Source organism: Gossypium hirsutum, chromosome A09, assembly GCF_007990345.1.
Source record: "Gossypium hirsutum isolate 1008001.06 chromosome A09, Gossypium_hirsutum_v2.1, whole genome shotgun sequence".
In the NCBI taxonomy this organism is placed as follows: Eukaryota; Viridiplantae; Streptophyta; class Magnoliopsida; order Malvales; family Malvaceae; genus Gossypium; species Gossypium hirsutum.
The window spans coordinates 81,742,030-81,814,118 of record NC_053432.1 but is presented as its reverse complement, the minus strand read 5'-3'; the positions used below and the strand labels follow the sequence as shown (position 1 = coordinate 81,814,118).

General features: G+C 33.8%; 3 protein-coding genes, 3 long non-coding RNA genes and 1 pseudogene across 9 annotated transcripts in view; 2 read left to right on the top strand and 5 right to left on the bottom strand.

Moving 5' to 3' along the window:
• Positions 1 to 3,086, bottom strand: part of LOC107942234 (uncharacterized) — an 8,234-nt gene extending 5,148 nt beyond the window's left edge. Inside the window, exons 1-3 of one of the 3 annotated variants that reach the window (XR_005901393.1) lie at positions 2,833 to 3,086; positions 2,633 to 2,710; positions 1 to 651 (exon numbers count right to left, since the gene is read on the bottom strand). The exon at positions 1 to 651 is cut by the window's left edge and continues 133 nt beyond it. This is a non-coding gene — a long non-coding RNA (uncharacterized lncRNA). The remainder of the gene's footprint in view (positions 652 to 2,632; positions 2,711 to 2,832) is intronic. The other 2 variants (XR_005901394.1, XR_001695802.2) reach the window with 2 other exon arrangements.
• A 26,662-nt stretch (positions 3,087 to 29,748) lies between these two features.
• On the bottom strand, positions 29,749 to 34,848 carry LOC107942236 (probable disease resistance protein At5g63020). Of its 2 annotated transcripts, XR_005901392.1 has the most exons (3): positions 34,575 to 34,848; positions 30,589 to 33,853; positions 29,749 to 30,164 (listed from the first exon to the last, which is right to left on the bottom strand). XR_005901392.1 is itself a non-coding variant. In XM_016875869.2 (2 exons), the coding sequence occupies exon 2, from the start codon at positions 33,850 to 33,852 to the stop codon at positions 30,844 to 30,846; it is 3,009 nt and encodes a 1,002-aa protein (XP_016731358.2). In that variant the 5' UTR covers position 33,853; positions 34,575 to 34,848; the 3' UTR covers positions 29,749 to 30,843. The 2 variants fall into 2 exon arrangements, 1 of the variants encoding a protein (XP_016731358.2); XM_016875869.2 differs by having other exon boundaries at positions 29,749 to 33,853.
• A 734-nt stretch (positions 34,849 to 35,582) lies between these two features.
• On the bottom strand, positions 35,583 to 39,368 carry LOC107942237 (nuclear intron maturase 4, mitochondrial-like; annotated as a pseudogene).
• Positions 39,369 to 41,922: 2,554 nt separating this feature from the next.
• Positions 41,923 to 43,130, bottom strand: LOC107942238 (uncharacterized). The gene is made up of 2 exons (XR_001695803.2): positions 42,533 to 43,130; positions 41,923 to 42,241 (listed from the first exon to the last, which is right to left on the bottom strand). It is a non-coding gene; the product is annotated as an uncharacterized lncRNA (long non-coding RNA).
• Positions 43,131 to 47,234: 4,104 nt separating this feature from the next.
• On the top strand, positions 47,235 to 48,098 carry LOC121206056 (tropomyosin-like). Its single transcript, XM_041076241.1, has one exon. It carries the CDS (start codon positions 47,235 to 47,237, stop codon positions 48,096 to 48,098), a length of 864 nt encoding a protein of 287 aa, XP_040932175.1.
• A 5,460-nt stretch (positions 48,099 to 53,558) lies between these two features.
• Positions 53,559 to 55,487, top strand: LOC107942235 (uncharacterized). Its single transcript, XM_016875868.2, has 3 exons — positions 53,559 to 53,813; positions 53,892 to 54,443; positions 55,335 to 55,487. The coding sequence occupies exons 1-3, from the start codon at positions 53,559 to 53,561 to the stop codon at positions 55,485 to 55,487; spliced, it is 960 nt and encodes a 319-aa protein (XP_016731357.2).
• A 4,281-nt stretch (positions 55,488 to 59,768) lies between these two features.
• LOC121206309 (uncharacterized) lies at positions 59,769 to 60,818 on the bottom strand. Its single transcript, XR_005901390.1, has 2 exons — positions 60,307 to 60,818; positions 59,769 to 60,217 (listed from the first exon to the last, which is right to left on the bottom strand). It is a non-coding gene; the product is annotated as an uncharacterized lncRNA (long non-coding RNA).
• Between the last annotated feature and the right edge of the window lie 11,271 nt (positions 60,819 to 72,089).

The following is a 72,089-nucleotide window of genomic DNA, read 5'->3' as shown; positions in this document are numbered from 1 at the left end:
TAAATTATTAAATTGGTTGAGCTACGGTAACACCCTCAGCTTCTTAACAACACTTTTGCCAGTTCGCTCTAGTTCAAAATTTATTAAAAAAAGGTAAATATTTAAAGGATCCTCACTACAGTAATGGCATCCTCCAGTCTAATTATCATCGAGATTCAAATTTAAGAAAAGATACTAAATCACTAATATAGATACTTGGAATTGCGATGTGTCCAGTAGAATATATTAAAAAATTAAAAAGAAAAAAAAATCATTGCAATCTAAGCTTTATTGTCGAAAACTAGGTTCAAATGTGTTTCTTGATTAGTTCTTGAATTTTTTGTCACTAGAACTTTTAGGTGAAGAACAAAAAAAGATAAATATGTTTATAAAGGAAATAATATTTAATCTTTTTTTGGATATTTTAGTTAAAAATTATATCGTGCCACAAAATGATTGGTTAAAAAATATAAAATGAAAAAAAAAACACTTAAAACAAGTGAATTAATCATTATTCAATTGAGTTAAATCCATTTAACTCATCACAGAAGTCTAGGGTAATATGCTGGCAAATGGATAACCCCAATGTCATGATGTACAAATGGATAGCCCCACCTTTCTTCTTTTCCAGCCGGCAAGCAATTGATCCAACACAGATGTCACTGTAATATGCTGAGTTAGCATGCAAAAGAGTGATTGTTAGAACAAAATACTAATTTTTGGATAACACAGGCTATTCTCCAACTTACTCTCATCAGGTCTCAACTCATGTAGCAGCTATGTATAACAATCACATCATCTGTTACGTGAATATGCATACGTCACCACAAACAATTTATTCCGAGCCATCAAATTGAATAAAAAATAATTAATTACAGCTTTCTAACCATCAATGTGTAACATAGTAATTGATATCATATGATGAAGCCACTATGACAGAGACATTACAAACATGCTCTGCACATTCATAAGATCAGAGAACTAAAAGAGGATAGAGTTGCTCCAAACTTCAATTGAGTGTATTTCTTAGAGCATGACTTGAGGATTAAGGAGAAAATAAAACAAATATGCAGTTACGGTATCACTAATGACAGCCAACGATATGAGCAAATTATAAGCACCAATAGTATGTATACTGCCAAGCTTCAATGATATATACCAAAATAAAAAGAAAATGGTGAGGCATGCACATAATAAAATTGATAACAGCTGGCGAGACTTGTCATGAAAATGTATAATAAATTTGATTTGCCCAAATGTTTTTTTATATAGAAAAATGGTGAGTTGCTTACCGATTCACAATTATGAAGCGTGACTAATTTGTATTGGCGAAGTCTGTATAGCTCGCCAAGTTAAGAAGAAATACATATCTCTTGTCACACGGTGGTTAAAATTTTGAGAAATGTTTTCCACCAAAATAAAAATAAAAATTTGAGAAGTGTACCTGCTTTTTTGTGGGTTTCAAGAGTCATTTCAACTAATTTTAAAGATGACAATTGGTCCACGTTTACTGTACTAATTATTAACCGAAGAAATTAAAGGGAAAAAAATGGTGATTTAGACTATAATTCAACTTTTAAGATGGTAGAGAGCCATTAACTGTAGATTTAGTATTATGATAAAAAGATCTTAGAAGAAAATAATGAGAAATGAAAATATATATCATGGGGCTTGCGAAAAAAAGATTCTATGGTAAATAAACAATTTAATTAAATGCAAATTCACATTATTTTACCTAAAAAAGGTCGTAATTATTAATTATATCAATAGGTGCCCTCCAACGCAAGGCAGCAAATTTCAGAATCAGGAAGTCTTTAGCCAGGGTTTTTATGACTCTAAAGTTTGCCAGAAAACTTCAGGGATAGCTACTACCCGCTATTTAACAGTGTAAAAGCAATGCAGGATAAGGAAGGATGTATTAACGTTACACAATATGCAGAAGATCATGGAAGAAAAGGTGATTGGACCAGCTAAGATTGGTAACATAAATATTTGAGTGTAAGGCAGCACAAGCACAACAGCAGAAGCAAAGAGTGTTTTTGAGGCATGTTTTCATGAGGATGACTGGTGACACGCATTTTTAGAGTTTAATAAGCCCAGAATATTGACCATTGAAACCAAAACACAATAAATAGAGCAAGCAATTCAATATAGGTCGGGTTATCTAACCTAAACTATCTAATCCTACAAGGAATTGCTTCTACCAATGATCACATGAGAAGACACTGAACTGATAACCGAAAACATGTTTACGGTATCGAAGGTCACTCATGTGTAGGTTGTAGTTTCAAGACAGCCAAGTTCATCATTCAGTAACTTGAAACATCAAGGATAAAGTTTCTAGTATTGGAGAATCTATACATATTAAACCATTTTCCAATCATGTATAATCAAATGCCAATATAAATCAAACTAGCCCATAAAAGGTCATCAATCTTCCGACTCAAAGAACCAAAAAGCCAAAATCAAACGCAGAAATCAAAACCAACAAAATAAATTCCCATAATAGGAAACTAACTACATACGCAGAGGGAAAGAGAACAACAATAAAATTCCCAATAGATGGCATATACTAAAGAACACAAAAGAAAAAAAAATATAAATGTCAGCATGCTAAAGTCTAGGATTCAAAAGAACAAGTAAATAAGAGTACCTTGATTTGATGGACTCGCCAAAGGTAGCCTTCAATCGGGTTTGATTTCAAAATGAAATCCCTTAATCTTTCTACTTGCTGCAAAAATAAAACAGAAGTGAAATCGAAGTCGAAATGAAATAAAAAATAAACGGCTTGCTTGCTGCAATGAAATCAAAATGAAAGAAGGAGCTTTGGGTTTGATTAGAAAATTATAATACCTGTCGATCGAAAAGAGAGAAGGAGACAGAAAATGGGTTTGATTTAGGGATATTTTGGGGTTTTGAGGGAACTATGATTTGGGAGAAAATGAGGGTTTCGGGGGAACTATGATTTAGGCAAATGGCTTAGTCAGAGAAAGGCCGAGAAAGAAAAGGGAATTGGGAAAGAAAAGGGAATCGGGGGAGAGAAATAGAAGTACAGGCTGAGAATGGCTGAGAAAGAGAGTGGAATCGGGAAAGAAGGGAATTGGGGGGGGGGGGGGGAGAGAAATAAAACGGCGTCGTTTCAATCAAAACTAAAATTTAGCCGCATAATTTATTAAAACGGTACCGTTTTATTTAAAATAAATTACTTTTTGCGGCGTCTTTATCATAAACGCGGCTATTGCTTGCCTTTTGCGGCGTTTTATATAAACGCCGCTAATTTTTAACTTTTTTATAATTTTTATATTGAATTTTTATATCTTTTATATTAATTTTAAATAATTTTTTTAAAAATTTAAGTAATATTTAAAATAATTAGATTAAATTTTAATTTTTTTTATATATTTTTATATATCAAATTGTTTAGATTAAATATTTTTAAATATAAAAGCATTAATTGATTACATAAAATTTCATCATTTAACAAATTTCATCATAAAATGGAGATATGAGTTGGGATATTTAGAATTGTCTTTTTCTTATGTAAACCAGTGAATGTTAGAAAAGAAAGCTGCTTAAAATATTTCCATAACAAGTATAATATGTTGTTGGAGTTTCAACACACTTTAACCGGGTAAAGTAAGAATTTCAAACAGAGCACCAGTAGCAACGTATTATACTCGGGTAAAATATGAAGAAATTTTTTTATTAATATATAAATTTAAAATATAAATTTATTAATATATATATAAAGTAAACTCAATCAAACAAGGAAAAGATAATAAATTCTTAAATATATAAATTTTTATTAAAACAGCTTTTCAGGAAAATATTTTCAGGAAATCTGCCAAACAACAGAAAATATTTTACACAGATTCATCTAAACACCAGAAAAGTAAATCATTTTCCAGAAAACATTTTACCTGCAAACAAACAGAGCCTTAATATTATCTCTTTTACGAATATATAATAAATTATTTAATATATAAATTAAAAATACTAATTAACTAATCTAAACCTAAACCCCTAACTTTTATCCCCTAAACCCTAAATCATACAACATAACCCTTAAATCCATAACCCATAACCCCGAACCCCTAACACGTAAACCTTAAACCCCACCCTTTAAACCATAAACTGTAAACCATAATACATAAACCCATAATCCATAATCCATAAACCTTAAAATAGTAACTCTTATATTTTAAACCCTAAATCATATACGCTAAGCCATAAATCTTAAACTATAACGATAATTAATTCAATATTTTAAAATTTATTAAGACTATCTCTTTTACTATTATATAAGAATTTATTTAATATATAAATTAAAAAACAATAAGTCGTATACCCAAAAAACTTTAAAATTATTTTAAATAATAGTATTTTTAATTTTTTTCATTTTTAACAAATATTTTTCTATAATAAAAATTCGAAACACAATTAACTTTATGACTAAAATAACAATTAGTTTTTATATAGACTTTTAAATTAATTTTTATATAAACTTTTAATAAATATACGAGTTAAATAATATTTTCTCACATAGGAGTGTTAAATCTTAAAAAAGAAAAAGTAATTCTCTTAACATACTTTAACAAATTGAATACTAAACCACTTAATCTGTAAAAGCTAAAATATGAGATAAGTATTTGTACTTTTCGTAAAATTAAAATTTAGTCATTATATTTCTATTCTTAAGAATTTAATTCCTCTATGTTTCAAATTTTTGAATTTAAGTTTAATTATTAAAATTACTTTTATTATTATTATTAAATTCGTTAGGGATTTGGATGTCGAATTTGGGAATGGGTGATAATACTTTAGGGATTTAGGATGAGGAAGAAGGGGGAAATAGAACTAGGGAAAAATGGAGAAAATGTTAAGTGTATCAAGCGTGCGTAAAAAATATATAAGACAGATAAACGACGAAGTTTTGAACAAAATAATTTAACGTTAGCGGCGTTTATAACCAAGCGCCGCTAAAAATGCACCTATTGCGTCATTTAGGGTTTTAAGGGTTATAGTTTAGTGTTTAAGGTTTGTTAAGATTTAGGGGTTTACTATTTTAGGGGTTATAAAGCAGTGCTTATGATTTTTTGGGAGTTTAAGATTTTAAGAGTTATATGACTTTTAGCGGCGTTTTATCAAAAGCGCCGCTAAAGCTCTGTCTTTTAGCGGCGTTTTACCAAAAGCGCCGCTAAAGCTCTGTGTTTTACAATTTTTGCGGCGTTTTTTTATAAAACGCCGCTAAAAACACCGCTAAAGCCCTATTTTCCTGTAGTGTCAAAGGACATCCATACGCCTTTTATGCCTGCGTAGTCTCAGTGGTCTTTACATTCACTGGTTCTTTCTCAGCGTTGATGATTGGTGATAACTCCAAGATATCAAGGTTCTGCATGTTTTATTCTTCTGTAGCCATGGTTTTAGCTTTGTCGTGTCTGGCCTATATCTTGCTAGTCTGACTACTTACTAATGATTATATCACTACTTTTCATGTTTATGGATTAAAGTGCTTGTAAAGTTCTGGTCATTACCCTGGAGTAAAGCCAACTTCTACTTCTTAGAAATTATGTCTGTTGAAACATTTTGAATTATCTGTATGTTAAAAAAGCTTGACAAAGTAATTTTCATTATCTGTTTGTTAAAATGCTTGACAGACAGTTTGGGTTCCGCAGATTTGGTGTGTGTGAAAATTAAAAGAAAACCCGTTGCCTAATCTTTTAACTAGTGGATGTATTCAGATTCGAGGCAACTTCATGAATTGATTGCAAGAGTCTCTAATTTCAAAATCCTCCGTTATTGGAAAATTTGGACATCACATATATAATAAGGATAATTACATGCTATTATTTACTATCATGATAGGTTAGCTCAAATTAAAGTGATCTAATTTGGTTAGAATTTTATTGAGCTTTTAATTATTAAATAAAGTATGAGTCAAATATGTGTAGATACTCTTCTAATCAAATTCTAATTAATAATGGGCTAATTAGAATTTAATTAGAACTAATATGCTCAAGTTATAAATATTAGGGTTATGGTCCTCAAAATATACACAAGATATCTTTTCTAATATCCCATCATTAGGAAAGATAGAGCAGATATTCTCTGAATTTCTTGTGTGCTAATTTGGAAGATCAAATCCCCAAGATCCAGAAAGTTTCAAGGAATCTATGATTCAGGTACGCTTCCGCATATAGTTCTGTTATTTATTTATTCTTGATAATTTGACATGATAGATCCTGGTTTATTAAGTTTATTTTAGATTTATTTTATAAATATAACAAGTGGCATCCGAGCTTTGTCATGTTGAATCATTGAGAATGAATTGATTCTTTATTAATTTTGGATTCATTCTTTTTTCTTTTTTAGTTTTATGGATTTGATATTTTAATTATATATTATGTTGAATCTTTGAGATTCTTGATAAATTTTTGGGTTTTGATTCTTTAAATAAAGTTTTAAGCTTTTATAAATATAATCTAGTTTAATATTTGCATATGCTATTCGAAAGGTGAAGGTTTATTTATTTATTTATAATCAATTGATAAAAATTGATTTGTGAGATTTCTTTCTCTTATTTTCACACAATTATTTTATAAAATTTGGTTAAAGTCATTATTAAATTAAAGTTATAGACTTGCAACTTTTTGCAATTGAAGAATTCCAATTGGGTTGTATAATTGGTTTTGAAAGTTAATTCACTTGATAATCGAATAAATGAATGTTGGTAAGATATATATTTTTTTCGCACTATTTGTTTTAAATTTTCTGTTTGTAGTTGAATATATATGGAATCATTATCCTTTATCTTTATTTATGATGAATTATATTCACCATTGAATTCAATTCATATGTATGATTGATTACTTTTGGTTTCTTTTATAATTATTTTATATAAGTTTTAATCTTTATGGAATCTGACTAAGATTAAAATATTTGGGATTATTTTTTTTTAAATATGGTGGCTATAATTTTCATGGGTAGTTGCGCATATAAATTTTTTTTATATAATTTGGGATTCTTTTTATATTTTGTGGTTATAGATTTTTTTAAGTATTTGTGCGTATAAAGAAGTTTTATGATAATATTTTTAGTCATGAATATAAATTTGAGTTTACATGAAATATGTAAGGCAAACCAATATTATTTTTATATTTGTGTGCGTATATATATTATATGCATATCAATGATTTTAAGGATTAATGCATGATTATAGTTTGTGTGAACAGGTGTTTATAATCATTATTCAATAAGATATCTTTTATAGTTTAATTGGTGAAATTAAGTTTTAATGGATCTCATTGAAATTATGGTTATATATTCAATTTTATGGGTGCTTTGGTGCAAATTCATGCCAACTATATACATATTTAAATATTTTGGTTTTAAATTTGATTATATAATTTTAGGTTTTGGCATCTTATGGTTCCAAATATTTGGTTAAATTATGATGATATGGTTTATTGTATGAATTGTGGGATATGCTAACTATTATGATTTTGTTTTTTGAGATTTATTGGCTTGAAAATATTTTTCAAATATTTATGTGAATATCTGTTTAATCATAAATACAACTTTGGATTTACATGGTAAATTTAGGGTAAGTTTTTCTATTTGATTATGAATACATGTATATGCGTGAATTGCTTTCGTGTTTTTATCCATGCCAAAATTATGAATACATGTGCTTGTTAATTATTTAGCTTTGAACCACTACATTATTTCTGTTTGGTTTTGATATATGATTTTAGAACAAAAAAAAAGAAAGAAGTAAATAGTCAAAAAAAATTAAGGTTTTCGGTTTTTTTATTGCATTATTAAGACAAACTTATTTTGGGTTATTTTAGAGTCTATAAAGCAATAAAAAAAATTAGTTTTGACATTTGACTATTGGAGAAATTTAAATTTGAATATCGGTATGTTTATATATTTTTTAAAATAACTTAATTGAAGCAAAAAGTCACCAAAGTGATGATTTTTTTTGTATAAATTATTTTGTTTTAAAATATAAAAGTTTGTGTGCATGTAACTTAAGTTATGTTAATTGGCCCAAGTTAAGATTAATAATATTACATGTTCAACTATAGTGATAAACATGTGACGGCTATTCAGTTTTACATGTGAGTAATAAATTGGCCCAAAAGAAGATTTATTATTTGACATGCTCTTATTGTCAATGTTTGATTACAACACCAAGATATCACTTACAAATTAATATTTTGTCCAAAGATGAAATATTAATGGAGTGTCCGATATCTTAAGATGAGGTTTACCTTTATTCAAATTATTTTGGTTTAAATTTGAAGTCTTATGTGAAGTTGTTTATGATTTATGATTTATTCAACTATTATTATATTTGCCAACATCATTGTATGTTGTTTTGGGATAAATATATATATATAAATATTTATTATTATCTTTTAATTTGATTGAAAGATGAAATTAAGGTAAATATTTTGAAACAAATAAATTCAGATTTTGGCTTTTAATTAAGTATGTTTAATATTTTAAATAAATTAGTTGAAACAAAATGCCGCCAAAGTGACCTCTTTTGTGTAGATTAGTTTATTTGAAATATTAAGATGATTATATGTTTTTGTGATTCATGCGTTTATTAATTTACCCAAAGGTAAGTTAATATTTGGCAGAATTACAACGACATCTGTGGTGATAAATGTGTGACAATTATAAGGTATTTTATGTGAGCAATAAGTTACTCCAAAGATTAATTCATTGTTTGACATAATTTATTGTCAATGTTTGATTGCTACAACAAGAGTATCGCCTACTGTTAATATTACTGTCCAAAGACTTGATATTAATGTTGTGTTTGGTATCTTGAGATGGGATTAGCCATTATCCTGAATTTATTGTTTACTATGAATATTGATGTGAGCTTATTTTTATTTATTTTTTTGTTCTATATTCAACTAATTCATATTCTACTGCCACAATATCTGCTAATATAAATTCTATACCCATACTTAATGGGGCTAATTTCAATGAATGGAAAAGGCACTTACTTATAGTGCTTGGCTATATGAACATAGACCTTGCACTAAAGGAAGAACTACTCGCACCTCTCACTACGGAAAGCACCCCCTATGTTAAAAGGGATTTTGAGAGGTGGAATCGTTCAAATTGCATGAGTTTAATGATCATGAAGCACAACATTTTAGAAGCCTTTAAGGGCATAGAATTTGAAAAGATTACTAGGCCAAGGTTTCCTTGATGAAATTGAGAAATGTTTTGCTAAAAACGATAAGGTTGAAATGACATCACTTATGACTTCTTTGATGTCTGTAAAGTTAAGGGTTAAGGAAATTCTGAGCAATCTAAGGGCTATGAATTTTATGATCCCACAATTAGGAATATTTTTGAGACAAGAATTCAACATTCTTTGAGGATGTTGAGTTTGGGGGAGAAATAAGGTTAGAAACATTGCTTTTGAGGAGGAATTGGATTCTAACTCAGTTCCTACTATATGTTTAAACTCTCATACCTATCATTGATTAAGAAGTGAATCTAGAACCTCAATAAGACAATGTTAAACAACTCCCTATTCAAGATGAGGTAATTGTTCCAGAAGAACAAACTCAACAACTTTAAGAATGAATGTCATTAAAAAGGTCCACTAGAGAAAGGGTTATAATGGCTTTAGTGGAATATTTTGACCTTGAGCTACATCAGATGAATATTAAGTTAATTGTTTCTCAATGGTAACATTGATCATACATTTATATGGTACAATTAGAAAACTTTGTGTCTGATGATACAAAAGTAATGATTTGCAAATTAAAGAACTTCATCTATGGGCTTAAGTAGACTTCTCGTCAATAATATTACAAAATTTACCAAATGATTATCTCATTCGGTTGAGAGATGAATTTTGTTGATAATCGTTTATACCATAAGTTTAGTGGGAGTAAAGTTTTATATTTGGTTTTATATATTAATGACATACTGCTTGTCAATAATAAGTATAGCCTCAATCAATACCCTAAGAATGATATTAAGATTAAAAAAATGCATTAGATTTTTTACATTTTAGCAGTGGAAAGTCTAATGTATGTTCAGGTTTGTATACATTGGAATCTTGTATACACTATTGGGATGTTAAGCAGATATCTTAAGCAACCCTGGTTTGGACCATTAGATAGCATCCAAGAGGGTTATAAGGTATTTTCAGAGAACAAAAGATTACATGCTCACATATTGGAGGTCTAATTAGTTAGAGATCATCAGGTATATAGACTTCGGTTTTGATGGAATATGGATACAAGATTTTGTCACTAAGGTGCAAATTGTGAAAACAAATTGCAGTCTTTTATTCCAATAGCAACAGGAGCACATTAAAGTCAAAACACATAGAATTTAAGTTCCTGCAGGTTGTTAAAGTAAAAGTTCAGAGTGGTTAAGTGCTTATAAAGCATATTAGGACAAACTCCATGATTGCGGATCCGCTTACTAAGGAACTACACCTAAGGTTTTATAATAGCACATTGTTCATATGGATGTAATGTCATTTAAAGGATATTTGGTTTTAGTGGGAGTTTGTATTTTTAAATGCTTTTATGTTATAGACACATTTTCAGTTATTTCAGTTTAAAGATAATAAGTTTATTTTCTACAGAAGTAAAGTTTATTTGGTTTATTCACACTCTGATTTTGGTAAAATTTGATCTCACTAAGGAGGACCAGTTGGAAATAGACATGTTTAGATCATATTGCATGTAATTTCCATGCTTCACATCCATACTTGATCTGTGTCATTTGGTTGTGTTAACATACGTGATCATGGATGGATTTAGTTACGATATTTGTAAGAAAAGTCGCCTTGGTTCTATGTTAACATAATTAATGGACGAGATTGTATGGAATGCCTTTTGGATATGATAGTAAAATTTTGAGCTCATAAGGTTATATAATGACATGTAATTATAAAGTAATTGGTATATATATGTGGTCCAAGTGGGAGATTGTTGGAAATTTTGGACATCACATATATAATAAGGATAATTACATGTTATTATTTACTATCATGATAGGTTAGCCCAAATTAAAAGTTATCTAATTTGGTTAGAATTTTATTGGGCTTTTAATTATTAAATAAAGTATGGGTCAAATATGTGTAGATACTCTTCTAATCAAATTCTAATTAATGATGGGCTAATTAGAATTTGATTAGAACTAATATGCTAAGGTTATAAATATTAGGGTTATGGTCCCCAAAATATACACAAGATATCTTTTCTAATATCCCATCATTAGGAAAGAGAGAGCAGATATTCTCTGAATTTCTTGTGTGCTAATTTGGAAGATTAAATCCCCAAGATCCAGAAAGTTTCAAGGAATCTATGATTCAGGTACGCTTCCGCATATAGTTCTGTTATTTATTTATTCTTGATAATTTGACATGATAGATTCTAGTTTATTAAGTTTATTTTAGATTTATTTTATAAATCTAACATCCATGTCTTTGAGCCCCATCGAATTTAGGAAAATTTAGCTGCATTTCAACATCTCAACAAAGCCACATCTTAATTGGTGATGATCGGTGTGCAAGTTCCTTAAGCCAGCACAGCCGTCGCCAATGCCCAACATGATGAAATTACGAGGGGGGAACAACGATATGAGCCCAATAAAGCCATAAGCAATCGTAAGACTAGCAATCAATCGCATGATTCAAGTTGTTTATCGAGCATTATTTTCAGAAAATAATTTTAGGAAGATGTATAAAATTTCTAAAATACTGATATTTTATAATATTTAAACAATGGTAAACTTTATTGAAATAATTTTTTTCAGTTATTATTATTATTTAATAATAATTGTTTACTGAAATTATTGAGGAAAAGAGAGTGGGTACAAAACAAATGTAAAGTAGGTAGAAACAATATTGAGTTTTAGTTCGATTGGTATCGGCATTCTTGTCAATACAAGAAGATGTAGGTTTCCTCCTATTTAAGAGTCGAGGAGGGGCTGAATTCCCAAAAACTACGATTGGTCCTAGCACTACTTAAGGCCGGTGATAGCGCAAAATCAAAATTAATTTTATAATGATATTATATTTTATAATAATTAATGTATTTTATAGACTCAATAATAATCCATGCTTTATCTTGATTCAACCCGAACTGATTCCATCCACGAACAAGTTTGATGTAAAGTACCAAAAACCATCCTACTTGATTATCATCGACAGAAATCACATGGTGTTTGAGTTGAAACAAAGTGATTCTAGCTTGAACTCGAGGAATGATGGTAACGCCTCGACCACGACCGGCTAAGCACACCGAAATAGGAAGAATCCCCAATGTGTTGCTACCAGTAAGTAAACAAATAGATCGTTTTACACGCCTATAACCATCGAACCGATTGCGAGTGTGGGGAGTAGTACTTCGTATAAACATACATCAGATCCAAGATATCAATGGAGGACCGATCCGCTAATTAGTAACCCATCACCAAAAGAAACGTGTTTTTTCTGTATCTGTTGATCAATTGGACAAAAGGAAACAATTTCTGATGAAGTTTCAATTTCAGATGAAGAGAAAATAAAACAACATGGATTCAACTTAACAAATGGTAATTTAACACTAAGCAAATCAATTGTGAATATGACATGAATGAAGTTCTCTAGACTTTTCCACGGTCAAGAGTCAGTGCCATATTTTTTACTCTTAAAATTTCCTTGCAGGATCCTCAAAGAAGAAATCAACACTATAATCTAATTGCTATTCACAAAGAAAAGATTGCCTGGTTCATGATCCGCTGAAGAACTCTAATAAACCTCTCAATCCAGAAGAAAAATGGTGCAATTTTCATCACTGCAGCACTCCACCACCCTCACTGAATGCAACTTTCTACTTACCTGCATAGCTGGTTTGATTATAAACATGATTCTGTTAGAAAATTTGGACATCACATATATAATAAAGATAATTACATGTTATTATTTACTATCATGATAGGTTAGCCCAAATTAAAAGTTATCTAATTTGGTTAGAATTTTATTAGGCTTTTAATTATTAAATAAAGTATGGGTCAAATACTTGTAGATACTCTTCTAATCAAATTCTAATTAATGACGAGCTAATTAGAATTTGATTAGAACTAATATGCTAAGGTTATAAATATTAGGGTTATGGTCCCCCAAATTATACACAAGATATCTTTTCTAATATCCCATCATTAGGAAAGAGAGAGCAGATATTCTCTGAATTTCTTGTGTGCTAATTTGGAAGATCAAATCCCCAAGATCCAGAAAGTTTCAAGGAATCTAAGATTCAGGTACGCTTCCGCATATAGTTCTGTTATTTATTTATTCTTGATAATTTGACATGATAGATCCTGGTTTATTAAGTTTATTTTAGATTTATTTTATAAATTCTAACTAGTGGCATCCAAACTTTATCATGTTGAATCATTGAGAATGAATTGATTATTTCTTAATTTTGGATTGATTCATTTTTCTTTTCTTTTTTTAATTTTATGGATTTGATATTTTAATTATATATTATGTTGAATCTTTGAGATTCTTGATAAATTTTTGGGTTTTGATTCTTTAAATAAAGTTTTAAAGTTTTATAAATACAATCTAGTTTAATATTTGCATATGCTATTCGAAAGATGAAGGTTTATATATTTATTTATAATCAATTGATAAAAATTCATTTGTGAGATTTCTTTCTCTTCTTTTCATACAATTATTTTATAAGTTTTGGTAATGGCTTTGAAAGTTGTTCACTTGATAAGATATATTTTTTTTCGTACTATTTGTTTTAAATTTTCTGTTTGTAGTTGAATATATATGGAATCATCATCTTTTATCTTTATTTATGATGAATTATATTCACCATTCATATATACAAATGATTACTTTTGGTTTCTTTTATAATTATTTTATGTAAGTTTTAATCTTTATGGAATTTGACTAAAATTAAAATATTTGGGATTATTTTTTTTTTAAATATGATGGCTATGAATTTTCATAAGTAGTTGCGCATATAAAGACTTTTATATAATTTGGGATTCTTTTTATATTTTGTGGTTATGGATTTTTTTAAGTATTTGTGAGTATAAAGAAGTTTTATAATAATGTTTTTAGTCATGAATATGTAATGACCCGAATTTTACCGTTACCGAAAAAGTGTATTTTCGGGTCTTCATTTCTGAAAAACGGATTCATAAATATTTATTAAAAATATTTACGAAGTAAAATGAGTGGTTAATTAGAGTTTAATTAAGTGAATTTAATTTAATTAAGAGTAATTAAGAAAAAGGACTAAATTGAATAAAGGATGAAAGTTAAATTGTAGATTAAAAGAAAATGAAGAGGACCAAAATGGCAATTATGGCATTTGTCCTAAGTGAGGCGGCATAAACATAAAAATTTGAGATTTTTATGTGTTAAAATATATATTAAATTATTATTATTAAAAGTAGAGTAAATAAAAAGGAAATAAAGGAAAGAAACAAAAGAATAAAAAGAAGGAAGGAAACAGAATAGCAGGAAACGAAACAGAGAAGAAACAGGGGAGAAAGAAAGAAAGAAAAGAAAAAGGGGAAATAAGGTTTTAAAGGTTCCAAGTTAATTTGGTAAGTCAATTTAGCCCATTTTCTTATGATTTTTGAGTTTTTTGGAATCCTAGAGATAAATAGTACTTGTTTTAAGTAGAAATTTTGAAAGTCATTAGATTTCTAAGTTTGGTTCATGTTGAATAAAATGATGGAATTGGGGGTTTATTTGATAGAAATTTTGATTGGAATTGAATAAATGATTGAATCGTAAACTAAGCTATAAGTTTTGAGTTTTAGGGATTAAATGGAAATAAATTCGAAATTATGAAAATATGCTGGAAATTTAATAGTTAAGTATGAGTTTGGACAAAATTTGAATAGAAATAAAGTATGAATTAAGATAGAAAAGTAAGATAATTTAGTTAGGATTAAATTGAAATTAAAGTAAATGTAATAGCCCGATTTTAGGCTTAGTCAGAACAGTGGTTTCGGGACCACAAATCCGACGAAAAAAAAATGTAATGGCTTGAATTTTCAGAGGTGTCGGAACGGTGATTCGAGATCACTAAATTCGACAAATGGGTAGAAAATATTATTAATTTAGTAAGTATAAGTTAAATATGAAGTTAGGAAAATTTTTGAAATAGTGAATAGTGCACTAGAAATAAATATTAAAATAATTAGAATCGAAATGAGGTATCAAGACCTCGGGATTTTAAACTGAGCCATAAATATTTTTATAAATATTCATGGAGTGTTAAAAAGTTAGTATTAAAGTTTCGTTAAGAAATTTTAAAGTTCCGATAATTAATTGAACAAAAAGGACTAAATTGTAACAAATGCAAAATTTTGGGAAATGATTAAATAGCTTAAATGATAAAAGGAAGAGGGCTTTAAAGGCAAATAGACCCAAGGTCTATTTGGGCTGGACGGCAGAGGCATGAAATCAGCAAGAAAGTAAGGAGAATTAAGGGCAAAATTGGAAAATTGCAAAATTTGCTTAATAAAGTTAGGACCCAAGTGGAATTATCTAGATTTCTCTTCATTTTTCTGAATTCTCATCAGCTAAAACACCATGGAAGGGCTTCTTCAAGCTGGTTCTTCATATTTTTATTACAAGTAAGTTCAATTCTTGACTATTTCTTGAAATTTTTGTATTTTTATGACTTTTACAACTAGGCCCACTTGTTAAATCCATTAGTTTTTGATTTTATGAAAGAAGTTGAAAGTTGATATGAATATGTGCTGGAAGTATATGATGATTTAGCATGAAATTAGAGCTTTAAATTGTTCATATGCTGATTTTATTGAAAGAATTGAATAGAAAGTGAATGTTTGGGACCTAATAGTAAAAGAGTTTGAAGATAGAGTTATATGTGGAAATTCTGAATTTCAATAGTTGTGTAACAACTTATAATGTCTAGTAAAGTACTAATTGAGAAAATTAGATTAATTGAGGGGTTAATTGAGAAAGGACCGAATTGTATAAACTGTGAAATTTGGGGCAAAATGGAAATCAACATTTTGCACTAAAGCAGTTTTGGACAGCAGCAGTAGTGTAACTTTGAAAAATCACCAAAAATTGTAGAGATTGAATTAGAGGATGAATAAAATATGAAACTAAAGCTTATTGAGTCTAGTTTCTTATAAAAGAAATGATGTGAGCAATGGAATTGTAAATCATGAGATATAATAGATTTTGTGAGACAAGGTCAGAATGAATTTGGGTTCCCCTGTTCTGACTTTGGAAAATCATTAAAAATTGTACAAAAATGATTATGAGTTATAGTTTATATGGTTAGAATCCTTAATGAGTCTATTTTTAGAAGAAACAAGCTAAAACATCATCCGAATTCTGTACAATGAGATAATTAATTTTTAGTGAAGAGTGGTCGGAACTGTCAGACAGCGAAACAGGGGAAACTTTAAAGAATAAACTGTATTATTTGGCTGAACCAAAAATTATGAAAATTTTATGGTATGAAGATATGTGAGTCTAGTTTCAGGTAAAATTAACGGATCTTAATTTGAAGCTCTGTAGCTCCGGATAAAAATAATTTAGTGACTCTGACTCGGATAAACAGCTTTGAATATACATGTTAGTGAATATTGAAATTATGGTTAATGTTGTTTAAGTGTGTTATACACATTAAGGATGTGGAATGGAGAGGAGGAGGAAAATTGGGAAATATATGAATGATTCGTGTATAAATGGTCATATGTTTGATTATAACTCATAAACGATGAAATATGAATGATGCTTATTTTTGTGCATTATTGGTCATGGTTTAAGTTCATGTGTGAAAATAAAGTTTCATAGTATGTGTGTATGGTATATTCAGTATATGATTTGGCATGAAATAATACCATGAATGGTTTATGAATTAACACATGTTGGTAAGCCTGATATATGAATAAATGATCAAATTGAGCGGAACGCCGGATTTGAGTACTTCTGATCAAGTGACAAAGTGATAAGTGGTAGCTTTAGCTACACTTATCTGATCAAGTGACAAGTGGAAAGTGATAAGTAATAGCTTCGGCTATACTTATCTGATCAAGTGACAAGTGGAAAGTGATAAGTAATAGCTTCGGCTATACTTATCTGATCAAGTGACAAAGTGATAAGTGGTAGCTTTAGCTACACTTATCTGATCAAGTGACAAGTGGAAAGTGATAAGTAATAGCTTCGGCTATACTTATCTGATCAAGTGACAAAGTGATAAGTGATAGCTTCGGCTACACTTATCTGATCAAGTGACAAGTGAAAAGTGATAAGTGATAGCTTTAGCTACACTTATCTGATCAAGAGACAAAGTGATAAGTGGCTACACTTATCTGATCAAGAAACAAAGTGATAGGTGGCTACACTTATCTGATCAGGGACAAGTGATAAGTGATCATACGTAAGACCATAGTTATACTATGGCAAAGTGAAAGTGAAGTACTCAATTTTCCATGACCGTTCCCTAATTTGATTAAGGATGGTAAGTGACAAATGGGCCCAAAAGAATTAAAGTAAATGGATAAGTGGTAGTGTATTTGTATCAGGACGATGTTGTTATTCAAACTAAAGTGATATTTTCATTGCTAAATTGAGAATTTCATAAATGTGTTATTGAATGGTATAATCAATAAACATTGAGTTAAATGGTAAATACGTATTAGTTTTGAATTTGATGTCATTGAATTGCACGTGAATTAAATGGAAATTGCTAGTGATATGATTTAAATTATGAGCATGAGAAATTGCGAATTGAATGAAATGGAAATGAAGCATTAAATTGCATGAGTATGTATCGGGTCTCGCAGGCCCTAATTATTATGATTATAATATTTTGAGGATATATTGGGAAAAGTTATAGAAACATGTTAATTATTTTGAAAGTTTTAATTTTGATGAAATTTTATAACTCGGTTAAATACGTTTACAAGTGTATGTGTTTTGGTAATGCCTCGTACCCTATTCCGGTGTTGGATACGGGTAAGGGGTGTTACATTTAGTGGTATCAGAGCTACGGTTTAGTCGGTTCTCGGACCAAACATAGCATATGTGAGCCTAGCTATACATGCCACGTTATTACTCTTGATGATGTGATATCTCCGGGCTCTAACGAAATTGCTTTGTTAAGACAGAGATGATTTTCAATCGAGCTATTTTCGATAATGCTAAAAATGATATTGAGATAAATGAAATATGCTCACGTTATGTTGGAATTTGGAAAGGTAAGTATAAAAATTTGTGATATGGATGTGTTCATGTATGAAAAGAGATGACTATAAGTTAAAAAAAAGTTTATGTTGTGACAAGCTCATCCAAGTATGTTGGTGATTATATAATGCTATGTGCTCAACATATTTGATTAAGTGAATATGATAAGCAAATTTACTTAAATAGATGGAACGTGTGTATGTACATCTGCTTGAATAAGTGAAATTAGTATGTTCATATGATAGAATCTTATGTTTAATTGTTAAATTAAAGATAATAAGATATTTTGTTTTATGTCTAAACCATGAATATTATAATAGTATGAAAAATTGAATTGGAAGTCAAATTGAGTAGAACGCAGGAATGAGTACTTTCGTTCAGTGATATGTGATGAATTGACGGAAAAGACCATGGTTTGACCATGGCAACATGTGAACATGTGATTATGTGATTCCGTGTAAGACCATAGCTGGGCTATGGCATCGGTAAGTGATATGTGTGCGTGTAAGACCATAGCTGGGCTATGGCATCGGTAAGTGATATGTGATTTCGTGTAAGACCATAGTTGGGCTATGGCATCGGTATGTGATTTGTGATTACGTGTAAGACCATAGTTGGACTATGGCATCGAGAAAACGAAGTACTCAATTCCGTAAGACGTTCTCTAATTTGGCAAATGTCGGTAAGTAAAATAGAAGCCAAGTATTGGAATTTAATTAGATATTAACGTTGAGCTTGAGTAAGTAAATTCGTTGTGTGAAATTGTGAGTGACAGAAAACATTTGTAATAAATAGATGTGTTAATTTGCTTGGAATGAATTACGTGGTTATGATGGTATTACATTGATGATGAATACAAAATCATATATATATATATATGTATCTATGAGAGCAGGTTGAAAGATTTATGACTTCGCCATCACCCCCTTATCAGTATTGTTCTATGACGAAAATTATCTTGATGAGACAGATATGTTTTTCAACTGAGTTAATTCTAATAGTATAGAAATAAATACTAAAATGTTTGAGTGAAAATGTATTGATTATGAGTTGAAACTCATAAAGGTATGGATCAAAGAATAAAACATTTTTTTTATTGATGAATGTTATAATTATACAAGCATATGAGTTATGATATTTGGATTATGATGCTATATAGAAATTTTGATTGTGAATTAGTGATTTGAGTTAGAATTTTGTGTTGAGAACAAAAGTGATTAAAAGCAAATGTTTATTAAATGCTTTGAGAATGTGAACTTAGTAATGAATTGGCTATTTGTGATGGTATGTGTTATGCGCATTTATGTGTAAGATAAATTTGAGGCTTTACTACACTCACCCCCATATTAGTAAAATGTTACAATGAAATTTGTGAGATTTTGGTTGAATAAGCTTACGAGTGTAGTGTTACAGAAGTTCGTGTACGGGAGAATAATAATGTGGTCGGAAAAGTGAATGAATTAGAAAATGAGGACAATATAAAAAGAGAGAAATATTTGATAGTTCTGAAAACTACTCAGGTTATCAAAATGGATATCATTCTATATGGATTGTAATTTTTCGATACTTTGTGTAGCTTCAGATGCTGAAATATCGCTATCCTGATTTTCTTATGAATCTATGTGATTATCTGTAAAAGATATGAAAATCCAAAATCATGTGTGAATTTGAAATATACTGTGGAAGTAAATCATTAACCTACCATCTGGTAAGATTTTCGGGGACGAAAATCCCTAAAGGGGGGGAGAGTTGTAATAGCCCGATTTTAGGCTTAGTCGGAACAGTGGTTTCGGGACCACAAATCTGACGAAAAAAAATGTAATGGCTTGAATTTTCAGAGGTGTCGGAACGGTGATTCGAGATCACTAAATTCGAAAAATGGGTAGAAAATATTATTAATTTAGTAAGTATAAGTTAAATATGAAGTTAGGAAAATTTTTGAAATAGTGAATAGTGCACTAGAAATAAATATTAAAATAATTAGAATCGAAATGAGGTATCAAGACCTCGGGGATTTTAAACTGAGCCATAAATATTTTTATAAATATTCATGGAGTGTTAAAAAGTTAGTATTAAAGTTTCGTTAAGAAATTTTAAAGTTCCGATAATTAATTGAACAAAAAGGACTAAATTGTAACAAATGCAAAATTTTGGGAAATGATTAAATAGCTTAAATGATAAAAGGAAGAGGGCTTTAAAGGAAAATAGACCCAAGGTCTATTTGGGCTGGACGGCAGAGGCATGAAATCAGCAAGAAAGTAAGGAGAATTAAGGGCAAAATTGGAAAATTGCAAAATTTGCTTAATAAAGTTAGGACCCAAGTGGAATTATCTAGATTTCTCTTCATTTTTCTGAATTCTCATCAGCTAAAACACCATGGAAGGGCTTCTTCAAGCTGGTTCTTCATATTTTTATTACAAGTAAGTTCAATTCTTGACTATTTCTTGAAATTTTTGTATTTTTATGACTTTTACAACTAGGCCCACTTGCTAAATCCATTAGTTTTTGATTTTATGAAAGAAGTTGAAAGTTGATATGAATATGTGCTGGAAGTATATGATGATTTAGCATGAAATTAGAGCTTTAAATTGTTCATATGCTGATTTTATTGAAAGAATTGAATAGAAAGTGAATGTTTGGGACCTAATAGTAAAAGAGTTTGAAGATAGAGTTATATGTGGAAATTCTGAATTTCAATAGTTGTGTAACAACTTATAATGTCTAGTAAAGTACTAATTGAGAAAATTAGATTAATTGAGGGGTTAATTGAGAAAGGACCGAATTGTATAAACTGTGAAATTTGGGGCAAAATGGAAATCAACATTTTGCACTAAAGCAGTTTTGGACAGCAGCAGTAGTGTAACTTTGAAAAATCACCAAAAATTGTAGAGATTGAATTAGAGGATGAATAAAATATGAAACTAAAGCTTATTGAGTCTAGTTTCTTATAAAAGAAATGATGTGAGCAATGGAATTGTAAATCATGAGATATAATAGATTTTGTGAGACAAGGTCAGAATGAATTTGGGTTCCCCTGTTCTGACTTTGGAAAATCATTAAAAATTGTACAAAAATGATTATGAGTTATAGTTTATATGGTTAGAATCCTTAATGAGTCTATTTTTAGAAGAAACAAGCTAAAACATCATCCGAATTCTGTACAATGAGATAATTAATTTTTAGTGAAGAGTGGTCGGAACTGTCAGACAGCGAAACAGGGGAAACTTTAAAGAATAAACTGTATTATTTGGCTGAACCAAAAATTATGAAAATTTTATGGTATGAAGATATGTGAGTCTAGTTTCAGGTAAAATTAACGGATCTTAATTTGAAGCTCTGTAGCTCCGGATAAAAATAATTTAGTGACTCTGACTCGGATAAACAGCTTTGAATATACATGTTAGTGAATATTGAAATTATGGTTAATGTTGTTTAAGTGTGTTATACACATTAAGGATGTGGAATGGAGAGGAGGAGGAAAATTGGGAAATATATGAATGATTCGTGTATAAATGGTCATATGTTTGATTATAACTCATAAACGATGAAATATGAATGATGCTTATTTTTGTGCATTATTGGTCATGGTTTAAGTTCATGTGTGAAAATAAAGTTTCATAGTATGTGTGTATGGTATATTCAGTATATGATTTGGCATGAAATAATACCATGAATGGTTTATGAATTAACACATGTTGGTAAGCCTGATATATGAATAAATGATCAAATTGAGCGGAACGCCGGATTTGAGTACTTCTGATCAAGTGACAAAGTGATAAGTGGTAGCTTTAGCTACACTTATCTGATCAAGTGACAAGTGGAAAGTGATAAGTAATAGCTTCGGCTATACTTATCTGATCAAGTGACAAGTGGAAAGTGATAAGTAATAGCTTCGGCTATACTTATCTGATCAAGTGACAAAGTGATAAGTGGTAGCTTTAGCTACACTTATCTGATCAAGTGACAAGTGGAAAGTGATAAGTAATAGCTTCGGCTATACTTATCTGATCAAGTGACAAAGTGATAAGTGATAGCTTCGGCTACACTTATCTGATCAAGTGACAAGTGAAAAGTGATAAGTGATAGCTTTAGCTACACTTATCTGATCAAGAGACAAAGTGATAAGTGGCTACACTTATCTGATCAAGAAACAAAGTGATAGGTTGCTACACTTATCTGATCAGGGACAAGTGATAAGTGATCATACGTAAGACCATAGTTATACTATGGCAAAGTGAAAGTGAAGTACTCAATTTTCCGTGACCGTTCCCTAATTTGATTAAGGATGGTAAGTGACAAATGGGCCCAAAAGAATTAAAGTAAATGGATAAGTGGTAGTGTATTTATATCAGGACGATGTTGTTATTCAAACTAAAGTGATATTTTCATTGCTAAATTGAGAATTTCATAAATGTGTTATTGAATGGTATAATCAATAAACATTGAGTTAAATGGTAAATACGTATTAGTTTTGAATTTGATGTCATTGAATTGCACGTGAATTAAATGGAAATTGCTAGTGATATGATTTAAATTATGAGCATGAGAAATTGCGAATTGAATGAAATGGAAATGAAGCATTAAATTGCATGAGTATGTATCGGGTCTCGCAGGCCCTAATTATTATGATTATAATATTTTGAGGATATATTGGGAAAAGTTATAGAAACATGTTAATTATTTTGAAAGTTTTAATTTTGATGAAATTTTATAACTCGGTTAAATACGTTTACAAGTGTATGTGTTTTGGTAATGCCTCGTACCCTATTCCGGTGTTGGATACGGGTAAGGGGTGTTACAGTAAATCAACATTTTGCACTAAAACTGTTTTAGACAGCAGCAGTAGTCTAAATTTGAAAAATCATAAAAAATTATATAAATCGAATTAGAAGATGAATAAAATATGAAATTAAATCTTATCGAGTCTAGTTTCTTATAGAAGAAACGATATAAGCAATTGAATTGTAAATTATGAGATATAATGAATTTTGTGAGACAAGGTCAGAATGAATTTGGGTTCCCCTGTTCTGACTTTGGAAAATCACCAAAAATTGAAGAAAAATAATTAGAGGCTTAAAGTTATATTTTTAGAATCCCGAATGAGTCTATTTTCAGGAGAAATCAACGGGAATATTATCTGAGTTCTGTACTGTGAGATAATTAATTTTTAGTGAAGAAGGGACGAAACTGTCAGACAACAGAATAGGGGTGAATTTAAAGAATAAACTGTACTTAATGACTAAACCAAAAATTCTGAAATTTTTATTGTAAGAAGATTTGTGAGTCTAGTTTCAGAAAAATTAGCGGATCTTAATTTAGAATTCTGTAACTCAAGATATGAATTAGTAATGTATTAATGATTATGAATTGTATTAATTTTGTAGTCAATGTGGTACCGGAAATCTCGGCTAAGAAAGGACAAGACAAAGTCAACGGGAGTTAGCTCGAAAATTACAGTTTGTATTTCTATAATCCGAACCTAGTTATTAATTGTTATATTTTTTTTATTCAATGCATTTAATAAATGTTGAAGTGAGAATTATTATGTTTATAATGGAAATGGATTAATTTGGTATGTGATGAATTTATATTGATTGAATTAAATTGAATTATATATTATAAATATATATATATATATAAATATGTGTGTGTGTGTGTGAATGAGATATTATGCAATTATGATAATTGAATTTTGGATAAATATTATGATAAATAATTAATATGGGAATTATTTGTATTGTGTCTTTATAATTGAAATGAATTGATTTAGTGTGTGATAAATTTATATTGAATTGACTTATGAATATCTGTTTTATTGAATTTATATTGATTGAAATTATTTTGATTGAATTTATATTGATTAAATTATATAATATATATGATTTATGTAGAAATTTGAATATTGAATGAATATTATATTGAAAAATATATTGATTAGAAATATGAGGAAATTGATATGAATATATGAGATTGTGATATTTGAATATTTGATATTGAAAAATGAATTGAATTGTATTGAATTATGAATTAATGTGAATAATTGAAATATATTGTTGAATTGAATGAAATTGTATGAATTGTGAAAATGGGTGAATATATGTGATTATCAGAATGGTATATTGATGAAAGAATTATTAAATTGAGAAAGTGAATGAAATACCGTATTAACTAGTCGGGCTAAGTCGGATATAATTGGCATGCCATAGGATCTGAAAGTGTACGGGATTTGCCGGCTTTACCAATTAGGCACTTTATGTGTCGTATTTCAGGCACCTCGTGTGTCGTATCAGGCACCTCGTGTGTCGTTTTAGGCACTTTATGTGTCGTATACTGATCATGTACTATGTACCGTTTTAGGCACAATGTGCCGTACTGGTGTGTTTGGGTTGGAATCTGTGTATTCGTCAAAGTCCGGGTTTGTTAATAGGGGTAAATAAGTGAAAGATAAATCGAATAAATTTGATTGATCAAGCTATTGAAATGAAACGAGAAATTGAATTGAGAATTGAAAATTTAGATATGAAATTGAAAATATGAACCAAGGGTTCATGAAATGATTGGAGTTCGAATTGATGATATATGATGCCACTTGATGAATTGAAATGTGATTTGAGATATATGAATCGTGTGTATATACTGAAAGCTATCAGGGATAGTAAGTTGATATGATATAAATGAAATTGACTGTTATTGAAATGAATTAAAATGGAATATGATTGATAAGTGTATAGTTGAATATAATTTAATGATATTGAATTGTGAGTAAATTAAGGAAAGCTATACCGAGTAGTAAGTGAAAGAATGGAGTAATAATAATGGATTTAGTTAAGAATTGAACAATTATGTTATTGTGTTTATTATATGATTTGTATAAAATTTATATGGTAAGTAGTTGAAATTTATCTATGAATAAATAATTGAATAATTGTAATTGTTATTATGATATTAAGTATTTGTTATATTATTAATTGTTCGGATTATAGAAATACCACTGAGTATACCATACTCAGCATACGGTTTGTTTCCGTGCGCAGGTTAAGTAAAGATAGTATGTTGAATCAACATCCCAGGATGATCCCGAATTCATTAAGGTAAAGTATGTTGAGTATTGATAGTGGCATGTACCCAGAATGTTTAATGAGAGTCATTTAGGTTGTAAAAGTATTGATGAAATGAGTAAATTATGGTTGGCAACGGTATGTAGTATGAATTTTGAAATTTACTAAAAATTCGTAGTGATTCTAAATTAGTCCCGAATTGAATTTACTGTTCATATTGGACCGCAAGGGCCCATTAAAGGGACGACATCTTAAAACCGGTGACAGTATAGGGTTAGGGGACGTTACAGAATATAAGTTTGAGTTTACATAAAATATGTAAGACAAGCCAGTATTATTTTTATATTTGTGTGTGTATATATATTATATGCATATCAATGATTTTGAGGATTAATGCATGATTATAGTTTGTGTGAACAGACGTTTATAACCATTATTCAATAAGATATATTTTATAGTTTAATTGGTGAAATTAAGTTTTGATGGATATCATTGAAGTTAATTTTTTTAAGTTCTGGTTATATATATAATTTTATGGGTGCTTTGGTGCAAATTCATGTCAACTATATACATATTTAAATATTTTGGTTTTAAAGTTGGTTATATAATTTTAGGTTTTGGCATCTTATGGTTCTAAATATTTGGTTAAATTATGATGATATGGTTTATTGTATGAATTGTGGGATATTATGATTTTGTTGTTTTGAGATTTATTGGCTTGAAAATATTTTTCAAGTATTTATGTGAATATCTGTTTAATCATAAATATAACTTTGGATTTACATGGTAAATTCAGGGTAAGCTTTTCTATTTGATTATGAATACATGTATATGCGTGAATTGTTTTGGTATTTTTATCTATGCCAAAATTATGAATACATGTGCTTGTTAATTATTTGGCTTTGAACCACTACATTATTTCTGTTTGGTTTTGATATATGATTTTGGAACAAAAAAAGAAGAAGGAAATAGTCAAAAAAACAAGGTTTTCGGTTTTTTTATTGCATTATTAAGACAAACTTATTTTGGGTTATTTCAGAGTCTATAAAGCAATAAAAAAAATTAGTTTTGACATTTGACTATTGGGGAAATTTAAATTTGAATATTAGTATGTTTATATATATTTTAAAATAACTGAATTGAAGCAAAAAGTCACCAAAGTGATTTTTTTGTATAAATTATTTTGTTTTAAAATATAAAAGTTTGTGTGCATGTAACTTAAGTTACGTTAATATTGATTGGCCCAAGTGAAGGTTAATAATATTACATGTGCAACTATGGTGATAAACATGTGACGGCTATTCGGTTTTACATGTGAGTAATAAATTGGCCCAAAGGAAGATTTATTATTCGACATGCTCTTATTGTCAATGTTTGATTACTACACCAAGATATCACTTACAAATTAATATTTTGTCCAAAGATGAAATATTAATGGAGTGTCCGATATCTTAATATGAGGTTTACCTTTATTCAAATTATTTTGGTTTAAATTTGAAGTCTTATGTGAAGTTGTTTATGGTTTATGATTTATTCAACTATTATTATATTTACCAACATCATTGTATGTTGTTTTGGGATAAATATATATATAAATATTTATTATTATCTTTTAATTTGATTGAAAGATGAAATTAAGGTAAATATTTTGAAACAAATAAATTCAGATTTTGGCTTTTAATTAAGGATGTCTAATATTTTAAATAAATTAGTTGAAACAAAATGCCACAAAAGTGACCTCTTTTGTGTAGATTAGCTTATTTGAAATATTAAGATGATTATATGTTTTTGTGATTCATGTATTTATTAATTTACCCAAAGATAAGTTAATATTTGGCATAATTACAACGACACCTGTGGTGATAAATGTGTGACAATTATAAGGTATTATATGTGAGCAATAAGTTAGTCTAAAGATTAATTCATTGTTTGACATAGTTTATTGTCAATGTTTGATTGCTACAACAAGAGTACCGCTTACTGTTAATATTATTGTCTAAAGACTTGATATTAAAGTTTTGTTTGGCGTCTTGAGATGGGATTAGCCATTATCCTGAATTTATTGTTTACTATGAATATTGATGTAAGCTTATTTTTATTTTTATTTTGTTCTATTTTCAACTAATTCATATTCTACTGCCACAATATCTGCTAATATAAATTCTATACCCATACTTAATGGGGCTAATTTCAATGAATGGAAAAGGCACTTACTTATAGTGCTTGGCTATATGAACATAGACCTTGCATTAAAGGAAGAACTACTCGCACCTCTCACTGCGGAAAGCACCCCCTATGTTAAAAGGGATTTTGAGAGGTGGAATCGTTCAAATTGTATGAGTCTAATGATCATAAAGCACAACATTTAGAAGCCTTTAAGGGCATAGAATCTGAAAAGATTACTAGGCCAAGGTTTCCTTGATGAAATTGAGAAACGTTTTGCTAAAAACGATAAGGTTGAAATGACATCACTTATGACTTCTTTGATGTTTGTAAAGTTAAGGGTTAAGGAAATTCTGAGCAATCTAAGGGCTATGAATTTTATGATCCTACAATTAAGAATATTTTTGAGACAAGAATTCAACATTCTTTGAGGATGTTGAGTTTGGGGGAGAAATAAGGTTAGAAACATTGCTTTTGAGGAGGAATTGGATTCTAACTCAGTTCCTACTATATGTTTAGACTCTCATACCTATCATTGATTAAGAAGTGAATCTAAAACCTCAATAAGACAATGTTAAACAACTCCCTATTCAAGATGAGGTAATTGTTCCAGAAGAACAAACTCAACAACCTCAAGAATGAATGTCATTAAAAAGGTCCACTAGAGAAAGGGTTATAATGGCTTTAGTGGAATATTTTGACCTTGAGCTACATCAGATGAATATTAAGTTAATTGTTTCTCAATGGTAACATTGATCATACATTTATATGGTGCAATTAGAAAACTTTGTGTCTGATGATACAAAAGTAATGATTTGCAAATTAAAGAACTTCATCTATGGGCTTAAGTAGACTTCTCGTCAATAATATTACAAAATTTACCAAATGATTATCTCATTCGGTTTAGAGATGAATTTTGTTGATAATCGTATATACCATAAGTTTAGTGGGAGTAAAGTTTTATATTTGGTTTTATATGTTAAAGACATACTGCTTGTCAATAATAAGTATAGCCTCAATCAATGCCCTAAGAATGATATTAAGGTTACAAAAATGCATTAGATTTTTTACATTTTAGCAGTGGAAAGTCTAATGTATGTTCAGGTTTGTATACACTGGAATCTTGTATACACTATTGGGATGTTAAGCAGATATTTTAAGCAACCCTGGTTTGGACCATTAGATAGCATCCAAGAGGGTTATAATGTATTTTCAGAGAACAAAAGATTACATGCTAGGTCTAATCAGTTAGAGATCATCAGGTATATAGACTCCGATTTTGATGGAATATGGATACAAGATTTTGTCACTAAGATGCAAATTGTGAAAACAAATTGCAATCTTTTATTCCAATAGCAACAAGAGCACATTAAAGTCAAATTACAGTCTTGTAAATTTCACGCCTTCGTAATTTCTATTATATTTACATTCACAGGTGCTTTTACGGCACTGAAAATCCAGCATGATTCACAGATTTCGAGGTTCTACAGGTGTTTTTCCATCGTTTCCATGATCTTGGCTATTTCAATTTTTGCCTTTATTTTGCTTCCACACAGTGCTTTTCAGCTTTGTTTAACGTTATTCGTTAAGAACCCATCAGGTAATTACTTCAACTCTCTTATTAATAAAATTTGATTCTTTAGATGTATTTGTCGATAAATTGTAATTATATTATAATTTTTTTATGTTATGTTTGATAGTATGTATAAATTGTAATTATATTTTTATGATTTTGCAACTTGTATTCATATGTTATGTAACTCATAAATAATTTAATCGATTTTATAAATTTTGTTTGACATATCGTTTCAGTTGACTTGTATAGCTTTAGTAACTTTTGTTTAATAATGTCTAGCATGATATTGCTTTACCTATTTATGCAGTTCTGGTTTAATAAATTGCCTAACATGTTTCTTTTAAGAGAGTAATTGACTTCACTAATTCTATATCTTTTATTCGATATGTCATGTAACGTGTGACATGCATGCATGATTTCATAACTTTTATTTGAGAAGTTTATCTTAACATGAGTCTGAAATAGGTTATTATTAATATTGATAAGTTATTAAGTATTAAAGTCAAGAATTAAAATTTTCCCTAAAAAAATAATAATGAATTAAGATAATTGATTTTGCAGATATAAAAAGTAGTAGAAATTGAAGAAAAAACAATATGTGCATCTTTTCAGCATTATACATATATACTTCTTAATATTATAAAATTACTTTAGGTTATATTTTGAAATTCTTTTACTTTGCGAATATTATATATTTTTAATCATTTTAATAATGATCACTTATATTAATTATATGTATTAAAATCATTTTATTAAATAATAAAAAAATGTATTTTGATATCAAAAATTAGTTAAAAAACATTATTGCAAATATATTTTGCTCTACTTAGAAGTTTATTTTGTTGCAAAATGCAAACCATGACAAATATCTAATTACTTTAAAGAGGAAGTGATTGGGGGTTGTCGGGAATGAACTTTGCAGTCACTGGTTCGACAAAATGTGGAAGCAATGTCTTGAAAAGTTGTCTTTGATGTAGTAGTTGTTGAAACATCTGATGAGATGAATGCTTGAATCCCACCTAAAAGCTCTTCATCAATGGAGATTACATGCTGCCTGAGATGGAACATACCGTTTCGAGCATAACTACGGCCAGCTTGAACAAACTGCTTTCATGTATTTGGTGGGTCTTTGGACGATCACATTTCCATACTTGTAACCAAACATGCAAAGAATGAATCAAGAAATTTAAAACCGAAGAATTCTGAAATACAGCCATTAATGTATACAATGAACTAACAGAAAACCTAGCATTCACTCAAAAACAAAAGAACAATCATTGAGAAAATTCAACATGAACTTAGCTAACCACATATTTACGTGTTATAGGACTTTTAACTTAAAAAGGATTCAATGTCTCGCTGTTGGAGACAATGCCACTCTGGCAGGCTGCACACAATGTTTCTTCAACTTGACAAAGCACATAGTAACTGGCTGAGACAAAGGGAGGGAAAACATGCAAAACGAAGAGGGTAGTCCTATTCTAATCACACCCAATACCAAATGGAAAATAAAGGAGAAACCATGATCGAGAATCTTACTGTGGTAGGAGTATGATTATGAGGAGAGAGTTTACCTCATTGGTTGAAGGCTGGGTGAATCTCCATACATAATAAAAATCTTTGGAGAAATTCAAGGACGAAAAATGTAACAATGACCAATTCCCACTCAGGCTCGGCTATCACATAAGCCAACTCAGCTAAGAATACTTGAGAGCTGCATATAGTCAGGTCCGGGCTTATATTTCTCTTGATTCTCACTAAATCTTCAACAGTCTCTTCAATAATGCCTTTTGCTTGGGATGTCTTTGCCCTAGTTGAGGCTCCTCTCATCATATGAAACTGAGAAAGTTTTTGAAATCATCTTTATTAGTGTCATGTGGCCAATCCTGTTGATTCCACCAATCTTCTGTGCAGTGAATCGTTTTTAGTTTTGATGCGTTTTTAATTGTATGTGGTAAATTTCTTAGCTTCATGCATGGCTTGATCAATACTGTCTCCAAGGAAGGCCATTGCAAGGAGATATGAGAAATGGAGCATAATTCCGGCAAGTCATGGAGCTGCAAATACTTCAACTTGGGAAAGGAGTGGGATTCGACTATACTTCCATCTTCAATAATCTCCTTCAAGACGCAGCAGTCCTTCACCTCCAGCTTTTCTAGCTGAGAGAGTCGTATGATCATTCCCTGTGAAAAAAGCACTCCTATGCTGTTGCATCCTTTTAACGAGAGAGATGTAAGGCTACAGAGGCTTTTAGATTCAATCGAGCCCCGCCAGATACCTTTTAGTTTCGGGAGATTGCAAATGTGTAGGCTTTTCAAGCGTTCGAATTCAACACCCATGTTGTCATCATCTTGAAATGCAATACTTGTTTGGTCTCTATCTATGATGTTCTCCATCTGGTTACATTCCTCGACAATACATGCTTCCACTCCTTGCAAGTTATCAGCTCTGAAGCCTGATAAACTGGTAGCAGTTTGGTGACCGATCAGTTCGAGCGCTTTGGCTTGCTTTAGTACCTCTAAAATAGCATTCGGAAATTCGTTTCCTGCATAAAACCTCAGATGCTTCTCGGCTGAACATTCGAAGACTCTAAATTCAGAAGCAGGATTGTTTCTCCGGCAACCAACAACGATGTTGAATGATCTGAAGCTATTGCCTGCTGAAATTGTATTGCTTCCTTTCCATGATTTGCTATTCCGGATGAAAGAGTTGAAAGATGCCAACTTGGGGAAGAAGAAACAAAGTGTGGTTAACTCTTCCAACTCAGAAATTTCACGGACAATTTCGGCTGCATTTTGATATCTGCTGCTACTATGGCTCACATCAATGCTTAGTTCTTCTAACTTAGAAAGCCTTGCAATCACGTTAGAAGGAATCATCGGCTTCACTTCTTCGACATGGTTGTACTTGCCAACATCTTCTGTGAATGAAACTCTCAAACATTTTAGATTGAACAATTCTCCAATCTCTACGGGCAAACTATAGAGACCGGTCTGACGTATATCAAGGATTTCTAGATGCTGGAGATCCCCGATCTGAGAAGGAAGCTGTACTAATTGACTACAGTTGTTTATAAACAGCCCTTTCAGATTTGTTAAGCTGCATATCGATGATGGAAGTGAAGTGATTCGTATTTCATGCAAGTTCAGAACTTGAAGGCCACACATATAGCCGAAGAATTCCCTTGGAAATTCGGCCAAGCAACTCTCCTGCAGTAACAATGTCAAGATCCCACAACATTGGGGTCTTTTTGGTAGAGTAGATAGGCGAACCCGAATAAGTGACACTCTCCTTGCACGTTCCCACTCTTCGTCTATAATGTTTTCATCCTCGGTAACAAAAAAATTGAAGTTCTTTTCAAGATTTGCTATCCTTAATGCCACCCGTTGAAAATATTCATACATCTTGAAATGCCCCCATTTTCTTCCCTTTTCTAGTAAAGACTTCCTCACAAATTCATCTAATATTGCATGCCCCCTGTCACGTGTCCTAGGAAGTTTTCTTTGGCTTGAAAAGAACTGCTCCGCTCTCCAACAATCAATTATATGGTCTCGAAAAATTTCGTAACCGGCAGGAAACACTGCCCAATACAGCAAACAAGGCTTCATCTCTTCTGATAGTTTTTCATAAACAAGTTTAAAAGCCTTGTAAACTTCTTCCAGTGGTTCTTGTGGTTCCATTGTCGGTGACCTTAATTGGGACAACAAATCTCGCCATATCGCAGGGTCATCCACTTTTGCCAATCTATTGCCGATTAACTTGATCAAGAGCGGCATGCCACCACATTCTTTGATGATGTGTTTCGCAACTGGCTTGATATCGGGATTACTCTTAAGATCAGAACCAACTATTTCCCAAAAAAAGCTTTCAGCATCCTCGTCCGATAATCTCTGCACATTCATCTCTTCATCTGTGCCTCCGCAGATATTGTTGTTCTTGTATCTGCAAGCAAACACCACTTTTCCATGCCCGTGTTCATCATGAATTCCAACTTTTCTAAGATCAATCTCTGAGACAATATCATCAAGATCAAGAAACAATACATAGCTCTTGTCCTTTAGCTCTTCGGATATCATGTTTGCTCTTTGATCAGCACCATAGTTGCCGTCTACTTTCATATCTAAACGCTTCCATATTTCATCCAGTATGTCTCTTATTCTCCCTTCGGCTGTTACATTCACCCAAAAGATGATGTCAAATTTACCAGATTTACCAACCCTGTCATGCAACATTCCCATTATCTTGGTCTTCCCTACACCCGGAGGTCCCCATATGCAGATTCTTTTCAAGTTCTCATCCTCTAGCCACTCTGCCAGTGTTTCTACATGAGAATCAAATGATGGCACATCACTTTTTTTCCGAGCATGCTTCTCTATAACAGGAACTGGTGGTGCCGGTGGCTTCTCATGCATTGTAGTTATTTGACCTAATTGATTCCTCAGCTCAACTACCTCTGTTGTCTTCTTCACAATACGCTTGCCAAGCTTTAGCAAACTCGGAAATGGACATAGTCCGCAAAAATACGAGCTGGTGTTTTTGTAGTCAACCTTAAGGTTTTCAATCTCCTGTTTCATATTTTCGACCTCATTGAGCCAGGTTTCACATCTGTTCGTTTTTTCTTTTGTTAATTTGTTTCTCTCCAACTTTGTTTTAACATCCGCATCCACATTAGACAAATATACTTCCTCCTTCACAAGCTTGTCAAAATTCTCTCGTATATTGTTCACGTAGGCATATTTGTGCCGCAAACAGTTGAAAATACTCTTTCCACCTTCAACCGCAGGTGTAACCAGTGAACCAACACCTTGTCCACCAGCTTGCACCGCCAGTGCTTCCATGCTGCCAATGCAAGTAAATCAGTATAACTGAAACTATGTCTTGTTATGAAGCAGTAACAAATATATATATATCATATTTTCTTAATTGTAAGACCACACAAATTGGTAGTTGCGATTGCATATCACTGCAAAAACACAGAGATGGATCTCATTGGGATTATATCTAGCACATAAAAAGACTTCATCTCATTGAGTTTTGAGGCTCCAATGCTGGTGGTTTATAAATTAGGACATTATCCTTTGTTCCTTTCAAGAGCTAAATTTTGCATTATTTCCCAACATTTATGGTCACTCTGGTTAAAACTAAAATCGAGTCAACCCTACCAAAGTCAACCTTTGCTATCATCCAATAACCAAGAGCAAATTGAAATGGATAACCTTATCCAACTTTCAACAGAAACTTAGAAGTAACAAAATCTTTACAAAAATCTGTAAAACTTCCCAAAGATGAACAAATTACATGCAATTTACCCATTTTTTTTGAAACTTCTCAACTTTCAACAAAGTCTTATTCAAAGAATACCCCAAAAAAGTCGTGGATTCCAAGAAACACCAGAGCTATACACATGAAAGAAAACACTTAATTTAAGTCAAAATTGTAAAGATTCAAGCTACTAGTTACAAGCAATAACAAGATATGGCATTGTAGCTCATTTTGCAGCAAACTCAACACAGTCCATATTCAGACAAGAAAAAAAAGAGAGAGAAGAAAGTGGGCATACCGGGAAACACTTGATCTTGCTTACTTCAGTTTTGTGTTCTGTCTGAAAACTGGGTTGGGGTTTGAGATTTAGTCTGTCTTCCAAGAAGTTGACCTGACTTGTGCTGGAGCTTGAGCTTGAGCTGAGGCAGACCAGACCAGCCAGTTGTGTCAAGCTCAATAACCTTAAAAAGGGCTTTAAAGTAAGCAAGTCAATGTGCCAGCCAGACCAAATGAAAGTAAGCAAGTCAATGTGCCAGCCAGACCAAATGATAGAGAGCATAAGGACCCACTCATCCTTGGCGCCAGCCTTGTTCCGACCGCACTTTATTTCCTAGAACTTTTCCTATTTTTGTTTTTTTTCTATAAAGAAAAATATACTTTTTCGAAAAGTTTTAACTTTTCGATTAATATTTTTTAATTTTAAAAAGTTATAAAATGATTATTAAAATATTTAAAAAATTTTATTTAGATTATTTGGTTATTAAAGTTTTTTTTATATTCGACTAGTAAATTTTAAGTGACAATTGATAAATGGAGTATAACTCATTGACTACATCTTTCTTTAGATTCAAATCCATTTGACAATCAGATTGAAAAAAACTAATTAAATTTTAGCTTACAGATTCGTGACAAAATTGTTTCATAAAAAAAATAAACTTTGTCATACAACAATAATTTTAAAAGTCTAATATCTTAAATGAAAACTTACAAATAGTTCATTGACTATTTTGTAATTTTTTAATGTTTAGAGTTTAATTACTAATTTAATTACAATAAAGGAATTAGCAATACATCCCTTTAAAAAAATTTAAGGGATAGGTTTAAGGGATAAAAAGAACTCTATTACACAAGTAAAACATTCTCTCTTTACTTATATTTTACACTTGTTTATATTTTAACTATATAATTAATTAAGTTTATAAAAAAAGGTTAAAATATGAACAAACCATATTTCACATTCAACTTCAAATTAAAATAACATTGCTGAGAGGAATGTTAATTCCGGTTGCTTTAAAATATCTTGAAATTCTCGTAAAATGATCTTACATGTTTCCATGTAATTTATAGCATCAAATTGAATTGTATATGTCACATGAATTTTTAGTATAATGTCAAATCCACAGGTTTTGTCCTGCAGCTCACTTTCATGGCAATTTCAGCGGATATTCTGAATTGACCAAGAAAAAGAAAAAAGAAATGCAGTATTCCACTCCCTCCCATCTTCCGAATGAATCCAGATCATACAACCACGTCATGATATATAAGCAGGGACGGACCAAAAGGGAGACTTGCAAGGGGCTGGCCGGGACTGATCTAAGGGAGGCTAGCAGGGGCTCGGGATTGACACGGGTTGCTAGAATCCCCTTGGGATTCAAGACTTCTGTTCTGAATGCAGTTGCCAGAATCAATGGTCATATCGTTTTCCTGCAGTGACATGATTTTGGTTGGCAACTTCTGCTAACAAAACTGTCAAACATTTAAGACTTCTCAACTTTCAAGACTCTAGAGATCCCCTGTCCGATGAGGAAGCTGTAATAACCAACTGCAGTTCTCTATGAAGACCCCTTTGAGGCTTCCCAGTCTGGAGACGGATGACGACCGCCGATTCCTACCTTCCATGCTATTTCATGAAGTAATGATGGTATCGGACTTTACATATGTGCTATGTCATGTGTTCATCAATACTATGATCTCAAGTAGTTTCTTTAGGTAAAGGAAAACAACACTTACTTCGCAGAAAGCTCATCATAGATGAGTTCAAATGACCTGTAATATTTTTCCCACTCTTTGCCATTGGTACATCATTTCCCGAGCTCATTTTTCCTTGTGAGGTGTTTTACCATTAATAGCGAATATAGGCAGCAAACCACCCACACAAACCAGTTCAGCAATTCATTTGGTTTCTCCTTTCTTCTCAAGAGTCTACTGTTTAAATGATATTTTTTGGCTTTGTTGACAGCATTACTTCCATGCCCCAAAATCAATAGACTGAAGTGATATATGACCAAGATATAAGTCCTTTAAATGTTTCTTGCACAATCCGATTCTCCTTTTATTCAAGCTTGGATGAATACAACTTGCGAATCCTGTCTTCCAACCCGGAAATTTTTGTCTTTCCATAACATGGAGTATAAACACTAGGTGCTGCCACTAAGCAACCCAAAACAAAACAATTGCAAGGCCTTGACTGGCTCACCATTCTTGCCAGTGATAGCAGACACAAACCACTATATGAAATTCCATACATCAATGCTTCGTCATTATCAAATGGGTGAGAATACGATGTTTCATATGCCAGCTCTTGCTCCACCTCTTCTATCGAGGGGATTCGGCATAGTTCCGAATCAAATCGTTTCTCTATTTCACTTTCATGAATCCTATATTTTGTTGCTAGAGTATGAACACAGGATTTCCGCAGTAAACTAGAAATTAAAAGCTTGACCTCGTCGAAGTTGTCATAATCTTGATACCACCGAAGCCATCGACGGACAATTCCCGAAAACCAGTCAATTATTTGGATGCTGTCTTGTAAAACGAGCAGTGAAGCTGCACGAGGATATCCTTCAGAGGTGGTCAATCCATATCGGAACAGTCGCTTCTTTATGGCATCAGTTGGAGCAAGAATCTCAGTGATAGTGACAGATCCAGTGTTTGAGCTTGAATTTGGTAAAAGAGCAAGTGTAGTAGCTGTTTCGGAAGAAACATATTCATCTGCACACTTCACAAATTCATAATAAGATTCCTTTAGTTCATGAGGAAGGGCTGGTTCAGCAACATACTTAGACAAGATAGATTCCTCGTTCTCTGCTGCTTTGGCTTTAATGTCTTGCATCCATACTTTCATTAAGACCTTGTACCAATGATCAGTCTCCATCCCAGCTTTACGGAAACAAGAAACTTTACTCAAAGTAGAGCCACTATCTGCTAAATGCTTAATTTCCGACTCCTTAACCTTCTTTAAACCATGAGCCAACCATTTGTTCCCGATTCTAACACACCCGACATTCCAAGCATCTTGTTTTTGAGAAGCAAATAGGCGTACTTTTTCCTTTAACTTGTGCACAGCACTTGTAGCTGGACCTTCTTGAACACGTCTTTTAACCAAAGCTCCTAAAAAGCGACTACCGTTAGACCCATCACAAGGTAGAACTTCGGTTTGCTCGTCATCAACATCCAAGCGCAAAGAATTCTTTAAAAAATCTACAATCTCAGACTTGAAACTAAGAGCAATATCTTTGGAACCAGAAACTACAAAAAATATCTCATCCATAAAACGACAACAATAAACTCTTGGGCCCGAATTGTCATTAGTTGTGCATTTAAGATCATTTTCCTTTAACAGTCCCCTAAACTAGTTCCGTAGCTTGGAATGTGACTTATCTTCATCCTTATGATCTCCTTGATGAAGGGCCTCATATCTCATGGATAATCTATAAAATTCTTGATCGAAGAAGTCAAGATACACGTTCATTAATATCGGGGATAATACTCCCTCCTGTGGAAGGCCATGGCCTTTTGGGAAACCACCAAACTCAAAATTGAGGACCTGTGTATCAAACATGCTTCGGATAATAACATATAACTGATCGTCTTCTATCTTCTCCTCCAATTTCGAAATGAGCTTAGCGATGATATTATCATCAACCTTTTTGTTTAAAATTAATGGGAACCACCAACTTGGATTAGAAACCTCTTTCTTGATGTATCTCAATGCGGTCAGATGACCCCTCCCACTTCGACAACCATGTGAAATTTTGGAAAAATGGGGCCTGTAAACAACTTCCAAAACCATTCTGATAGCTTCTTGAACAATTATCATCTTAGGATTTGGAAGGATAAGGACTTCTTTGGCAACACCTCTTGTCGAGAACGAGACAGTATCTCCTCCAACGTCAAAACTCCCATCAAGGAGCTCTTTTGCAAGGGAATTAAAACATATAGAATCATCCTTCACCGATATGTTGACATTTGAGTTGAGCTTAATACAATTATAAGCATCTTGAAGCGTAACTGGAACGGCAATCACATTGACCATTAAGTTACGAAACTTCCCATCAATGAATTGCTCCTTTACTCTCTTCTTTACGCGAAACTCAATCGACCTCTTAAGCTCCATCCTGCTCTTAACTTTCCTCTCATCTTTATGAGATGATTCCTCAACAAGACATGCCAAGTCCTTTGCCAACATCATCTTCTCATAGCCTTTCTTTAAGTCACCATTGGTTGAAAAACTAGAATAACAAATCAAAGCTTGAAGCTTTTCAACTGGTTTTCCTATTAAAATGTTTAACTATTAGAATTTAACCAAATAAACAAAAAACCCAAACATCCTTTTAGAAAAATATGCCAATTTATTACATCACAGGAAACATGTATGAGATTATAGTAAGAAAAACATACAATCCATAAAATCCCATCAATGGTTTTTGACCTATCTATTACTCAATGAAATTCAAAGCTACAAACGAAGCATTAATCTCAAATGCTAGACAATAACTAATTACAGTAGCGATATCAAACACTAAATAAAATTCAAACGCAAAGCTGTAAAAAAGCATACCTTCATCTCTGAAAAAAGTTGGTGTTAAGTTCATTGGTTGAGAAAGGGAAAATCCCTTCAACTTCCCTATGGAAACAGTAAACAAACCCCGAAACCGCATTATTATGACCTTTTTTACAAGGAATAGTTGTTCATGGCCGGCGTGCCGATGCCGACGAGACACCGAGTCTGGTGCACGACACGGACTATGGGTCTAAAACATAATCGAAAGTGTGGAAAGGCCTCGTAGCTGGGAAGAAGGAGAAGATTGAACAGTGTTTTTATTTTGACCCAAATATTAGGCCCAAATTCTTGGACTTTTGTCTAATTTCATGGATCAAAATAATCTAAACTTGATAATGGTTAGAAATGAATTTTATGGTTAAAACAAGGATTATTATTTAAAAATACCGGTAATGTACCCTAAGTTAGAGGTGTGCATGGGCCGGACTATCCGGCCCGGCCTAATGGCCCGCCCGAAATGTGAAAGAGTTTGGGTAAAAATATGGGCCCGAAAAATGGGCTTAGACAAAAAAATAAGGTCCGTTAAAAAAATAGACCGAGCCTTGGGTAAGGTATTTTTAGCTCCGGCCCGACCCGGCCCGGCCCGAATTCACTAAAGGACAAAAAAAATCTGCATATTTTTTTTTATTTTTGAATGTTATTTTCTTGTTTTTTTTTTCCATATTTTGCTACCATTTTACTATTATATTGCTATTATTTTGTTGTTATTGTTTGGATATTGTATAACATTTATTTTATTGTTAAATTTTTTATTATTTTAAAGGCATTTGTTAATTTTTTTATTATTTTAGAATCATTTGCTTGTTAAGTTGCATTTATCTTAGTGTTATTTAAGTCTACATATTTTTCAAAATTTATTTTCAATTTGTTGGAAAATATTTATTTTGATATTTTTAGTATTTTTGATGTATTATATATATTTAAAAATAATAAAAAATTAATATAAAAAATAAATACGGGCAGGCCGGGCGGGCGCTGGTTTTAGTATTTTTATCCGGGTTGGGCTTGGGCAAAATTTTAGGCCCATTTTTTAGGCCCGGCCTGGCCCGAGCCCAATAAATAGGCATAATTTTTTAGTTGAGCCCGACTCGAACCTGGCCCGGCCCGACCCATGAACACCTCTACCCTAAGTTTGTTTGTGTTAAACGTTATTTGTAGCATACTAATCTTTAAAGAAATATATATTTTATACTAAAAATATTCTTTATATATAATATTCATTTATTATATATAATTTTTTTTCAACAACTATTATATATAATTTTAAATGTTACTAAAAATATACCTATTCAATAATATTTGGCTTCATGATAAATTTGACTATTAACGTTTACATGCTTTATCAAAATGACACGAATTATATTTTTGAGCCTTTTTCTTCTTTTTTTTTACCATCAACTTTTATTCTTTTTTTCCAAATTACTTTTTTTTAATAGATTTGATTAAAATACCGTTAAAAAAGTTAACTGGATGATATGGAATCTCATATGTAGAATATTTTTAATGAGATATAATTTATTACTTAGATAACCCAATAAAATAATTACATGTGAAAAATAATAAAATAAATAATTTATGAAGTTAAAAAATAACTCTTAATTTAATGAAAATAATTTAATTATCTAAAAAAAAGTTTCAAAATGAATGCACACATTCAATATTTTTTGTTTGATTTATTAATTATCTTTTTGAAACCTCTCATTAAATAAACCCATGCATTCATTTTGAAACTTTTTTTAGATAATTACGTTTATTTTTTTAAATTTCATGTATGATTTATTTATTTTATTATTTCTCACATGTATTTATCTTATTGGATTATCTAAATAATAGATTACATCTCATTAAAAATATTTCATTCCACATCATCCTGTTAACTTTTTTAACCATGCTTTCATCAAATCTGTTAAAAAAAACAATATGAAAAAACAAAAAGAATAAAAGTTGATCGGAAAAAAAAACTCAAAAATATAATTAGGACCATTTTAACAAAACATAAAAACATTAGTGACCGAATTTATATTTAATTAAATTTATATTTAATCTATACTATTATTCAAACTCTTAGTTTACTACAGTAAAACTGATTTTAGCGGTGTTTGGATCAAAAATGCTGCAAAAGTTATACACTAGTGGCGCTAATAGGTAAACGCCATAAAATGTTAGAGCTATAGCAGAATTTATGATAAAAACGCCGCAAAAGGTCAAGCATTAGCGACGTTTATGAGAAATACGCCGCAAAAGGTCAATCATTAACAACGTTTATGAAAAAAATGCCGCAAAAAAATCATTTTATTTTAAAGTTTAGGATTTAGAATTTAATGTTTAAAGTCTATGATTTAGAGTTTTATGGTTTATGGTTTAATGTTTATTATTTTGGGTTTGTGGTTTTGTGTTTAAAAGGTAATGGTTTAAGGTTTATAATTTAGGGTTTAGTGTTTTTATAGATAGGGTTTTAGGAGTTAGCGAATTAGGGTTTAAGGGTAAGAGATTTTGATAAAAATAACAAAGAATTAAATTATTTTTTACGAGTTAATTAAATACTAACTCAATTAAAAAAATCATGAAAATATTTTTAGCGGCACCCCTAAAAAAACTTCGCTAAAAACTTATTTTGCTGAGTTAATTTTACGAGTTAATTAAATATTAACTCAATTAAAAAATTTATGAAAATATTTTTTTCGTATTTAAAATAAATTATATTATTTAAGGATATTTTAATCTTATTATTTAAAAACCAACAAAATGTAGTGGGCCAAATTTGCCCGACCCATATAAAAAACAAAAAACAAACCAAAAATAATAAACATAAAACCCAAATGTCCTTTTACGGTCCATTAGTCCAAAAATTACTAATATGGCCCATAGCCTATTTACAAAGACCAATCCTATGATCCAAAGACTAACTCGATGCCTATTACAAGCCCAAATTAATGTTAGAACCCAAGTCGGAGCAAGCCCTATAGGCCCATTTCCCTAACAGCTTCAGAAACCCTAGGTCACCTCCTCTGCTTGCGCCGCAGCAACTCCTGCAGCCTCCAGACGCCGTACAACGCTCGGGCCTCCACGTCAACAGCCCTCGGACGCCAGTACAGCCTCGTACACACGCCACGCACCTGTACCTGCGAAAGGAAACAAAAAACAGCAGCGAGAACGGCAGCCAATAGGAATTTGTTTGTATTTTTTATCTTTTGATTTCTTTTCGGCTATAAAGCCAACGATTTAATCTTTGTAATGGTTACGAAGGCAATATAAACGAATACACACAATACATACGCAATACACATTGCTTGAAAATCAGAAAGCTACTTCTTGAGAAGGTGATCTTTGTTCTTCGGTTCTATTTGCTATTTCTTCCTTCTTCTTTTTTTGTCATTTTACATTCAAAAAAAGAAAAGAAAAAGAGAACTTACCTTGAGTTTAGGCTGCGGATTCCCTTTTGCTTCGTCGAAATCGGGGTTCAAAGGGAATTCGGTGGCTGAAAGAAACCCTGTTTCGAAGCCTGCGAGCGTCGGTCACCATACCTTGAGGCGGGCTGGTCTCTTGGAGGGAGAAAACACAGGTTATGGCTGAGGAGAAGAATGGAGGCTAGGGTTCGGCTGAGTGGGCTAAGGGGCCTTTTTATAGGACCAGGAACGGCACCGTTTTAGGCCTTATCCAATGGCTTTCCAAACGGTGTCGTATTGGTACACCTGACCCTATCCGATTCCTAACCCTCAGGACCCGCGTGCCTATGCGGTGAAGGGTTATTTTCGGGAAAAGCCCTCCTTTTTTGTACGCGTGCTCAAGTGCGCCCCATTTGTTTTATTTACCTTTTTTAAATTTGGCCCAATAATTTATATTCGTTTACAATCTAACCTGCGCTTAAACTTGACGTTTTGGGATCTGGTCTATTGCCAGTTTTAGTCCCCAGACGTTTTTGCCCATTAAATATTGGTCCTTTTTTATTTTTATTTGTTTTCGAATTATCCCTTTGTTTTAGTTTAATTTTAATTAAGTTTTTATTGTTTTATACCCCTTTTTATTTTATTTTATTTGTACATTTTAATTAATCTTGATGATTGCTTCTTCATTCTTGTAGATTCGTTTTTTTTGTAATGTTATTATCACATTTTGTACATTTTAAATGTTCATTTCCTTTGTATTACTATACATATTACGTATATATTATAATAAAGTTAATGTATTTTCATACATATAATGGCTTTTGACTTTATCCTTGTACTTTAATACGTATTTTTTGCTATTCAAATATGCTTTGTATATATATTTTATATAAGATTTAAGTTATTTTATATTCTTTTATATTAGTATATGTATTTGATTCATATACATTACTAAACCTAAACATATTATCATTTTTATATAAATTTACACGTATTTACTTTTAGATTTATATGTATATATATACATATTAATACACTTATTACTTTAATAGATTTTTTATTTTAAAACACCTTTTACTTTGTGATTTACCGAATATTTTCTTTATGTATATATGAAATAATTTTAGAAACTTTTTAATTATGAAATTATTATCTTTTTTAATGTTTCTTTATATTACATTGTTTTTTTGTGTTTTATATAGCCTATTATTTAAATGTTTTGATATAAGGATGTATGGTTTTTAGACCAACTTAAAATTATATGTACATTATCATTAATCTCATTCTTTTTTATAAAATTATATGTACATTCCTTATAAATCTATTTTGGGGCATTATATTTTGTTATGTATTTTTTGTATCATATATTTTTATTATCATATATTCTGTTAACTTTTAAATGAATTTATGTTTAAATTATTTTACATACAATTTAATTCAACTTTCATTTTCTAATATCTATTTCAATAGTTATATATATATTCCTAGTTTTCATTCAAACTTGTCAATTTATATAGCATGAGTTTATTAATCCTATACCACTTTGACTTTTAAATTCTATTTTGTTTTGCATGTATTTTGTTGGTTGTTCTATATTGTAGCATATATGTTACCATCGCATGGTATTCATCCTGTTGATATGTCAATTATTATTCATACATGATTGAAATTAGGCTATAATTTCTAGATTAATTATATTTTAATTGCTTATTCTGCTAGTCGATTAATATTCTTGTTCATCAAGCATCGTACCATCATATGTGCCTTTTACCCCATATCATCGTTTCACTTGATTTTTGAAATGTGGTTCTATAAAACCCAAATTTATGATTAATTTCGTCTTATTTCAAATCGAATTAATACGTCTTAAGCTAGCTTTATAATCATTCATTCAAAAATTCTTTAAAACGAAGACGAGATTTGATATTTGGCAATTCGCGGAATCGTGCCCTAACGTGTTGGGTTGCAATTTTACAGTTGCTCAAAATAATCGAATATCATTTCAAAATTTCACTCATATATTTTAAAATCCCTTAAACGAAGGCGATATGCGATATTTGGCAATTCGTGGAATCGTGCCCTAACGTGTTGGGTTGCAATTTCTCGTTTGTTTAAAATAATCAAATATCCCTTCAAAATTTCACTCAGGTCTTCTAGAAATCCTTTAAAACGAAGGTAATACTAGGTGTTTGACAATTCGGGAATCATGCCCTATCGTGCTGGGTTGTGTTTTCTCGTTTGTTCAAAACAATCGAATATTCCTTTAGGTTTTCATTCATGTTTATTAAAAACCTTTCAAAACGAAGGCGATGTTCGATGTTTGGCGATTTGAGAATCGAGCCCTATCGTGTTGGGTTGCGCTTTTTTATTCGCTCAAAACAATCGAAGATCCCTTCAGAATTTCACCCGTATTTTCTAAGGTGAGGCAATGTTCGATGTTCGGAAATTCGAGGAATCGTGCCCTACTGTGCTGGGTTTCGGTTTTTTGTTGGACCAAATAGTTGGGCATCCTTTTGTTAATTTCAAATTATAAACTTTCGGACGTCGAAACAAGAAGATTTTTTGCAACCAACTCGGGTTATTCAAATGTTATTAACAAGAACTGCATTTCAAAAACATTTTTAATTTTAGACATAAGGATGGTATTTAATCGATTTGGTACCAATTTTGGGCGTAATGAGGGTGTTAATCCTTCCTCATACGTAACCGACTCCCGAGCCCTTTTTTTCATATTTTCGTAGACCAGAATCGTTGTTTTAGTAAACTAAAAATGTTTTATTAAAATAATCAAATTCTTAGGTGATCTGATCACACCTAAACAAAAGGATCGGTGGCGACCCTATGTTTTATTTTCAAACAGTCGATTCATCGTTTTTTCTATTAAACCTAAAATTTTTAAACCGAAAGGACGGTTTCGACAGCTTGGCGACTCCGCTGGGGACCTTTTTGAGAGTCGAGCCATAAAAATTGATTATTTACTGTCCTTCTATCAAAAATCGAAAACTTGTTTTTAAAATCACAAATGCATTTGTTTGTATGGTTATTATGTTTGGATCGTGTAGAATAATGCTGCATTTCATTGCACGACCGCTGTGGTCGTACCTTCTAAGTGGGGGTAAGAAACTACGCTTTCGTGAGGTTTCCACCTCCGCATGGGCTAGTGGATTACTTCTGGGGTACATCCGTACCTATGATTTTGTGAGATTTTCATCTCCGCATGGTCATAGGGAAATGTATCCCCCCGAACCGAACTCGATCTATATGAGCCTATAATGGGTGAGGATTGATGAATCTGCTGGTTCGGGTACCTTATCCCTAGAACTAAACCACATATAGTGAACCTTAGGAGCTATCCTTGGGTGGAGCCGCGTCGAGCTTTAGTACTTACCCGTATATGCGTTGCGATTATCGTTTATGTGCTTGCATTTTATCATTATCATGTGATACTAACCTGTGTTTTGTTTTGATTTTTTTTACATGACATTGCATACTAAAGGAGGTGTTAATCCGTATTCAATTACTAAGTTAGAAAGTTTGACATGGAGAATGAATTTCTTAGTAAAATCGAGGATAATGCGGCCATTCGTGCATGTTCGGAAAGGCTACAATCAGAGAGAGGGGATAGCTTGGCAGAAGGGTATGTATCGGAGCTGTAGGATTTCACTTGCGTCAACGTAGTACAGAATGAGCTGCAAGAGTTGAGAGGCATTTGGGCTAGTTGGGATGAAGGGATCAAGTAGTTGTTTTACCAAAGCTATGATGACATATCCTACCTACTAGACATTAGAGTGGATAAGCATTTGTTCTGAGCCTTGGTGCAGTTTTGGAATTCTGCGTACAAGTGTTTCACTTTTGAAGAAGTGGATTTGGTACCTACCATGGAGGAATACACTACTTTGCTCAGGTGTCCAAAAATTCAGGTCCGGAAGACTTATGCCCGGGTTTTTAGTAGTCAGACTTTCGGATGAGCATTTCTGGGATAAGGGAGCCTTGGGTCACCGCACGGATTTAGCAAAAAGGAGATAGCAAATGTATCCCTTGGGAGAATTTGTGAGATTTGATTTTGACGCATCCAGACGAAAGAAAGAGGGTCGACCTCTTTGCCTTAAGCCTCTACGGGTTGGTAATTTTTCCCAAGGCTTTGAGGCACGTGGACAAAGCAGTCATTGATTTATTCGATCGCCTTGAGAAGGGAATCACACCGGTACTGGCAATATTGGCAGAAACATTCAGATCTTTGAGCTCATGTCGGAGGATGGGTGAAGGACGGTTCATTGGATGTGCACAATTATTGATGGCATGGTTTTGCGAGCACTTTTGGAAGGTAGACAAGGTTCCCTATCGGGTCTTTTCTGAGGGTTATTCTCCGTTAAAAGAAGAGGTAGCTATACAAAGGAGAGAGGATATCTCGAAAGAGAAGTGGATGGATATTCTTCAGAACCTCAAGGAGGGGGATATCGAGTGGAGAGCTTATTGGATGGTTCCTGACGAGATCATGTACCGATGTGGTAACTTCAATTGGGTGCCATTGTTAGGGATTTGGGGAGCTACAGGGTATACTCCATTGCTAGCCTTGAGGCAATATAAGTTGAGGTAGTTTGTACCCGCGACCTATGGATTTGCTCAGAGTGATTTCTCGTTTAAAAGTGCTCACTATAAGAAGAGAGTTCGGGAGTTATCGAATGCTTGGAAGTAAACTTGTTGGATGAAGAGGTTAGCCATCGGTTCCATGGTAACGCTTGAGTATAACGAGTGGTTTAAGAAGAGGGTTAATGATAATATTCCTAGGCCAAGCTTGGAGAATGCTCGACCTATCGAAGAACAATTACGAGTCGCCCTATCAGAATTGGAAATTATAAAACAAGACTTCGAGAAGAAGAGTTTGGAGCTTGGGAAGAAGATCGAACAATTGGAGGAAGAGAAGATGCACTTAAGGTTAGATGCTGATGTTCAGAGGTCAGAGGCTGAGAAGTGGAGAAAAGGAAAAACTAAGGCCGAAGAAGATCTAGACAGCTTGAAGACGGACTACAAGAAGCTACGCCTATCTATGAGGACTGCAGGTTTAGGTAAGACTTCCGAACAATGGCGCCATGAAATTCAAGAAGAAAAAGCCAATACCGACCGGTGGGAAAGAAAATTCCGAGAAGCTCAGACACGAAACGAAGATTTGGAGAATAGTCTGTCGAAGAGCAGAAATGAGCGAGGTGAATTAAGGGCTAAAGTGGCAGAACTTGAGAAGTCTCTGCATCAGTACCGAAACCGCAACACTGCAATGGAATTGAGAGCAAGCTTGAGCAAGATAGAAGAAATGAAAGGAAAAATAGAAGAGTTAGAGGCGTCACTGCAAAACTGTGAGATGCGGATCCAGTTTTTCGAGGCAAACAAAGATCGTTGGAAAGAACAGCTTCACCATGCGCAAGACCAAGTTAGAAATAGAGATTACCTTATGAGGGAAGCCATAGCCCAGATTCGGGAGGTAGCAGACTACTTGCAAACTTTAGTGGTTCAGGCGAACACACTGAGCGTGAAGTATGAGTTGGAATTGGATCGCAGACAAGAGCTAGCCCGTTGTTTAGAAAAATTAGGACTTTGAGTATTAGAGCGAAATTTTATTTGTAACTCAACTTTATGTAAAAAGATTTTATTTTCAAGTGAAATTTTCTAAGGGCAATTGAATCAAAATTGATGCCTCATTTGCATTCATGCATTTGCATTACATCATATCATTATGCATTAATGGCCATAAGAGTTTTCTAATTAATTAATTAAAAATTATTTCAGTAACCTGGAAACTAACGAAAACCAACCAACCACGCACCCCTACGGTACAAAGAAAAAATCAATAGATAAGAGACTTGAGAAATTGGAGCAAATGCAAAAGGACATGCAAGAACAAATGTAGTCTCAGATGCAATAGCAACTAGCCAAGATTTAGCTAGAGATGAATGAACAAATGATGGAGTCCCAGAGAGAAATGATGTCCCAGTTGTCCAAATTGCTGTTGGGAGGAATGTATAAGGGAAAGAGCCCCATGGACAAAGTTGAAGAAATTAATGAGGATCTCCAATACCCCTTGGCTTTACTCCGATGTATATACTGATGAATCCCGAGATTAACCTACAAAAACCATCTGTCACAATCATACCCCAGCAATAACTTCCAAGCCGGCTCAGGCTTTAACTTTGTCAACAACCCAAACTATCCGCCCGTTCCCGATTTGGATGAAGTTGCTGAAGAAGAAAAGGCGAGTGCAGATTCGCAAAAACTATTGGAAGAACGATGTAGATGGCTTAAGGAGAAATTCAAAGTCATGGAGAGCGCGGATCATCATCAAGGGATTGATGCCAAGGACTTGAATTTGGTCCCAGATTTAGTCCTTCCCCCCAAATTCAAAATGCCCGAGTTCGAGAAATACAATAGAACAAGCTGCCCTGAAGCCCACATCACTATGTTCTGCAGGCGAATGACGGGATATGTTAACAACGACCAGCTATTGATCCATTACTTTCAAGATAGTCTGGTCGGGGCAGTGTCTAAATGGTATAACCAATTAAGCCGCTCTAAAATTAACTCATGGAAGGACCTGGCTCAAGCCTTTATGAAACAATACAACCACGTGACGGACATGACCTCCGACAGAATCACTCTCCAGAATATAGAGGAAAAGTCAAATAAACGCTTCAGACAGTATGCACAAAGGTGGAGAGAAGTGGCCATACAAGTTCAGCCGCTGCTTCTAGAAAAAGAGACGACAATGCTCATTATCAACACCTTGAAAGCCCCTTTAATCACTCATATGTTGGGAAGCGCCACCAAGAGCTTCTCCGACATAGTGATGACGGGGGAAATTATCGAAAATGCTATAAGGAGCGGTAAGATAGAATTCGGGGATAGTGCCAAGAAGTCAGCCCTGAGGAAAAGAGACAATGAAGTAAACAACACGAGCACATTCAACAAGGGTCAGTCCAAGTCATTCACCGTAAATCAACCTAAGACGGTGACCACCAATCAGCAAAGCTCTGTAAAACAAGAATCCAACGCGAGGGAGAACACAGAAAGGCCACAATTCTCCCTTATACCCATGACGTATAGGGAGTTGTACCAGAACCTGTTCAAGCTCATATGGTGTCTCCTTTCTACCTGAAGCCACTGCAGCCCCCGTATCCCAAATGGTATGACACAAACGCCCAATGTGAATACCACGCAGGAATCACCGGGCACTCTATCGAAAACTGCGCTGCGTTTAAGAAAGTACTTGAAAGACTTATTAAGATGGGGATCGTGAGATTTGACGACCCAGCCACACCCAATGTAGCAGAAAACCCACTCCCTAATCATATCGACCAAGGAGTGAATGAGATAAGTGAAGGTAGGAATAAGAAGACCAAGTATAAGGTGGCAGAAGTCAGGACCCCGTTGAGGCGGGTATGGAAGGAGATGGCCAAGAGAGGATTGATCGCGTTGGATTCAAGGGAAGAATCCGAAGAAGAGAGAAACTACTGTGAGTTTCACGACGATGTGGGGCATGAAATCCAAGATTGCGTGGAGTTCAAAGCCTTAGTGCAAAACATGATGAACAATAAGGAAATTGAGTTTTATGAAGAAGCCAAAAACCCTGTAGAGGGAGATATATACGCATCGGAGGAAGAATCGACGGTACAGAATCGAACATCTAACTATCCTGTGGTGATCATTTTGAGACCCCAAAATAATGAAGCTAGAGTACAAGTGCCACCGAGGGTCATAATCCAAAGACCTGCAGTCTTCCCCTACAAAGATAGCAAAAATGTCTCATGGAATTATGAGTGCAGTGTGACGATACCGGGAAAGGAGAACCTGGTTAATGCTTCAAGAGGGGACCAAGATAGGGGCTCCTATACACGTAGCGGGAGACGTTACGATATAGCAAATGAGGAGGCATAGCCCACAAAAGGAAAAACCCAGGTGGTCGAGGAAATGAAGGGAAAAGCAACCGAACCTGTTAACGAGCCAGTTAACGAAGAGGAGGCCAATGAGTTTTTAAAATTCCTAAAGCATAGCGAATACAGTGTGGTGGAACAACTACGTAAACAACCAGCCCGTATCTCGGTGCTGGCCTTACTTCTAAGCTCAGAAGTTCATCGTAGTGCGCTAATGAAGGTCTTGAATGAAACGTACGTTGCCAATGATAACAAGTTGGACCGTTTGGTTAGCAACATCAGTGCCGACAATTTTATTTTCTTCAATGACGATGAGATACCACCTGGGGGCATGGAGTCGACTAAAGCTTTGTATATTACCACGCACTGTAAAGGGTATACGCTACCAGGCGTACTGATTGACAATGGTTCAGCCTTGAACATTTTGCCCTTGACTACACTTAACAGATTATCTATAGACAGCTCTCACATAAAGGAATTCCAAAACATCGTAAAGACATTCGATGGCACGGAGAGGAAGGTGATGGGCAGAATTGATGTACCTCTTCAGATCGGGCCAAACACATATGAGGTCGATTTCCTCGTGATGGATATCAAGCCCTCATATAATTGCTTATTGGGGAGGCCCTGGATACATTCAGCTGGGGCAGTGCATTCCTCGTTGCATAAAAAATTGAAGCTGGTATCGGAGGGGAGGCTGATAACGATCAAGGCTGAAGAGGATACCATTGCAACTGTGAGCAATAATGCACCATATTTGGAGACAGATGATGAAGCAATCGAATGCTCATTTCGATCTTTAGAATTTGTTAATGCGACGTTCATCGCCGAGGGAAGTAAAATTCTGGTGCCAAAATTGTCCAAAACCACGAGGATGAGCCTCCAGTTGACGATTGGAAAATGGGCCCTACCCGGGAGAGGACTTGGGAGACATCTACAATGAAGGATTGAAACGCCAATACTGAAAGACAAGAGAGACCGCTTCGACCTAGGATTTAAGCCAGATGCGAAACAAAGGAGAAGGGAGCTAGAAAAGAAGCAAGAGAGAAGGAGAACACAGTTAACGGGGGAGAAAATCAAGTGAGAACCAATAATATTCCCCCATATATCGAAAACATTTTTTTTCAGGGGAATCATTTATCCTAAGAGAGACACGCCAATGATGGGAGCTATAGAAGAAAGGTTGGAAAGCTTAGACATCAATGTCATATACGAAGAGGAGACTGAAAGAGAAAATTTGTTAGACATTTGCCCCTACACACCTGGAAGTGTTCTGGACAACTGGACTGCGGAAGAGATTCCTGTAGTTTTTAGAACGGATTCAGAGTAATGTCCAAAATACACTTATTGCTCTAGGCCTAGGAGTAATAAGAATCTTTTGTGAAATAGGCTAATGTTTAAAAGCGTTATTTCAATCAAATGCACGGTTATTATCATTTTTGAGCAAATGTTCTCTCGTCCTTTCAATTTCATTCATAACCATACAAATGATTACTTTCGGATTCTTTTATTCTTGAAACATTCTTCTAAATATTCTTTCATTCGTCATTCATAATCATACCACGCAAATAAATGTTTCGAATTCTTTTGATTCTTTGTATCTGCCTTCATCCTCATAACAGGTCCCCAGATATTAATGATACGAGTGACACTACTAGCGACTCAGAATTACCTTTCGAGCGAGATGTGTGTATGGAGGATTCTCAGGATTTTGAAGATGACCAAGGCTGTAACTTATCTCCTGATTTGTTGAGGATGGTAGAACAAGACGAGAAACAAATCTTACCTCACAAAGAATCAGTTGAAATTATGAGCTTAGGAGAAGGACAAGAGGTGAAGATCGGAACGTGTATCACTACGGAGATGAAGCGAGACCTCATTGAATTACTTCAAGAATTCAAAGATGTCTTAGCATGGTCATACCAAGATATGCCTGGGCTGGACACTGACTCCCCATAAAGGAAGAATGTAAGCCAGTTCAGCAAAAACTCCGAAAAATGAGGCCCGATGTCTTGCTAAAAATAAAAGAAGAGGTTCAAAAGTAGTTCGACGCCGGATTTCTGAAGGTGGTAAAATACTCAGATTGGGTAGCTAACATCGTCCCCGTCCCTAAGAAAGATGGAAAAGTGTAAATGTGTGTGGACTACAGAGATTTGAATAAAGCCAGCTCGAAAGGTAATTTCCCGCTGCCTCATATTAATACCCTAGTGGACAACACGGTAGGACACTTACTGTTTTCATTCATGGACAATTTTTCTGGATATAACCAAATCAAGATGCATCCTGAGGATATGGAGAAGACTACATTTGTAACCATGTGGGGTACGTTCTGTTACAAAGTGATGCCATTTAGACTGAAGAATACGGGGGTAACTTATCAAAGAGCCATAGTAACCCTGTTCCACGACATGATGCATAAAGAAATCGAGGTTTATGTCGATAATATGATTGCAAAATCTCGAACAGAGAAGGAGCACATACAAGTCTTGAGAAAATTGTTCTTGAGGTTGAGGAAGTTTCAGCTAAAACTCAACCCAGCCAAATGTACATTCAGAGCCAAGTCTGGAAAGTTGCTCGGATTCGTGGTTAGTGAAAAAGGGATTGAGATTGATCCAGACAAAGTCAAAGCCATACAAGAGCTATCTCCACTGCGTACCCAAAAGGAGGCTCGAGGCTTTCTAGGAAGATTAAATTACATTGCTCGGTTCATTTCACAACTGACCGAGAAATGTGACCCTGTCTTTCGCCTCATCAAGAAACATAACCCAGGTAAATGGGATGAAGAATGTCAAAGGGCTTTCGACAAGGTCAAACAGTACTTATCCAACGCCCCGGTGCTAATGCCACCTAACCCCGATAAGCCATTGATACTGTATTTGGCAGTATTTGAGAATTTCATGGGATACGTATTGGGTCAGCATGATGAGTCAGAAAGGAAAGAGAAGGCTATTGACTATCTTAGTAAAAAGTTCACGGAATGTGAGACAAGATACCCACCGATAGAGAAGTTGTGTTGTGCCCTAATTTAGACAACCCGAAGGCTGAGGCAGTATATGTTGTATCATACCACTTGGCTCATATCAAAATTAGACCCTTTAAAGTACATGATGGAGTCAACAACCTTGAATGGAAGGATGGCCCGATGGCAGATTTTGCTTTCTGAATTCGACATAGTCTATGTGAACCAGAAAGCGGTAAAAAAAAGTGCAATAGCAGATTTCCTGGCTAGTAGAGCTTTGGAAGACTACGAGCCTTTGAACTTCGACTTTCTGAATAAAGACCTAATATGTGTTGCTACCACTGAAGAAGGTGCTCTAGAAGAACTTCCTTGGAAATTGAACTTCGACGGGGCATCAAATGCTGTGGGCAATGGAATCGGGGCCGTCTTGGTATCCCCAAACAGAGATCATTATCCATTCACTAGTAAATTGGATTTTGATTGTACGAATAACATGGTGGAATATGAGGCGTGCATCATGGGAGTCCGTGCAGCCATAGAACACAAGATTAAAATGCTAGAGGTGTATGGAGATTCTGCGCTAGTGATTTATCAACTCAAGGGAGAATGGGAAACCAGAGACCCCAAGTTAATCGATTATCGGAAGCTGGTCCTGGATTTGGTTAAAGAGTTTGATGATATTACCTTCCACTACCTTCCACGAGATGAAAATCAGATGAGTGATGCTTTGGTTACCTTAGCCTCCCTGATCAAGGTGAACAAACAAGAAGATGTCAAACCCATCCGGATGGGCATTTATGAAACTCCAGCTCACTGTTATAATATTGAAGAGGAAGAAGAAAAAGATGATCACCCTTGGTATCATGATATATTGCAATACGTGAGGAATCGTGAATACTCCGACCAGGAAAGTAAAAATGACAAAAGGACGCTGAGAAGATTGGCCATCAACTATGTCATAGATAGGGAGATCCTATACAAAAGAAGAAAGGATCAAGTGCTATTAAGATGCGTCGACACTGTAGAGGCTAAGAAAATCTTGGAAGAAGTCTATGAGGGCGTTTGTGGGACACACGCTAATAACTTCACAATGGCCAGGCAAATTATGAGATTTGGGTATTATTGGTCCACTATGGAAGGAAACTGTATCAATTACGCCAAGAGGTGTCATAAATGCCAAATTTATGGAGACAAAATTCATGTGCCTCCTTCACCGCTACATGTCATGGTTTCCCCATGGCCTTTCTCTATGTGGGGCATGGATGTGATTGGACCAATATCGCCAAAAGCTTTCAATGGGCATCGGTTCATCTTTTTGGTTATCGACTACTTCACCAAATGGGTAGAAGCTGCTTTGTATGCTAGTGTTACAAAGTCAGCAGTGAGCAGGTTCTTGAAAAAAGAGATCATATGTCGATATGGAATACCGGGGAGGATCATATCTGACAATGCATTAAACTTGAACAACAGTACGATAGTGGAAGTCTGCAGTCAATTTAAGATCAGACATCACAACTCGTCACCATATCGCCCGAAAATGAATGGGGCAGTGGAAGCAGCCAATAAAAATATTAAGAATATCGTGGGAAAGATGACCGAGACCTACAAAGATTGGCATGAGAAATTACCATTTGCCCTCTTTACTTATCGAACATCGGTCAGAACCTCAACTGGGGCAACGCCTTTCTCCCTAGTCTACAGAATGAAAGCAGTTTTGCCCATCGAAGTCGAGATCCCATCCTTCCGAGTGTTGTCGGAACTAAAATTGGATAAAACAGAGTGGGTCCAGTCTCGATATGACCAATTGAACTTGATCGAGGAAAAAAGGCTAAAAGCTATTCGTCATGGTCAGATATACCAAAAACGAATGATGCAGGCTTATGACAAAAAGGTTCGCCCTAGAGAATTCCACGAGGGAAATCTGGTTTTGAAAAAGATCCTCCCCATACAGAAGGATTTTCGAGGGAAATGGATGCCTAATTGGGAAGAACCTTACGTGGTGAAGAAAACTTTCTCCGGAGGAGTATTGATTCTAGCTAAGATGGATGGTAGAAACTTGCCCAATCCAGTAAACTCGGGTTCGGTCAAGAAGTATTTTACCTGAAGAAAGAGAGGCTAGAGTGAAAACCCGCAAAAGGCGCTCTGAACTCTGAAATAAAATAATGGAGAGGCCAAGGTGAAAACCCGCAAAGGGCACTTTGGAACCAAAGGGGCTTTTGAGTTGAAAACCCAAAAACGGGCAGCTCAAATTTTAAATATGGGGCATATGATAGTCTTGTCCTCCCGAAATCAGTAAGACAGAAGAACAGTACACCTTGGAGAATCAAAAAAATTCGCAGGATCTCCTGAATATACATTTGGTTCGAAGGAGCCTTTGAGAAATTAGAATAGTGAAACTCGTGCTGCGATATCTGGGGCACCTTTTTCTCATTCTTTGCACCTTATCATATTCGTGATCCTATGTATTCACGTCAAATTTTGCTTAATAAAATTCCATTTGTCCATTATGATAATCTCTTGCGAGCATTTTTGTTGAAATCGTGATTTTTGGACATGTAATATTCACACAAAAGATGTTATGCATATTACTCTGAAAAGTCTCTAAATAGTACAAGAACCTGAAACAGGGCGACTAGTTAGGACTAATCAGGTTCAAAGTTGGAAACATTCAAAAAAGAAGAGTCCTACTTGTGACTATTTCTTCAAATTTTCTATCGAAGATAACGGCTAAGTAAGAGAGTGTGATAGTACATCAATGATAGAACCTTGGTGAATTATGAGCAATGATACCTTAAGCGTTTAAAAAGGAATCACTCTCATGACATTTCTACATTCGTAATCATTCATTTAGTTAGGAGCATTTGATTCATTTCGATCATAGCATTCTAATTATTCGACATAAACACTACATCTAGTTAGGGACGTTTGATTCATCTCGATCATAGCATCCTAGTTATTTGACATACACAGATACAGGAAACCCATTCTATACATCATGTCTTTAGAAGACAGTGTAGCGACATTGGCGAATCCTGCAGATTTGGCGTTTTTGTATTGGCGGAGAGTAGATCGAAGATAGCAGATTTGGCATCTCTGTGTTGACAGAGAGTAGATCGAAGATAACAGATTTGACGTCTTTGTATTGGCAGGGGGCAGATTAAGATAGCAGATTTGGCGTCTCTGTATTGGCAGAGAGCAAATCAAAGATAGCAGATTTGGCATCTCTGTGTTGACAGAGAGCAGATCGAAGATAGCAGATTTGGCGTCTCTGTATTGGCAGAGAGCAAATCGAAGATAGCAGATTTGGCGTCTCTGTATTAGCGGAGAGCAGATCGAAGATAGCAGATTTGGCGTCTCTGTATTGGTAAAGAGCAGATCGAAGATAGCAGATTTGGCATCTCTGTGTTGACAGAGAGCAGATCGAAGATAACAGATTTGACGTCTCTGTATTGTCAGAAGGCAGATCGAAGATAGCAGATTTGGCGTCTCTGTATTGGCGGAGAGCAGATTAAAGATAAGCAGATTTGGCGTCTCTGTACTGGCGGAGAGCAAATTGAAGATAGCAGATTTGGTGTCTCTGTATTAGCGGAGAGCAGATCGAAGATAACAGATTTGGCGTCTCTGTATTGGCAAGGAGCAGATCGAATATAGCAGATTTGGTGTCTCTGTATTGTTAGAGGGCAGATCGAAGATAGCAGATTTGGCGTCTCTGTATTGTCAGAGGGTAGATCGAAGATAGCAGATTTGGTGTCTCTGTATTGACAGAGAGCAGATCGAAGATAGCAGATTTGGCATCTCTGTATTGGCAGAGAGCAGATCAAAAATAACAGATTGGTGTTCCTGAGTTTTCAAGAAGCAAGTTGAGGATAGCCAATTTGACACTCCTAAAGACATCAGAATACCTTTGGGGAAGATGAGGGTCAAGATTTTGAGACTTAGCCAGACTGGGCAAATTTGGTCATTTGATAGTCTTTGCTCTATTCTCGTTACACAACAATGAGCAAAGAGGGGTAGCTGTAGTGGGCCAAATTTGTCCGACCCATATAAGAAAACAAAAAACAAACCAAAAATAATAAACATAAAACCCAAATGTCCTTTTACAGTCCATTAGTCCAAAAATTACTAATATAGCCCATAGCCTATTTACAAAGACCAATCCTATGATCCAAAGACAAACCCGATGCCCATTACAAGCCCAAATTAATGTTAGAACCCAAATCGGAGCAAGCCCTATAGGCCCATTTCCCTAACAGCCTCAAAAACCCTAGGTCATCTCCTCTGCTTGTGCCGCAGCAACTACTGCAGCCTCCAGGTGCCGTACAACGCTCGGGCCTCCACGTCAATAGCCCTCGTACGCCACTACAGCCTAGTACATACGCCACGCACCTGTACCTGCGAAAGGAAACAAAAAACAGCAGCGAGAACGACAGCCAATAGGAATTTGTTTGTATTTTTTATCTTTTGATTTCTTTTCGGCTATAAAGCCAACGATTTAATCTTTGTAATGGTTACGAAGGCAATATAAATGAATACACACAATACATACGCAATACACATTGCTTGAAAATTAGAAAGCCACTTCTTGAGAAGGTGATCTTTGTTCTTCGGTTCTATTTGCTATTTCTTCCCTTTTTTTAATTTTTGTCATTTTACATTCAAAAAAAGAAAAGAAAAAGGGGACTTACCTTGAGTTTGGGCCGCGGATTCCCTTTTGCTTCGTCAAAATCAGCGTTCGAAGGGAACCCGATGGCTGAAAGAAACCATGTTTCGAAGCCTGCGAGCGCCGGTCACCATACCTTGTGGCGGGCTGGTCTCTTGGAGGGAGAAAACACAGGTTATGGCTGAGGAGAAGAATGAAGGCTAGGGTTCGGCTGAGTGGGCTAAAAGGGGTCTTTTTATAGGACCACGAACGGTACCTCTATCTTGCACCAAGTAGTTGTTGGTACAATAATAAATAAGTAACTTAATACTTTTTAAATGTAATTTAATTTACTTTAAAAAAACATAAATTAAAATAATTTAAGATATAATACTATTTCTTAAAGTTGAACATCTTAAATTATACTCTTCAATCTTTCTTTAAATCAAAGTCATTGACGAGGAAATCAATTAAAAATTATCGAATTACGTAATTTCTTTTAAGATATTACCAAATAAATTAAAACAAAATCATCTTTTGCTTTATTTGAGAGTTCTATCTTCATGGATTTCATGATTTAATAAGTTAATTGCTCAACTCAATAATGCAATTTTAAGATTTTTACTTTTTTAAGTTGAATATATGTATTTTACGAGTATTAATATCTTTATTTAGTTTCCCTTATTGTGAATTGATTTTAGATATTAACTAAAATATTTAAGAAAAACTAAGAGAAAAAGAGAAATGGTGGATGTGTATCAAAATTTCCATCAAGTAGTCTGACATGCAAGTCACGTAATTTGTCATGCAATCATCCTGTTTATAATATGATTTTATTTTTTGGTAGACCACTAAAATATTTTGGGCATTTCTATATAATGCACCTCCATTTGTACAACGTTTCTATCAATTTACACTCAAAATTAAGGATGGAGTTCTGGAAGAAATTTACTTTCGTCTTGGCTATGATGGCGGTAGTCCTGGCAGCCACCATGCCTCCAACGGTAAGCGCCGCTCGCAAAGAGGAGGTGACTCTCCCTGCCGATTTGAGCTCAACAACCACTTTGGCCAAAATTTTAGATGTTGAAGACAAACCTGATAAGAAATGCCTCAAAAATTTTGAATTTTGCATGTTTACGACCAGAGTTTGCTGTGAAAATTGTGCATGTTTAGGATTATGCCTGTGTTTGTAAACTCTTCCCCTTTTCCCTTATAATATAATTGCTTGTATTGTACTAAAAAAAATAAAGGTTTGTCTTTAAACATGGTTATCCAAAAGAAATGAACTCCCATGAGATTGCACCAAAATTCATCCTACACATCAGAAGTGTAGATAGGGGGCACGCAATGTATATACCCTTAAATAGTAAGCTTGTCATTTAAATTTTATGAAATTATAAATTAATATTATAGTATAATTGCATTTTAACTTAAAAAATATATAATTATCATTTTTAGTCTCTCTTTTTATTTTTCCAATAATTACTAGAATAAATCTATGGAGAGATGAAAAAGGAGTTGGCAAAACTTGCCCTTTCAAGGATATCAAAATCATTTTCTTATTTAAATTTAATTTAATTTTTTGAAAATAATCGACAATAGTATTGATTAAACAAAGCATAACATAGCAAGCCAGCTAGTAATAGATGGAAAATTAACCCGGACCATGAGGCTCCGCCTTGTTAGTGCCGAATCATAAAGCAAAATGCGAGTTAAAAAAAGTGGGACTAAATTCTAAATATGCAGTTGAGCATGAAATAAAGCTATCCTAGTCAATTCATAATCCGCTGTATTAGCATCTTTGCACATCCAATTAAAATTCACATAATTGAAAAGATTATTAAGACTAATGTAGTCACCAACTACAACACCGAACTCTAATTGTCGGGTTCCCTCGAGACCAAGGCATGATACTCAGTTTCCAGAATCACATTGTCGAAGTCGCAGTCCTTTAACCATGAGAGGACCTCTTTATTAGCATGGGCTTCCGCCAACATCGGCTGCTCCACCGGCTCAATTCGGCCGAAAATCCCTGAGATATACTCGCCTCTTTCATTCCGCACAATTGCACCGAAGCCCCAGTCACTATATGTCCGGTAGCGAGATCAGTGTTGCATTTCCAGCAGCCCTCCTCGGGCGGCATCCATTTATTGCCTGGCGATAAGTTTCCACCGCCCCTTTGCATCCTTCCAATCCTGTAAATAGTTCAAAGCAAAAGTTAGCAACTGCGTAACAGAGGAATTCAGATTGCACCAAACATAAGCATTTCTGAAAAACCAAATACTTCAAACTATCGCACAGCCTTTCTCCATCAGATCATTGTCGCCACTTTCTAAAATATTAAGCAAGAACTCCCATGCACTGTCACCTCTTCGTTGAATACCACTAAGTTGCCATACAAGTGCAACCATAGGTCAATGAAAAACACATGATCTAGACTTTCGAAAGAGCCGCATCTAGCACAAGAGGGATCAAGAGGCACCCTTTTAGTGATCGATTATGTATACACACGGAACAAAGTCTTTGAGGCACCTCCAAACAAAATCTTTAATCTTTGGGGAAAGAGAACTATTCCAAAGTTTCAACCAAGGACCGAAATCAAACGAAAGGTCAAGTCGAGAAAACGACCTTGTAGCAAGCAAATAGCCGGACTTCACATACAATCACCCCGTCTCCAAAAATGCCAAATCTTCTCATCAACAGGTTTATACCTGCTCACAGCAATTTGAATAACGTCAAAGCATTATCCTCTAAAGTAGGAACCTACATTCATAAATTAAAATTAATTCAAACTAAATTTATATTTTAATAATAATAATAATAATAAAGTCTTTTCTTATATTTGAATTTAATATATGAAAAATAACTTGACAACATGAATATATTAATATTAATTACACCAAAATTGTATAAAAAAATATGTTGGATGGTTAAACGTGATCTATGTTGGTATACATCATGGCAATGGCATGGTTAGTTTTGGGATTACAATTTGAGTCCAAAATTGGGAAAGGAAACTCATCGCTTGTGGTTCCACGCATTAATGCTTTAGTGGGAATTACACAAAAACCAACTTTTATTATTATTGTTATTATATCCCCATGCGATCTTTTCATCTATTCCCAATGTTTGCCTCGTGGCTATGATATTTTTAAATAACAAAATAATTACATATTCCAGCTCAATCCAACAATAATTCAGTTAAATTAGGGTTAATTATAGCTAAATTTATTAGATAAATAGTAATTTTACATTTTGATCACTCAATTTTAAAAAATTATAAAATGATTATTAAATTATTCGAAAGTTTTCATTTAAGTCTTTAGGTTGTTAAAACATTGGTATATGGCATTCTCTTTTTGCACTATTTGCACTAATCGAAAGCTTCCCTTCCATTTCTCTTTTATAGTTCGTTTTTTTTCATGCAACAGCTTTAAACATTATAAATCTACGAATCAAAATTCAAACAACTTTCTTCTAAGATCTCCGATATTGATTGCCAAATCAACTTGGATCTAATATATGTTCTTCTACTCAGCAATGAGTACTGATCCACTGTACCGATCGTTGAATTGTTGCTTGGAGCTCACTAGTTGAACTTTAAAAAAAGAATTTTATAGCGCAATGATCACTTAAATAAAAACTTTTGAATAGTTTAGTGATCATTTTGTAACTTTTTGAAGTTGAATGATAAAATGTGAACTTGCTAATAGTTTAGTGAGTTTGGATGTGATTTATCCTTAAATTTGAGATTTTTTTCTTTCAAATTGAACTTGAGTATTTTACAGCACTAATGTCTTATTTACATTTATATATTCACTTATTGTCAATTAATTTTAGATAGGTTAAATTATACTACAAGTCCTCGTGCTTTTCATATATTTAGAATTTAGTCCACCTAGTTTTATTTCTAAGAATTTGGTCATTTTACTTTTCTGATTTCAAAATTCAAATCTAATTGTTAACACTGTTAACATTATTCTATTAAATTTTCTAGTGTGACATTTTGAAATAAAAGAAATACTCACTTAGTAGCCATGTAATAATAATAAAAAAAGACTTTGTAATGAATTTGAATTTAATAGAAGAATTTTAATTGGTTCAACAATTACACTTACACTTTTTAATCTAAAAAGTAAAATGGGCTAAATTTCAAATATGCAAAAAGTACAAGGACATTAAGTATATTTTAACCTATTAAAAATTTTAGGGTAAACTATACAAATGGTTACCCAACTATGTCCGCGTTCATGTTTTTGTCACCCAACTTTAAAAAATTTTAATTTAAGCTCTAACGTTTGAATTTGTTCCTATTTTAGTCACCCACCATTAAATTGATAGCGATTTGACTCATATAATAACATATTTAGTCCACAATATTTACATACTCTATCAATTTGATCCTATTTATGAATAATTTAATAAATTTAACCCTTCACATTTATAAATTCTATCAATTTGATCCCCAAACTTTCTAATTAAAGCTTTCCACATCTATAAATTTGTAAAACCCAAAAAGAAGTTTTGTTTCCCTTTTTTTAGGGTTTTGCAAATTTATAGATGTGGAATGCCTTTGTTTTAAAAATTGAAAGCTTTGGTTAGGAAGTTTGAGGATCAAATTGATGGCATTTGTAAATGTAAAGGGTTAAAGTTATTGAATTATTTAGAATTAGGATCAAATCAATAGAATATGTAATTATTGAGGGCTGAATTTGTTATTATACCTATTATATTGTTATCATTTAATAGATGGTGACCAAAATAGGAACGTGTGCATAGTTTGGTGGCTATTTGTTTAATTTACCCAAAAGTTTTAAGTTAGATGTTTAAGAAAAACTATAAGAAAAGTAAAAGAGAGGGAGAGAGAAAGAGATGGTGGATGTGTATCAAAATTTCCATTCACTAGTCTTCCATGCAAGTCACGTAATTTGCCATGCAATCCACTTGTTTATAATATGATTTTTGTTATTTTTATTTGGCAAACCACTAAAATATATTTTGGGCATTTCTATATAAAGCACCTCCATTTGTATAACGTGTCCATCAATTTACACACAAACTTAAAGATGGAGTCCTGGAAGAAATTTACTGTCGTCTTGGTTACGATGGCGGTGCTCCTGACAGCCACCATGCCTCTAATGGCAACCGCCGCTTGCAAAGAGGCGGTGACTCTCCCCGCTGACTCAAGCTCAACAACCGCTTTGGTCAATTTCCACGTTAAAGGAAATCCTGATGCCGAATGCGTCCCGAAGTATGAGTTTTGCTTATTTGCAGAAAAGGAATGCTGTGGTAATTGCACATGCTACGGAGTGTGCATCCCGACTGTTGAAAAGTCAATTAAGGGGGTGTTGAAAAGTCAAAAATGGGAGGTGCAATTGGCACCGAAAGAAAAAGTGATGGTAAGTTGTTTAAAGTTGAATGGGATAATTGCAATTTTGGTCCCTAATTTTTTAGGCCATTTGCAAGTTGGTCCCTGAACCTCAACTATAAATAGGCCTAATCATTTTCATTTCAACCATCCCAACCAATCTTTCTATCTTAGTTTTCTCTCTTCTCCCATTTGAGAATTCTTAAGGAATTCTATTTGTTTGTAATATTTTGGAGATAATAAAGTTATCATCTGGTGTTAGTGCTCGAGGACGTAGGTATAATTTACCGAACCTCGTTAAAACTCTTGTGTTTTTTCTTGTCCTATTTTTCTTTCAATATTTGAGGGTATAATAGTAATATTTAATTGTACTATTAAATTACGATAGAAGGGATATTCTGACTAAGGAAAGACTTGGTACTTAAGAGATCCTTGTGATCCACCTCTTTTCCCTAGGAATTGAACTTTGTGTGATTTTTTAGTACAATAATTTACACGCTTCCGACCCTATTGGAACAACAAGTGGTATCAAAGCTGAAGGTTAATCGTAGTATGCTTTGTGGTTGCAGTTTAAACTGATCTTCCACATCAGAAAAGATTTCCTTAGGTATATTGAAAGATTATGGAGAAAACGGTCGGTGTAGGAGCTTCAACATCATTCATGTGGACAAGACTGACAATTGCAAATGCAAGATTGGCCGTGGAGATCTTTGATGGCACGGGCCATTTTGGTATGTGGCAAAGTGAGGTTCTAGATGCCCTTTTTCAGCAGGGTCTAGACATTGCCATTGATGAAGAGAAACCAGATGATGTACAGGAGAAAGATTGGAAGGCGATCAATCGGTTGGCATGTGGCACAATTCGATCATGCCTTTCTCGAGAGCAGAGGTATGCTTTTTCAAAGGAAACTTCTGCAAATAAGTTATGGGTGGAACTTGAAGAAAAATTTTTGAAGAAAAATAGTCAAAATAAACTCCACTTGAAGAAAAGACTGTTTCGCTTCACTTACGTCCCAGGTACCACAATGAATGATCACATCACCAAATTTAATCAGTTAGTCACTGATTTGCTAAATACGGATGAGACATTCAAAGATGAAGATTTGGCTTTGATGGTGTTGGGGTCACTTCTTGAGGAGTTTGAGTTCTTAGAAACTACTCTACTTCATGGCAGGAGTGATATATCTCTGAGCGAAGTCTGTGCGGCCTTATACAGTTATGAACAGAGAAAGAATGACAAACAGAAAAACTTAATCAGAGATACAGAAGCTTTAGTAGTCCGAGGTCGTTCATACACTCAGAAAAAAACTCAGAAAGGGAGATCAAAGTCAAAGCCCAGACTCAGGAAAGATGAATGTGCCTTTTGTCATGAGAAAGGCCACTGGAAGAAAAATTGTCCAAAGCTGAAGAATAAGGGAAAAACTGCTGTAGATGCTTGTGTTGCAAAGCATGATACCAGTGACTCTGAACTATCACTGGTTGCATCATCATCGTCGTTCCATTCAGATGAGTGGATATTGAATTCGGGTTGTACCTATCATATGTCCCTTAATCGGGAGTGGTTCTCTGATTTAGTAGAACTAAATGGAGGAGTTGTTTATATGGGCAATGACAATACCTGTAAAACTGTTGGGATAGGTTCAATCCAATTAAAGAATCAAGATGGATCAACCAGAGTTTTGACTGATGTTCGGTACGTGCCCAGTTTGAAGAAAAATCTCATCTCATTGGGAGCCTTGGAATCCAATGGTTCAGTTGTTACTATGAGAGATGGGATTTTGAAAGTGACATCTGGCGCACTTGTGATTTTGAAGGGCATCAGGAAAAATAACTTGTATTACTACCAAGGTAGTACAGTTATTGGAGCAGTCGCTGTAGCTTCCGGTAACAAAGAATTGGACTCAATGCAGTTGTGGCATATGAAGTTAGGACATGCCAGTGAAAAATCCTTGCAAATTCTGGCAAAGCAAGGATTGTTGAAAGGTGCAAAGGCTTACAAATTAAAATTTTACGAGCATTGTGTTTTGGGAAAGCAAAAGAGAGTGAAATTCAGCACTGCTATCCATAATACAAAAGGTATTTTGGAATATGTTCACTCAGATGTGTGGGGGCCTTCCAAAACACCTTCGTTGGGAGGAAACACTACTTTGTTACTTTTGTTGATGGCTTTTCCAGAAGAGTGACAAATGGAAAACTACTTTGTATACCATGAAAACTAAGGATGAAGTGATTGGACTTTTTCTTAAATGGAAAACTATGATCGAAAACCAGACTGGCAAGAAAATCAAACGGCTTAGGACGGACAATGGAGAGGAATATAAAAGTGATCCGTTCTTCGATGTGTGCCAAGAGTATGGTATTGTTCGACACTTCACAGTTAGGGATACACCACAGCAGAATAGAGTGGCAGAGCTTATAAATCGAACATTGTTGGAGAAAGTTCGATGTATGTTGTCCAATGCTGGGTTGGGCAAGCAATTTTTGGCTGAGGCTGTGACATACGCTGGCCATCTTGTTAATCGTTTGCCATCATCTGCATTAGAAAGAAAAACTCCTATAGAGGTATGGTTTGGAAAACTGGCTACAAATTATGATTCCTTACATGTGTTTGGATCCACTGCATATTATCATGTGAAGGAGTCAAAGTTAAATCCGAGGGCAAAGAAAGCTCTCTTTATGGGAATCACTTCTGGAGTGAAGGGATTTCGTCTTTGGTGCTTAGACACAAAGAAAATGATCTATAGCAGAGATGTTACCTTTGATGAATTTGCCACATTGAAAAAGGTAGTAGATGAAAATATTCAGACAAGCGATACTCCACAGCAGGTGGAGTGTACTCCAAAACAGGTGGAGTTTGAGCAGATAGGGATTTGCCCAGTTAATAAGTCTAATTCTCCAGCCACAATGGAGGAATTAGAGGTTGAAGAGGTTCTGACCCAAGAACCACTAAGTACACCAGAACCAGTTGCAGTTGCAAGGCCACGGAGAGAAATTCGTAAACCTGCTCGATTTACTGATATGGTAGCCTATGCCCTTCCCGTTGTTGATGATGATATTCCTATCACTTATCAAGAAGCAATGCAAAGCTTAGAAAGTGACAAATGGAAAGGCGTCATGGATGAAGAAATACAGTCTCTCTAGAAGAATAATAGTTGGGAGTTGGCGCAATTATCGAAAGGTAAAAGGGCAATCGGATGCAAGTGGGTATTCGCAAAGAAAGATAGATCTCCTAGCAAGAAAGATATTCGCTACAAGGCAAGATTGGTAGCTAAAGGCTACGCTCAGAAGGAGGGAATTGACTACAATGATGTATTTTCCCCTGTTGTGAAGCATTCCTCCATCAGAATTTTGTTGACCTTGGTAGCACAGTTGAATTTGGAGCTAGCTCAACTTGATGTTAAAACGGATTTCTTGCATGGTGAGTTAGAAGAGGAGATCTATATGACTTAGCCCGAAAGATACACAGATGCTGGTGGTAGAAATTGGGTTTGGAAGCTGAACAAATCGCTATATGGATTGAAGCAATCCCTGAGGCAGTGGTACAAGCGATTTGATAGCTTTATGAGAAGTCAGAAGTACACAAGAAGCAAATATAACAATTATGTGTATTTGCAGAAACTGCATGACGGATCTTTCATTTAGCTACTCTTGTATGTTGATGATATGTTAATCGCTTCGAAGAGCCAAAAAGAGATAGATAAGTTGAAGGCTCAGTTGAATCAAGAGTTCGAGATGAAAGATCTAGGTGAGGCCAAGAAGATTCTCGGCATGGAGATAAGTAAAGATAGACAGAGAGGCAAGCTTTGTTTGAATCAGAAGCAATATCTGAAAAAGGTATTACAATGTTTTGGTGTAAATGAAAACACAAAACATGTAAGTACCACACTTGCTTCTCATTTGAAACTTAGTGCTCAATTATCTCCGAAAACTGAAGAAGAAAGAGAATATATGGCAAAAGTCACATATGCTAATGCAGTTGGGAGTTTGATGTATGCGATGGTGTGTACGCGGCCTGACATTTTACAAGCTGTTGGAGTTGTGAGCAGGTATATGCATGATCCTGGAAAAGGACATTGGCAAGCTGTGAAATGGATTCTACGGTATCTTCGAAAAACCGTAGATGTTGGTTTAATTTTTGAACAGGATGAAGCACTTGGTCAGTTTGTAGTTGGATATGTTGATTCCAACTTTGCTGGTAATTTAGATAAACGTCGTTCAACTACGGGGTATCTGTTTACTCTTGCGAAAGCCCCAGTGAGTTGGAAGTCTACCTTACAGTCTACAGTAGCAGTGTCTACTACAGAGGCAGAATATATGGCAGTTACAGAAGCTGTTAAGGAGGCTATTTGGCTTAATGGATTGTTGAAAGACTTGGGAGTTGTTCAAAGTCACATTAGTCTATATTGTGACAGTCAGAGCGCTATTCATTTAGCGAAAAATCAAGTCTATCATTCAAGAACCAAGCATATCAATGTAAGATATCACTTTGTGCGGGAAGTCTTTGAAAAAAGAAAAATTCTACTTCAGAAGATTCCGACAGCAGATAATCCCGCAGATATGATGACCAATGTGGTAACAACAATCAAGTTTAATCATTGTTTGAACTTGATTAACATCCTGAGAATTTGAGCACCTTCAGGTGTATGGCACTCGAGAGCGCATTTGGAGGCACTACAAAAGATAGCTTTATCGAATATGGGGAGTTGAAGGAAGTGTGTGAAGATGTGATTATCCTAATCAAATCTTCAAGGTGGAGATTGTTGAAAAGTCAATTAAGGGGGTGTTGAAAAGTCAAAAATGGGAGGTGCAATTGGCACTGAAAGAAAAAGTGATGGCAAGTTGTTTAAAGTTGAATGGGATAATTGCAATTTTGATCCCTAATTTTTAGGCCATTTGCAGATTGGTCCCTGAACCTTAACTATAAATAGGCCTAATCATTTTCATTTCAACCATCCCAACCAATCTTTCTCTCTTAGTTTTCTCTCTTCTCCCATTTGAGAATTCTTAAGGAATTCTATTTGTTTGTAATATTTTGGAGATAATAAAGTTATCATCTGGTGTTAGTGCCCGAGGACGTAGGTATAATTTACCGAACCTCGTTAAAACTCTTGTGTTTTTTCTTGTCCTATTTTTCTTTCAATATTTGAGGGTATAATAGTAGTATTTAATTGTACTATTAAATTACGATAGAAGGGATATTCTGACTAAGGAAAGACTTGGTACTTAAGAGATCCTTGTGATCCACCTCTCTTTCCTGGGAATTGAACTTTGTGTGATTTTTTAGTACAATAATTTACACGCTTCCGACCCTATTGGAACAACACCGACGTAATTACTTAAATGAAGGAGGGGTCTCATGAATCATATGGTTTTTAGAGCTATATAATGATATTTATTTTGTTTCATGTCTGGTTTAATAATTTAATTACTTGTTTCAATAAACGTAAATGTTAAATGCCTTTTGTATTTGTAGTGTACTCTAAACTTATTTTACTGGCATTTGTAATTTTTCTTTTCAATAATTTTAAATTTACATTCTTTTATTAAAATATAATTTATCTGATCATTATATATACTTAACACTTGTTAGATATATTTAAAATTATAAAAAAATTATAAAATAAAAGTTTCATAAATTTTAATTGACTCAAATTAAATTTATATTTTAATAATAAAGTCTTTTCTTATTTAAATTTAATATATTAATATTAATTACACTAAAAATGTATAAAAAATATTGAGAGAATCGTTAATTTAATGGTTAAACGTGATCTATGTTGGGATTACAAAATTTGAGTCCGAATTTGGGGGAGGAAACTCATCTCTCCTCCTACTACGCAATGCTTTAGTGGGAATTACAACTTTATTCCCAATGTTTGCCTCGTGGCTATGATTTTTTAAAAATAGCAAACTAATTCCATACTCAACTTAATAATGATTTAGTTAGACTTAGAGTAAACTGCGTCTACATTTATTAAGTTATTTTGGTCACTTAACTTTAAACAGTTACAAAATGATCACTATTCAAAAGTTTTCATTTAAGTCATTGAGTTGTTAAAATCGTTGGTATATGACATTCTCTTTTTACATTACTTGCACTAATCGAAAGCTTTCTTTCACTTTCTCTTCTATAATTCAGTTTTTTTTCATGCAACATTTTTGAACGTCACAAATCTACAAATCAAAATCCAAACAACTTTTTTCTAAGATTTGTAACGCCCCTCGCCCGCATCCGACGCCGGGACGGGGTTCGAGGTGCTACCTGACTTTTACTAATACTTTCATACTAAACAAGGCCATGAAATCTCAAATAGTTAAAAACTTTTCTTTTCACATACAATCTGTCCCATATACAGGCTTACGAGGCCCAAAACATACATCTGGAGTGGTTCGAGACCCAATCGAGAACTCATGAAAAACTTAAAAAAAATCTCTTGTGTTAAGGCTTCACACGCCCATGTGCTCAGGCCGTGTGGCCGGAAATAGGCTAATTATTAAGCCTTTTATCACTCTCACACCATATGCATAGATACATACTTATCCAATAACATACAACGTGACATAAATAAGCTCTTAAACATCTACAAACATGTTATGCTCAAGTTATTTTCTTATGCAATAAATATTATAGAATTTGCCCATATCATTACCACATACTAGACATAACTATCATTACATCACAAACCATTCATGAAGCATTATTAACTATTTACCAATCACTTAATCCTGCATTAGTTACTAGCTCATCAATGAATCTCAATTCAATCTCTAGGCATACATGTTGTAAGCCACATCACAAGAAATAATAACATAAATGCATAAGAATAATCATACTACCTTAATAACAAGCCAATGCCTTTGGCTAAATCATAATATTACATACTCACATTAAAACCCTATACATGCCATAGACTCGAATCACTTGAGTTTACTTACTCCGATAATGTTAACTCGATAGGGTGATAACATCTCTGACGGCTTCCAACCCGAGCTAACCTGGAAACTCTAAAAAACATGGGAAAGAAGGGGGGTAAGCTTTCGCTTAGTAAGTTCATATGAAAACAATAAGCGACTCATTAACTTGTTTTATCAATGTTTACAACATATTCTCAAGTTCACTACAAGCTGTCTTCCTGAGCAACAGTCACTAAATTATTTATATCTGGAGCTAAGAAACTCCGAATTAAGTTCCGTTAATTTTCTCTGAAACTAGACTTATTTTTATTTCTTCCATAAAATTTCCAGAATTTTTGGTTAAGCCAAATAGTATAGTTTATTAGTTAAAGTCTCCCCTATTTCAGGGTATGACCACTCTGACCCTTGTGCACTACAAACTGAATTTCTCCCTGTAAAAAATTCCAACGACCATGCCGTTTATTTCCCATAAAAATAGACTCAATAAGAAATCCATGCATGTAAGGTATAACTCTTAATTATTTTTGAACAATTTTTGGTGAATTTCTAAAGTTAGAACAGGGGATCTCGAATTCATTCAGACTCTGTTTCACAAGAATTCAAATATCACACAATATGGAATTCTTTTTCTTCCCTTGTTTCTTTCATGTGAAAATAGACTCATTGAGATTTAATCTCATATTTTATTCTGCCTCTAACTCATGTTCCACTATTTTTAGTGTATTTTCAAAGTTACACTACTGCAGTAACTCAAATCTGTCAAGGCTAAATTACTCATTCATGATCATTGTTCACAAAATTAATACAACATCGTTTGTATAATCATCACCGAGACATTCATATCACATTTTCATTTACCATCTTACCATATTGTTGTTATGTCGAGTTTTCAACCCGAGGGTTAAGTATATACCTGTTCAAAGTATCCATTTCACAACATTTACCAATACGTCCCTTTCATCTCGAGTATTCCTCCATTTGAGTAGAATTTTACCCGTTGAACACATCGGAATATAATTCGGATACATGGAAAGTTTGCACATAAGTGCCACATATGTAGCCAAGCTACCATGTAACCCGCCCATAAGTGAACTCGGACTCAACTCAATGAGCTCGGGCGTTCACATCCATAAGTGAACTCGGACTCAACTCAACAAGCTCGGATGCCTAGTTACATCTCACGAACTCGGACTCAACTCAACGAGCTCGAACATTCTCATCCATAAGTGAACTCGGACTCAACTCAACGAGTTCGGATGCTCAACCATCCTAGTGACATGTCACTTGTATCCTAATCTATTCCTAAGGTTCAAACGGGATTTTCCTCAAACACATCTCCTTGTCATCTTCCGTAAAATACAGAAACTAATACTCGGTAGCACTTTATATTTAACAAATAATACACTTAATTTGCATTTTATTCGAAAATAACCACAAAGCATATATTTCATGATAAAAATCAGCACATCATATATTTAACATCAATAACTTAAAAATAACAATTATGCTACCTTATTTACACATGAACTTACCTCGATACCACAAAGGTGAAAAGACATACTCGTCCATAAATCGATTTCTTTCCGTTCTAGGTCCAAATCTCAATTTTCATCATCTATAACATCACATTTAGCCTACCAATCAGTCACAATATTCATATGGGTCTAAAAATCATATTTTTACAAATTTTCATTTTGACCCCTAAACTTTTGCATATTTGCACTTTTGCCCCAATGCTCGTAAATTAATTTTTATCACATTTATTGACTCCTTGAGTCTAGATGA

Bases quoted from the DNA above. Each gene is read 5' to 3' on its own strand.
- LOC107942236 (XM_016875869.2), bottom strand. From the start codon at position 33,852: ATGGAAGCACTGGCGGTGCAAGCTGGTGGACAAGGTGTTGGTTCACTG.
- LOC121206056 (XM_041076241.1), top strand. From the start codon at position 47,235: ATGGTAACGCTTGAGTATAACGAGTGGTTTAAGAAGAGGGTTAATGAT.
- LOC107942235 (XM_016875868.2), top strand. From the start codon at position 53,559: ATGGCCCGATGGCAGATTTTGCTTTCTGAATTCGACATAGTCTATGTG. The intron at 53,814-53,891 runs GTATCCCCAAAC...GTGGAATATGAG, and splicing joins ATGGAATCGGGGCCGTCTTG to GCGTGCATCATGGGAGTCCG. The intron at 54,444-55,334 runs GTTTGTGGGACA...CTCCCCATACAG, and splicing joins TGGAAGAAGTCTATGAGGGC to AAGGATTTTCGAGGGAAATG.